The following is a 71,395-nucleotide window of genomic DNA, read 5'->3' as shown; positions in this document are numbered from 1 at the left end:
ACTTCCAAATCCAGACAGACCAGTGCACCCAACTGGAGATGGAGTGTGCTTGAAGCTTTGAAAAGAAGTCGAGGAATTAGAGGAAGCTCTCTACCAGACAGAGAGCCAATCCCAACAAGAACTGACCCTGCTACAGACCTCCCTGGATAAAGCAAAGGAAAAGCTTCACGCCCAAGATCTGCAGAGAGAAAAGGAGCAGTCCTGTAGAACGCCAAGATGATTTCTACTATGATGGACGACCTCGCTCAGACAAAGAATGTCTTAGTGGACACACAAGAAAATGCTGACCAGCAGCGAGCTGAGGCTATGAAGATCATCCTAGACAAAGATTTTGATTTGAAAAAGAAGGATCTTTCTCATTGATGAACATCAACGGACTATTACAGAACTAAGCAACGCTCTCAAGAAGGTGGAGGAGGACTTCAAAATCCAGACAGACCAGTGCACCCAACTGGTGATGGAGAAGGCTGAAGCGTTGAAAGAAGTCCAGGCATTAGAGGAAGCTCACTGCCAGAAAGAGAGCCAATCCCAACAACAACTGACCCTGCTACAGACCTCCCTGGATAAAGCAAAGGAAAAGCTTCATGCCCAAGATCTGCAGATAGAAAAGGAGCGGTCTGAGAACGCCAAGACGATTTCTACCATGATGGACGACCTCGCTCAGAGCAGAATAGTCTTAGTGGATGCAGAAGCAAATGCTGACCAGCAGAAGGACAGCCTCTCTACTAAGGACACACACACTCAGGACAAGGAGAAGGATAAGAAGGAAAAATATTCCAAAGTTCGAAAGCACCTGTGGAAAAAATTCAAGAGCTGGTTTAAGGTTAAGAAACCCAAGAACAAACTAAACAATCCAGCATCTTTGTAACCTGAAGTAAATGGTATATGATTTACTGGGATAGTGGGGGTCAGCAGTCTCCTTCACCATTATTTTAGAGGTCGTGGGCTGAAAAGTTTGGGAACCCTGCTCTGTACTGTAGAAAATGCAATAATAAATACATGAAATGAAGGATTAATCAAATTGTATTGTGTTTTATTGATCTTTATAAATACAGACAGTTCTAACTTTGTACTTGTGTTAAATTGGAAATGAGGAACATGTTATGAAAATGTTTACATTTATCAGTGATGTGTTTGCTGCACAGAAAATGAACCAAATGGTGTCTTTGTGGAAAAAAGAACAAACAACAATAATAGTAACACAAAACGTTGACGATGAAAAAGTATTTGTATACATTAAGTAGTGAAATGTATATGAGTGGTTCAGTCATAAAATTGTGGGTTAATGACAGCTACAATTTTCTGTCCATGTCAACCAATCAGGACAATCAACTCAAATCTATCGCATTTACTCTATTGTTACGTTTAACAATATTTAGACTTGCAGTGTTGCAGTAATAAAAAATAGGGTCCATATCCACAGAAGGATTGTGCTGAGTTTGCAACACTAAACCAGCGCAAATGAGAGAGAAAAAATCCATTGTTATTGGATGAATTAAAATTAAAATTATAATTTTCCACTGCAAAGTCAATTCCAATTACGTACTCAATTACTTAATTTCAAATTCAATTAATGGTAGAACTCCATCAATTGTAATTTTCCTTTTGTGTTAGCTTCCTGTTAGCATCTCTTATGATAAATATGTATTAAATCATCTGTAAAATACACTAAACATTATTATCTATCATCCAGTTTGTTTCTCATTTCTTAGTTACCTTGTTAGGCTTCCTAATCAATTAAAATATTTGTAATATAGTCTTTGGTGTGGGTGACTGAGACTTTTTTCTGTCAGTATATACCCCTCAATTTCAATTTTTTTAAAAAAACAAAAAACAGACAAAATGATAGTTCTTTTTTTTAATTGTATGTTAAGTTGAGGTTTTTTTTATTCAGACCAGGTTTTTCAGGAATGTTAGAGTTGAGTTAGAGAGTTACTGACTTCCTGTAAACAGCTGCTAATTCACTGTTTTATTAACCCTTCTGTTATGTTCATTTGTCAGGAACAGTAATGGTGGTCCCGGGTCAATTTGACCCGGTGCTTGTTTTCAGAGGTGGGGTCAAGTCCTTGTTTTGCAAGTCAGAGTCAAGTCCTAAGTCTTTGTGCTCGAGTCCCAGTCACTGTGTCGGTCAAAGAAAGGCCATGACTCATGTCCAGGAAAACTAATCGACTAATCGATACATATATAGTTGATTGGTTGATATGTGATTTAAACAACTCAAATGAACCGGTTCCATTTATTGCACGTGTGAATGAAACTCAACAATATTTGCAGAGCTCACAGTTTTCCTGGTGCTTTTATCACATGATTTCAGTCATTTTTAATGTTTAACTGTTGAAAAAAAACTCACAATTCTTAGAAAATACTTTAACTTTCCTCAAATGATTGCATAACATTTTACCTAATTAGATAAAAACTGGTCACAAATATAAGACATTAAAGTTGAACAGCCTGATGGGACTATGTCACTTATTGCTTGGATATGGTCGGTTTATTACATATTTGTATTTTTTGTACACGTAGAAGTGTAAACTATAGGTCACAATAATAGGGGGTAGACAGAGGGACCAAAAAAAAGATCTACATTAACGCCAAGTCAGTACTGCTCCATTCGATTGCACTCGGAACTCAGTTATATCCAACAGAACGAATCGGAAAAGTGCAATAAAACAGCCCTTGAGCTCGGAACCCCGACTCGGGAAACCCAGGAAGGATCGAAGCACCCCGAGTTGGTCGGAATGACATTTCAGCAAAATGGCGGCGCCCAGCTTTAGACAACAGAAACAGAGCCCTATAGAGAGAGAGTTGCGACAACAAAAGTCCAAAATGCTTGACCGTCACGAGATTCATGTAAGAATGAATTTTGTCCTAAAAGTTGTGAAGGGCCATTTGAATCTATTGACATAACTGGGATTTTGTTATTTGAGGTCAATAACTGCATTGATTGACAATATTTATACAGTACACTGTTACATGTATGTGTATATACAATATGTTTATGCAGTTCCATAAATAGTTTTTTTCCCTCACGTAAATTTGTATTAATGATTAGCATAAACTGCTAACTTACCTGGTTTTTTGACGTAATTAAGGCCAACATTAATTTGGTTAAAAACTGTGTTAATATGTATTATATACAGTATGTATTGCTTTGAAATTTATTTTTATTGTGAGTCATTTTGTCTGTTTATGTGGTATTTCATTATTTTTTTTAAATTATTTTCAGAACAGTACATAGCGTTGTGTGTTCTATACAGAGAGGGTAGATACTTGCTATACTGTACATACAGAAATATTGAGCAAATAGGTAATGGGTCAAAATAAAGCATGATTAAGATAAGTCTGCCCCTCTGTCTCAGTCACAAGTTTGCATCAATGACAAGTAAAGTAAAATACACCCCATCCGGCCCATACCCACCCACCCCACCCCGAGGACCCCAGGAATGGACCTAAAAGGGCAAAAAAAAATAAGGCTTTAAGAGAAGAACTCTTAGACCAAAATGATATATTATTAAGTTTAGCAGCGACATCAATAAAATCCAACAGCCATTTATGCACAGATAATATGAAGGGGTTTCCATCTACATGCTATAAGTCTCTTGGCGGTGGTGAGACCAGCCAAAACGACACACTTCTGCTTAATTGAAAGCTCTAAACTAGAGCAGTCATTAAGCAGAAGAACTTGTGGTGAAACTGGAACTTGTTTGTTTAAAATACGTGAAATAGTAATGCAAACTCCCCTCCAAAATTCTGCAAGCCCTGGGCACTCCCAAATCACATGTAAATACAGTAGGTGCCAACAGATTTGTCAGGGCATAAGCTGCCATTTGGAGATGGTGGCTTTCATCTTATAGAGAGTATGAGGTGTATAATATGTGCAATGGATAAAATTCAAATGAATAACTTGGTGATTAGGGTTCCTGGATGATAGAATGGTATTTTGCCGGATTGATTCCAGTTACAAACAGTAGATGGTAAGTCCTTCATCTTGGTAAAGGGACAGGGGACTAGCCTCAAGTAAAGTGCCATAAAATGCAGAAATGCTGTTGGGTTTGGTAAGTAATGCATGCAATGGATGGCTGGACAGTTAGCTGTTCCAGGGAACACCATAGGTGCGCATTGCTGTGCGCAGCTGCAGGTAGAAAAAAGAAAAACCTTCCTGGTAAGTTAAAGAGATTTTGAGTTTCTTGAAATGACCATAAGCCCCCAACCCAATAATATCCCCAAAGTGTGCCACACCCTTTTTGCTTCATGTAGGGAATGAGATTGGGTGTCCTCCTACCTGTAGAGAATAGTTATGAAATGTGGGCGAATAAAGGAACCATTTGCTCTTTGGAGCGTTGAGAGTTTCAATCTCGTCTTCTTTTTCCCCTATATACATTTTGAGAAAGCAGAGTGCAACTCGTCTAGTAACCACTAGATGGGGGTAGAAGAAGCATTGAGCAGTAAAAATATATCTGTGGAAGATATTCATTAATATAACTGATATGCGGGAGTGGAAAGAAAAGGGGCACTTTTCCCATCTCTGTAAGTCATTCCTAACCTCTGAAAGTACATTTTTGTAATTAAAAGATACTGTATAAAAGTATTTTCTATGTTTTTGTTGTTATTCCGACACCCCGAACTGAAATGCACCTTTCTTTTGCAACTGTTCTCAATTTTGTGTTTTTTGTTTACATCTATATTCCTCACTATAGAAGCCAGCTATCTGCTTTTTTGACGTAGTTAAGGCCAACATTGATAAACATTGGTAAAAAAAAAAAAATGTGTTAATATGTATTGTATACAGTATGTATTGCTTTTGGATTTTCTTTAATTTTCTTAAAATAGGGGGTAATTAAAAAACACCACACGTTAATGGGTTTAGATACGCTGATAATAACAATAATAATAATATCCAATATGATTATTTAAACATCTTAAAGTTCCATGAGCCACCATTGCTGTAAAAAAAAAATGACTTGGACGTAAACAGTAATTTCTCCTCAACTTTTACCTTTATGTGCCGTCAATTTGGCACGTGTGTTACTAAAAGTGCAGAATAACTCTGTAGTGATATTTCCATCCCTACTCTGTTAATTTGAACACCGCTCTGCGTACGTAATGATGCCCGTATATATAGTTTAATGCACTCAACAGTCTATGGTTCAGAGAAGCAAGCAGGATTACCCCCGCTGGTGAGAAGATTCATTCTCTCTCTTACCCAAGGAGCTAATATATTTCTCCAGCAGCCATTTTTGCTCCTCTGACAATATAAAAACAAACATCAGCTTGCTGTGGCCAACCATGTTTTCCGAGCTTACTGAATAAAACACGTTTACCTCAGAGGTCGAAATTGGAGTGAGTGCAATCGAGTGCAGCATTAAGTCCAGTGCGGAGGTCAACCGGTCAGGACTAAGCGGGACAATTAAGCTAGCAGGCAGCCAGGTCGTTTTTTGAGTCAGCTAACATTCAATATGCTTTCAGGTGAGGGTGTGCGCAACAGCCAATCAGGCCATTAATGCGGAAACTGTTCTTTATCGCCAAAAAACTCCACATAAAAGAAGAAGAAACATTGAAACATGGATGAGAAGCTCATGTAGCAGTTTGTGACCAAACAGAGCTGTACGATATAGCCAGTTACTGGTACCGGGACCACTGTGTCACCACATCGGCTTTTTCCACTATACTATTTATATTGGTCAAAATCTAGTATCATGATTTAAAATGTAGAGTAAACCCATCACCATCCCAAGCCCCCCCCCCCGAGGCCCCCGATAGGTGCAATAAAAAAGAAAGGGGATGAACGAGGAGCTACCTTCATGGATATAGATTTATGTGGTGCCTTACACCCCACCTTTATGATTGCAGTGTGAATAGAGTTGTTCTCAAACTTTTTCTGTTGCCCCCTCTTTACCCTTTCTTGGCAGCCAATCAACATGCAGAACCAAATTTAGAAGGCAGTGATGTCATAGTGACCCGGAAATGATAGACAAAGATGAAAGGCAATGATGGCTTATTGAAACAGAGACGATAAACAAGATCAAAGGCAGTCATAGCTGACACTTTAAAAAGGAGCTCAAGTAGTGTTTTTGTTCAGTTCCAGACTAACTCGTCACACATTAGCATTCTTCGAGTGAACATTAAAATGTCAAATAACATGACAAAAGATCCTTTAACCGATGCCTTCCTTCGAAGAGGAAGTCATTTCTGGGAAGAAGAAAACAACACCATCCTTCAGAGCAAAGACAAGGAAATATCCGATCTCAAAGAATTACTGGATCTGAAGAATATTGACTTCAACGACAAAAGCAAGCAGTTGCAGGAGTACCTGCTGGAGAGGGAGCGTATGGAAGCACAAATCAACTCCATCTTTAAAAGTAAAGACAGTGAAATTTACAAACTCAAAAAAATAGTGCGCACGACAAAAGCACAATTGCTGGAGAAAACCCAGCAGTTGGAGAAGAGCCCGCAGGAAGCACAAAGGCTTCAAAGCCATAAAAAAGATGTGAACGAGACCAAATTTTCACTGGAGGAGTTACATCGGAATTTCAATGCTCAGAAGAATCAGTTGGTGGCAGAGAAGGATGCTTTGCAGTGTGAAATTCATCAGCTGAACAACCGGCTTGAGCATCAGGACAGATCTTTTAGTCAGCAGCAAGCTGAGGCTAAGAAGATCATCCGTGACAAAGATTTTGATTTGAAAAAGAAGGATCTTCTCATGGATGAACATCAACAAACTATAACAGAACTAAGCAACACTCTCAAGAAGGTGGAGGAGGACTTCAAAATCCAGACAGACCAGTGCACCCAACTGGAGATGGAGTGTGCTGAAGCTTTGAAAGAAGTCGAGGAATTAGAGGAAGCTCTCTACCAGACAGAGAGCCAATCCCAACAAGAACTGACCCTGCTACAGACCTCCCTGGATAAAGCAAACGAAAAGCTTCATGCCCAAGATCTGCAGAGAGAAAAGGAGCAGTCTGAGAACGCCAAGATGATTTCTACTATGATGGACGACCTCGCTCAGACACAGAATGTCTTAGTGGACACACAAGAAAATGCTGACCAGCAGCGAGCTGAGGCTATGAAGATCATCCTAGACAAAGATTTTGATTTGAAAAAGAAGGATTTTCTCATTGATGAACATCAACGGACTATTACAGAACTAAGCAACGCTCTCAAGAAGGTGGAGGAGGACTTCAAAATCCAGACAGACCAGTGCACCCAACTGGTGATGGAGAAGGCTGAAGTGTTGAAAGAAGTCCAGGCATTAGAGGAAGCTCACTGCCAGAAAGAGAGCCAATCCCAACAACAACTGACCCTGCTACAGACCTCCCTGGATAAAGCAAAGGAAAAGCTTCATGCCCAAGATCTGCAGATAGAAAAGGAGCGGTCTGAGAACGCCAAGACGATTTCTACCATGATGGACGACCTCGCTCAGATGCAGAATATCTTAGTGGACGCACAAGCAAATGCTGACCAGCAGAAGGACAGCCTCTCTACAAGGACACACACACTCAAGGACAAGGAGAAGGATAAGAAGGAAAAATATTCAAAGTTGAAAGCACTGTGGAAAAAATTCAAGAGCTGGTTAAAGGTTAAGAAACCCAAGAACAAACAAAACAATCCAGCATCTTTGTAACCTGAAGTAAATGGTATATGATTTACTGGGATAGTGGGGGTGAGCAGTCTCCTTCACCATTATTTTAGAGGTCGTGGGCTGAAAAGTTTGGGAACCCCTGCTCTGTACTGTAGAAAATGCAATAATAAATACATGAAATGAGGATTAATCAAATTGTATTGTGTTTTATTGATCTTTATAAATACAGACAATTCTAACTTTGTACTTGTGTTAAATTGGAAATGAGGAACATGTTTTGAAAATGTGTACATTTATCAGTGTTGTGTTTGCTGCACAGAAAATGAACCCGATTGGTGTCTTTGTGAAAAAAAAAACCAAACAACAATAATGTTAACACAAAACGTTGACGATGAAAAAATATTTGTATACATTAAGTAGTGAAATGTATTGAGTGGTTCAGTCATAAAATTGTAGAAACTATGCTGTTGGGTTTGGTAGGTAATGCATGCAATGGATGGCTGGACAGTTAGCTGTTCCAGGGAACACCATAGGTGCGCATTGCTGTGCGCAGCTGCAGGTAGAAAAAGAAAAAGCTTCCTGGTAAGTTAAAGAGATTTTGAGTTTCTTGAAATGACCATAAGCCCCCAACCCCAATAATATCCCCAAAAGTGTGCACACCCTTTTTGCTTCATGTAGGGAATGAGATTGGGTGTCCTCCTACCTGTAGAGAATAGTTATGAAATGTGGGTGAATAAAGGAACCATTTGCTCTTTGGAGCGTTGAGAGTTTCAATCTCGTCTTCTTTTTCCCCTATATACATTTTGAGAAAGCAGAGTGCAACTCTTCTAGTAACCACTAGATGGGGGTAGAAGAAGCATTGAGCAGTAAAAATTAATTTGTGGAAGATATTCATTAATATAACTGATATGCGGGAGTGGAAAGAAAAGGGGCACTTTTCCCATCTCTGTAAGTCATTCCTAACCTCTGAAAGTACATTTTTGTAATTAAAAGATACTGTATAAAAGTATTTTCTATGTTTTTGTTGTTATTCCGACACCCTGAACTGAAATGCACCTTTCTTTTGCAACTGTTCTCAATTTTGTGTTTTTTTTTACATCTATATTACTCACTATAGAAGCCAGCTTATCTGCTTTTTTGACGTAGTTAAGGCCAACATTGAATTGGTAAAAAAAAAAAAAATGTGTTAATATGTATTGTATACAGTATGTATTGCTTTGGATTTTCTTTAATTTTCTTAAAAAAAAGGGGGTAATTAAAAAACACCACACGTTAATGGGTTTAGATACGCTGATAATAACAATAATAATAATATCCAATATGATTATTTAAACATCTTAAAGTTCCATGAGCCACCATTGCTATAAAAAAAAAAAAATCACTTGGACGTAAACAGTAATTTTCTCCTCAACTTTTACCTTTATGTGCCGTCAATTTGGCACGTGTGTTACTAAAAGTGCAGAATAACTCTGTAGTGATATTTCCATCCCTACTCTGTTAATTTGAACACCGCTCTGCGTACGTAATGATGCCCGTATATATAGTTTAATGCACTCAACAGTCTATGGTTCAGAGAAGCAAGCAGGATTACCCCCGCTGGTGAGAAAGATTCATTCTCTCTCTTACCCAAGGAGCTAATATATTTCTCCAGCAGGCATTTTTGCTCCTCTGACAATATAAAAAACAAACATCAGCTTGCTGTGGCTAACCATGTTTTCCGAGCTTACTGAATAAAACACGTTTACCTCAGAGGTCGAAATTGAGTGAGTGCAATCGAGTGCAGCATTAAGTCCAGTGCGGAGGTCAACCGGTCAGGACTAAGCAGGACAATTAAGCTAGCAGGCAGCCAGGTCGTTTTTTGAGTCAGCTAACATTCAATATGCTTTCAGGTGAGGGTGTGCGCAACAACCAATCAGGCCATTAATGCGGTAACTGTTCTTTACCGCCAAAAAACTCCACATAAAAGAAGAAGAAACATGGATGAGAAGCTCATTGTAGCAGTTTGTGACCAAACAGAGCTGTACTGATATAGCCAGTTACTGGTACCGGGACCACTGTGTCACCACATCGGCTTTTTCCACTATACTATTTTATATTGGTCAAAATCTAGTATCATGATTTAAAATGTAGAGTAAACCCATCACCATCCCAGCCCCCCACCCCGAGGCCCCCGTTAGGTGCAATAAAAAAGAAAGGGGATGAACGAGGAGCAACCTTCATGGATATAGATTTATGTGGTGCCTTACACCCCACCTTTATGATTACAGTGTGAATACAGTTGTTCTCAAACTTTTTCTGTTGCCCCCTCTTTACCCTTTCTTGGCAGCCAATCAACATGCAGAACCAAATTTAGAAGGCAGTGATGTCATAGTGACCCGGAAATGATAGACAAAGATGAAAGGCAATGATGGCTTATTGAAACAGAGACGATAAACAAAGATCAAAGTCAGTCATAGCTGACACTTTAAAAAGGAGCTCAAGTAGTGTTTTGTTCAGTTCCAGACTAACTCGTCACACATTAGCATTCTTCGAGTGAACATTAAAAATGTCAAATAACATGACAAAAGATCCTTTAACCGATGCCTTCCTTCGAAGAGGAAGTCATTTCTGGGAAGAAGAAAACAACACCATCCTTCAGAGCAAAGACAAGGAAATATCCGATCTCAAAGAATTACTGGATCTGAAGAATATTGACTTCAACGACAAAAGCAAGCAGTTGCAGGAGTACCTGCTGGAGAGGGAGCGTATGGAAGCACAAATCAACTCCATCTTTAAAAGTAAAGACAGTGAAATTTACAAACTCAAAAAAATAGTGCGCACGACAAAAGCACAATTTCTGGAGAAAACCCAGCAGTTGGAGAAGAGCCCGCAGGAAGCACAAAGGCTTCAAAGCCATAAAAAAGATGTGAACGAGACCAAATTTTCACTGGAGGAGTTACATCGGAATTTCAATGCTCAGAAGAATCAGTTGGTGGCAGAGAAGGATGCTTTGCAGTGTGAGATTCATCAGCTGAACAACCGGCTTGAGCATCAGGACAGATCTTTTAGTCAGCAGCAAGCTGAGGCTAAGAAGATCATCTGTGACAAAGATTTTGATTTGAAAAGAAGGATCTTCTCATGGATGAACATCAACAAACTATAACAGAACTAAGCAACACTCTCAAGAAGGTGGAGGAGGACTTCCAAATCCAGACAGACCAGTGCACCCAACTGGAGATGGAGTGTGCTGAAGCTTTGAAAGAAGTCGAGGATTAGAGGAAGCTCTCTACCAGACAGAGAGCCAATCCCAACAAGAACTGACCCTGCTACAGACCTCCCTGGATAAAGCAAAGGAAAAGCTTCACGCCCAAGATCTGCAGAAAGAAAAGGAGCAGTCTAAGAACGCCAAGATGATTTCTACTATGATGGACGACCTCGCTCAGACAAAGAATGTCTTAGTGGACACACAAGAAAATGCTGACCAGCAGCGAGCTGAGGCTATGAAGATCATCCTAGACAAAGATTTTGATTTGAAAAAGAAGGATTTTCTCATTGATGAACATCAACGGACTATTACAGAACTAAGCAACGCTCTCAAGAAGGTGGAGGAGGACTTCAAAATCCAGACAGACCAGTGCACCCAACTGGTGATGGAGAAGGCTGAAGCGTTGAAAGAAGTCCAGGCATTAGAGGAAGCTCACTGCCAGAAAGAGAGCCAATCCCAACAACAACTGACCCTGCTACAGACCTCCCTGGATAAAGCAAAGGAAAAGCTTCATGCCCAAGATCTGCAGACAGAAAAGGAGCAGTCTGAGAACGCCAAGACGATTTCTACCATGATGGACGACCTCGCTCAGATGCAGAATATCTTATTGGACGCACAAGCAAATGCTGACCAGCAGAAGGACAGCCTCTCTACAAGGACACACACACTCAAGGACAAGGAGAAGGATAAGAAGGAAAAATATTCAAAGTTGAAAGCACCGTGGAAAAAATTCAAGCGCTGGTTTAAGGTTAAGAAACCCAAGAACAAACTAAACAATCCAGCATTTTTGTAACCTGAAGTAAATGGTACTATGATTTGCTGGGATAGTGGGGGTCAGCAGTCTCCTTCACCATTATTTTAGAGGTCGTGGGCTGAAAAGTTTGGGAACCCCTGCTCTGTACTGTAGAAAATGCAATAATAAATACATGAAATGAGGATTAATCAAATTGTATTGTGTTTTATTGATCTTTATAAATACAGACAATTCTAACTTTGTACTTGTGTTAAATTGGAAATGAGGAACATGTTTTGAAAATGTTTACATTTATCAGTGTTGTGTTTGCTGCACAGAAAATGAACCCGATTGGTGTCTTTGTGAAAAAAAACCCAAACAACAATAATGGTAACACAAAACGTTGACGATGAAAAAATATTTGTATACATTAAGTAGTGAAATGTATTGAGTGGTTCAGTCATAAAATTGTAGAAACTATGCTGTTGGGTTTGGTAAGTAATGCATGCAATGGATGGCTGGACAGTTAGCTGTTCCAGGGAACACCATAGGTGCGCATTGCTGTGCGCAGCTGCAGGTAGAAAAAGAAAAAGCTTCCTGGTAAGTTAAAGAGATTTTGAGTTTCTTGAAATGACCATAAGCCCCCAACCCCAATAATATCCCCAAAAGTGTGCACACCCTTTTTGCTTCATGTAGGGAATGAGATTGGGTGTCCTCCTACCTGTAGAGAATAGTTATGAAATGTGGGTGAATAAAGGAACCATTTGCTCTTTGGAGCCTTGAGAGTTTCAATCTCGTCTTCTTTTTCCCCTATATACATTTTGAGAAAGCAGAGTGCAACTCTTCTAGTAACCACTAGATGGGGGTAGAAGAAGCATTGAGCAGTAAAAATTAATTTGTGGAAGATATTCATTAATATAACTGATATGCGGGAGTGGAAAGAAAAGGGGCACTTTTCCCATCTCTGTAAGTCATTCCTAACCTCTGAAAGTACATTTTTGTAATTAAAAGATACTGTATAAAAGTATTTTCTATGTTTTTGTTGTTATTCCGACACCCTGAACTGAAATGCACCTTTCTTTTGCAACTGTTCTCAATTTTGTGTTTTTTTTTTACATCTATATTCCTCACTATAGAAGCCAGCTTATCTGCTTTTTTGACGTAGTTAAGGCCAACATTGATAAACATTGGTAAAAAAAAAAAAAAATGTGTTAATATGTATTGTATACAGTATGTATTGCTTTGGATTTTCTTTAATTTTCTTAAAAAAAGGGGGTAATTAAAAACACCACACGTTAATGGGTTTAGATACGCTGATAATAACAATAATAATAATATCCAATATGATTATTTAAACATCTTAAAGTTCCATGAGCCACCATTGCTGTAAAAAAAAAAAATGACTTGGACGTAAACAGTAATTTTCTCCTCAACTTTTACCTTTATGTGCTGTCAATTTGGCACGTGTGTTACTAAAAGTGCAGAATAACTCTGTAGTGATATTTCCATCCCTACTCTGTTAATTTGAACACCGCTCTGCGTACGTAATGATGCCCGTATATATAGTTTAATGCACTCAACAGTCTATGGTTCAGAGAAGCAAGCAGGATTACCCTCGCTGGTGAGAAAGATTCATTCTCTCTCTTACCCAAGGAGCTAATATATTTCTCCAGCAGCCATTTTTGCTCCTCTGACAATATAAAAAACAAACATCAGCTTGCTGTGGCCAACCATGTTTTCCGAGCTTACTGAATAAAACACGTTTACCTCAGAGGTCGAAATTGAGTGAGTGCAATCGAGTGCAGCATTTAGTCCAGTGCGGAGGTCAACCGGTCAGGACTTAGCGGGACAATTAAGCTAGCAGGCAGCCAGGTCGTTTTTTGAGTCAGCTAACATTCAATATGCTTTCAGGTGAGGGTGTGCGCAACAGCCAATCAGGCCATTAATGCGGAAACTGTTCTTTACCGCCAAAAAACTCCACATAAAAGAAGAAGAAACATTGAAACATGGATGAGAAGCTCATTGTAGCAGTTTGTGACCAAACAGAGCTGTACGATATAGCCAGTTACTGGTACCGGGACCACTGTGTCACCACATCGGCTTTTTCCACTATACTATTTTATATTGGTCAAAATCTAGTATCATGATTTAAAATGTAGAGTAAACCCATCACCATCCCAGCCCCCCACCCCGAGGCCCCCGTTAGGTGCAATAAAAAAGAAAGGGGATGAACGAGGAGCAACCTTCATGGATATAGATTTATGTGGTGCCTTACACCCCACCTTTATGATTGCAGTGTGAATAGAGTTGTTCTCAAACTTTTTCTGTTGCCCCCTCTTTACCCTTTCTTGGCAGCCAATCAACATGCAGAACCAAATTTAGAAGGCAGTGATGTCATAGTGACCCGGAAATGATAGACAAAGATGAAAGGCAATGATGGCTTATTGAAACAGAGACGATAAACAAAGATCAAAGGCAGTCATAGCTGACACTTTAAAAAGGAGCTCAAGTAGTGTTTTGTTCAGTTCCAGACTAACTCGTCACACATTAGCATTCTTCGAGTGAACATTCAAAATGTCAAATAACATGACAAAAGATCCTTTAACCGATGCCTTCCTTCGAAGAGGAAGTCATTTCTGGGAAGAAGAAAACAACACCATCCTTCAGAGCAAAGACAAGGAAATATCTGATCTCAAAGAATTACTGGATCTGAAGAATATTGACTTCAACAACAAAAGCAAGCAGTTGCAGGAGTACCTGCTGGAGAGGGAGCGTATGGAAGCACAAATCAACTCCATCTTTAAAAGTAAAGACAGTGAAATTTACAAACTCAAAAAAATTGTGCGTACGACAAAAGCACAATTGCTGGAGAAAACCCAGCAGTTGGAGAAGAGCCCGCAGGAAGCACAAAGGCTTCAAAGCCATAAAAAAGATGTGAACGAGACCAAATTTTCACTGGAGGAGTTACATCGGAATTTCAATGCTCAGAAGAATCAGTTGGTGGCAGAGAAGGATGCTTTGCAGTGTGAGATTCATCAGCTGAACAACCGGCTTGAGCATCAGGACAGATCTTTTAGTCAGCAGCAAGCTGAGGCTAAGAAGATCATCTGTGACAAAGATTTTGATTTGAAAAAGAAGGATCTTCTCATGGATGAACATCAACAAACTATAACAGAACTAAGCAACACTCTCAAGAAGGTGGAGGAGGACTTCCAAATCCAGACAGACCAGTGCACCCAACTGGAGATGGAGTGTGCTGAAGCTTTGAAAGAAGTCGAGGAATTAGAGGAAGCTCTCTACCAGACAGAGAGCCAATCCCAACAAGAACTGACCCTGCTACAGACCTCCCTGGATAAAGCAAAGGAAAAGCTTCACGCCCAAGATCTGCAGAGAGAAAAGGAGCAGTCTGAGAACGCCAAGATGATTTCTACTATGATGGACGACCTCGCTCAGACAAAGAATGTCTTAGTGGACACACAAGCAAATGCTGACCAGCAGCGAGCTGAGGCTATGAAGATCATCCTAGACAAAGATTTTGATTTGAAAAAGAAGGATTTTCTCATTGATGAACATCAACAGACTATTACAGAACTAAGCAACGCTCTCAAGAAGGTGGAGGAGGACTTCAAAATCCAGACAGACCAGTGCACCCAACTGGTGATGGAGAAGGCTGAAGCGTTGAAAGAAGTCCAGGCATTAGAGGAAGCTCACTGCCAGAAAGAGAGCCAATCCCAACAACAACTGACCCTGCTACAGACCTCCCTGGATAAAGCAAAGGAAAAGCTTCATGCCCAAGATCTGCAGACAGAAAAGGAGCGGTCTGAGAACGCCAAGACGATTTCTACCATGATGGACGACCTCGCTCAGATGCAGAATATCTTATTGGACGCACAAGCAAATGCTGACCAGCAGAAGGACAGCCTCTCTACAAGGACACACACACTCAAGGACAAGGAGAAGGATAAGAAGGAAAAATATTCAAAGTTGAAAGCACCGTGGAAAAAATTCAAGCGCTGGTTTAAGGTTAAGAAACCCAAGAACAAACTAAACAATCCAGCATCTTTGTAACCTGAAGTAAATGGTATATGATTTACTGGGATAGTGGGGGTCAGCAGTCTCCTTCACCATTATTTTAGAGGTCGTGGGCTGAAAAGTTTGGGAACCCCTGCTCTGTACTGTAGAAAATGCAATAATAAATACATGAAATGAGGATTAATCAAATTGTATTGTGTTTTATTGATCTTTATAAATACAGACAATTCTAACTTTGTACTTGTGTTAAATTGGAAATGAGGAACATGTTTTGAAAATGTTTACATTTATCAGTGTTGTGTTTGCTGCACAGAAAATGAACCGATTGGTGTCTTTGTGAAAAAAAACCCAAACAACAATAATGGTAACACAAAACGTTGACGATGAAAAAATATTTGTATACATTAAGTAGTGAAATGTATTGAGTGGTTCAGTCATAAAATTGTGGGTTAATGACAGCTACAAGTTTCTGTCCATGTCAACAATCAGGACAATCAAATCAAATCTATCGCATTTAATCTATTGTTACGTTTAACAATATTTAAGACTTGCAGTGTTGCAGTAAATAAAAAATAGGGTCCATATCCACAGAAGGATTGTGCTGAGTTTGCAACACTAAACCAGCGCAAATGAGAGAGAAAAAAAAATCCATTGTTATTGGATGAATTCAAATTAAAATTATAATTTTTCCACTGAAAGTCAATTACAATTACGTACTCAATTACTTAATTTCAAATTCAATTAATGTAGAACTCCATCAATTGTAATTTTCCTTTTGTGTTAGCTTCCTGTTAGCATCTCTTATGATAAATATGTCTTAAATCAGCTGTAAAATACACTAAACATTATTATCTATCATCCAGTTTGTTTCTCATTTCTTAGTTACCTTGTTAGGCTTCCTAATCAATTAAAATATTTGTAATATTGTCTTTGGTGTGGGTTGACTGAGACTTTTTTCTGTCAGTATTTACCCCTCAATTTCAATTTTTTTTAAAAAAACAAAAAACAGACAAAATGATAGTTCTTTTTTTAATTGTAATGTTAAGTTGAGGTTTTGTTATTCAGACCAGGTTTTCAGGAATGTTAGAGTTGAGTTAGAGAGTTACTGACTTCCTGTAACAGCTACTAATTCACTGTTTTATTAACCCTCCTGTTATGTTCATTTGTCAGGAACAGTAATGGTGGTCCAGGGTCAATTTGACCCGGTGCTGTTTTCATAGGTGGGGTCAAGGTCCTTGTTTTCAAGTCAAGTCAAGTCAAAGTGTTTATTGTCATCTGTACAGTTAGAAACACGTTTCCCTGTACAATGAAATTCTTGCTTTGCCGACCGCCAGTGATGCCTACGTAATAAAGGAATAAATAATAAAGGAATTAAATCGAGATCAAGAACATATAATAAATAACAGTGGCATGCAACACTGTTATTCAACAAGTCAGAGTCAAGTCCTTAGTCTTTGTGCTCGAGTCCCAAGTCACTGTGTCGGTCAAAGAAAGGCCATGACTCATGGCCAGGAAAACTAATCGACCTTAAAGCCGAGGTCCAACCCACTAGCTTTGATTGACAGGCCGAAGTCATTCTGCTGAAAAACGACATTATGAAATAAAAAGATCATTGTGGAAATAGATATTAAGAATAATAAAACGTATTTCATAATATTACCTTATTTAACAATTTAAGGCCATATTGTATATTTGTCTGTTGTTTATCAAAATGGTATTCATTTATTTATTATTTATTTATTTATTTATTCAGTTATTTCCGACATGGTTACATTCACTTTTTTTTTTTTCTTTTTTGTACATGCCGAAAAAGGAGACGAGAGCAGCAGTTTGCTTATCTGGGCCCCGTCCCCTGTTTTACCCTCGCAAATTTACATGGGTTACATGTCTCTCTGGTCAAAACATTCTTGATTTCTTTCTGAATGTCCTTTTTTTGTGTATTCTCATCTGTGTCAGTGTTGTCCTCCTCCTCTATCTTTGTTCGTGTTGGCCTTGTTCCCTGCCAGACGTTGTTAGCATTCCTCCAGTTCAAGAACAGTTCCTCTTTCGAAGGTGTTTGGAAGGTTTTTCCCTTTTCATCCACAATGTCACCTTGTTTTGTCTCTACATCAAGGGTAATCCAGCTGTTGTTAGTTCTATTGGCAGTGTTGTATTTTCCACTGTCTGATGATGGGATCAGATCCAACTTGTATAAACACATCACCACATCCCAGTTCACAAGCAAAGTAGTATTTTAATGTAATATATCTTAGTTCATAAGCGTGTTTCTAACTGCTGTTGTTAGTTTTATTGGCAGTGTTGTATTTTCCACTGTTAGATTAACTTGTATAAACACAATTATTATATCTTAGTTCATAAGCAAGGTAGTAATTTCATTGTATAAAAAAAACGTGTTTCTAACTGCACATATGACAATAAACACTTTGAATTTAAATTTAATGTAATCCTTAATCACCCCACCACCTAGCAATTGAAATGAATAAATGACAGACCTTTTTTACTCTTGGTTCCACATTTAATTCGGTCTCCGTAAAATAATCACAGTCTGAGTTTTGTTTCCAGTGTTAATATAGATCTGGTCCATATCCATGATTACCATCAGTAATGTTGTTGTTTTAGGTGGATCCTTCGTATTTTCCCAAGTTGTCCATCGTTTTGATGAGAACTGGTTTTCCGTCCTCTTCTTCCTGGATGTAAATCCTGCAGTTCTTTGACCACGTCTTCACAATCTTTCCTTCTTTTTTTATTTGGCGTGCCTTCCATGCAATGCTTGCATTTTGTTTCGTCAGGTTTTCATTGATGTACACCTTCGTTCCCTTGAGTTTATTTTCCTTGCCCCAGTAGTTCTCCTTTGAATTTTATATTTGTGAAGGTTATTTTTACAGCTCTGTTATCATTTTCTTTGGCAGGAGATGGCAGGAGTTGATGTTGTCAGGGTTCAGGACAATGTCCTTCGACTTCAGGTAGTCAATGGACCTGTTGTTCAATTGATTTTGTTACTCGTCACTCCTGGGTTTTATCTTTAGGCCTGTGATGGTGACATCTTTCTCTCTTTCCTTTTGTTCCAGCTGTCAACCCTCGCGTTCAACAATTTTATCTCTTCAGCATTTCTTTCATTCTTTTCTTTCAGTACCTTTGTTTCGCTTTGTAGTCTTTCCAGTGAGTTTTCCAGCGGTCTTTTCCAACGACTTTATCTCGGCAGATAGGTTTTGTAGACCCTCGAGTATCATCTCCTTGACCTCTTCCAAACCCGAATGGGTTCTGAAGGGCCTCCCTGCGGTTTTTTCACCATTTTACCTTCAGTCTTGGGCCCAGTTTTTCAGGCTGTTCAGGGTTCAGCTGTAGCCAAGGTCGTGTTATCGGAGCAAAGGAAAACACGTCTGCTCGTTTTTATTTATTTAATTATGACTCTTTTGGGCTTCAAAACTTTGTGAATTTTACAGAAATAAAGAGGATCTAATCATTGTGCTTAGTAGTAGCACTGATATGTGTTCCACATTTACAGAGAAGTTGATAATACTTAAAGACTTAAAACAAACACAAGGACATGTGACTAGTTGTGGTCAGTGTTTATATATATATATATATATATATATAATTTATTATCACGCTAATTGGTTATCGTGGGAAAAAAATAATATTGCATTATATTGCATTACCTGGCGATACCCAGCCCTATAATTCAGTATACTTTATGTACGTCTGCTATATGTTGCCACCTCTAAAAAAAATCCTGCAGCCGGATCATTTACACAACACCCCCCGCCATGGAAGGGGCTGACGTCACAGTCGTATGCCATATAGTGGCTTTGACAGTTGAAACCGTGGGACGTTAGAAGGAGAAGCAAAATGAAGAAAGAGAAAGTAAATAATTCTGCTTTCCCTGCCTACCTGCTGACTCAGCATAGTTAAAGACAGGTAGGACTCATTTAAAGCACTTTTCAGAGAAAAGGTGGGTGGGAGCGGTTTTGTGTGTCTCTGCTTGAGCATTGGTTGAGGTTACAATGGGCGGGGTCAATTAGCATATGTGCGAAACATTAAGTTCCACATTTAGTTGAGATTTAGATTTAACATTTAGATTCAGATTTAACATTTAGATTCAGATTTAACATTTAGATTCAGATTTAACATTTAGATTTAACATTTATATATGATATATAACATTTAGATTTAAACATTTAGATTTAACATATAACATTTAGATTTAAAATTTAGATATATATTTAACATTTAGATATATCATATACCATTTATATTTAGATTTAATGCTTTTTTTTTTACCTCGATATATGTGGTTAAATGTTGTGTTAAATGTAGGAAAATGTGCTAAATATAAGAAAAGTGAGATAAATAATGAAAATGTGTTAGCTAAAACTTTTATACTAAATTTTTACACTTGGCACCCCATACCCCCCGCCCCCTGCAAACTCCATGTATGAGTGTTGCTAATGCCACACCACTTTAGTTCAACAAAGTAAAAAGACTGTGTGACTATAATAACTTGTTAGCCTCTGATGTTGTGCTTGGACCAGTTTGATAAATTGCTTACATTTTAAAAAAAATGTTTGAAAATGACCCTGACTTAAATGATCTTTTATCCTTTTTTTCCATTTAGGGGGGTGATTTGAAGTAGGTGAATTGGTTTGTTTACTGGTAAATAGTCCAAATGATGTGAATGGAAAAATCACTACAAAATCGTGATCGTGATTTTACAATGTTTTTTCAAATATCAAACACCCCTACTTTCAGGTGCAGCAAAACGTGAAAGAAAAGAAAAAAAGAAGAAGAACAGTGGGGGGCTAAACAGAAGTTTCTGTCGGGCAAACGCCTGACAGTTGTAAACCTGCTAGTGTTTTACAAAGCCAGAGGCCGAGCAAGGCCCGGAGACGGATCGATTGAGGGGGGTACAAAAAATCCAGTCTGACTAGTGTAGTTTATTCATTTAATCTGGCTCTGAGTGGTGGTGGTAGTGGATGTTTAACCTAAACCAACAAAGCTCACACACAACCTTTAGTAAGAAGTTGTTATGCAGGTGTTTTATTTTCTCACAGTTTGACTTCCAGCTGTTAGCCGTTAGCAGTTAGCTATCATCGTTCACTGTTATATTTCAGTCCAGCTTTATAAAGGTACTTGTGATAAAATTTCAGTCATTAAAAACAAAGTTGAGGTTAAAGTTCAACTTAAAAACATTCATAGCTGCATGTTAAAAATTAAAACTGAGTGACACACACTCAGCTGATGATGAAGACTCTCGGTCCTTCCTCTCTGGAGTCAGAAGGACTCTCTGTTGCCATGGTTTCCACCAGCCTGTACCTGTCCTCCTTCTTCCCCTTTTGTTCTTCTCCTTCATTGGTTGACAGCTCCTCTGAAAGCTGCTCTCCCATTGGCTGACTCAGCTGACTGCTCAGCTGAGTCACAGTGATCTGCATCAACACACCAGGAATCATTGGAGAACGTTCTGTACCTGAGCGTCACACACACTCACCTGTAGCTCCCTGAACAGGTGCAACATGGCCACACCCACCACTATGACCAGGAAGGCACAGAGCGTGGTGGCCACGTCCACCGCCGCCATGCTGTACCACTCCTGGAAGAGGATGATGGAGGTGAGCAGAACCACAGAGGTGAAAAACACGTAGTAGATGGGATAGACCAGCAGAGTGGAGAAGGAGTCCAACGACTTGTTCAGGTAGTTGACCTAGAACACACACAAACATGTTTCACATGAAGAGATCCTCAACCCAAGGTACTGGACTTTCCTCGTACAATGTAGAAGCTACAGATGCAATAAAAAACACTTTAAACTCACGCTTGTGGACGTCGACATGTTTGACAAACTGTGATGTAGTAATTACTCAAAGAAGTGCATCAGTGAATCCAGGGGTAGACTGGGACAGACATTTCAGTCCTGGCATTTTCTGTCCAGACCAACCCACTAGATTATCAGGAACTGCGTTTCCATTACAGATTTTCGCAAAATAAAAGCAATATTACTACAGGTGCTGGTCATATCATGAAAAAGTGGATTCATTTCAGTAATTCCATTCAAAAAGTGAAACTTGTATAAAATATACATTAATTTGACACAGACTGACATATCGACCGTGGTTCAGGTGGTAGAGGGTTGTCTTCTGATCGAGAGGTTGGGGGTTCGATCCCAGTACCTGACTATGTGTCGAAGTGTCCTTGGGCAAGACACTGAACCCTAATTTGCTCTCAATGATCGACTAGTCCTGTCCCACTGGTGTGTGAATGTGAGAGTGATTGGGTGAATGAGCTGATAGGTAAAGCACTTTGAGACTGCTTCAGTGTGGGAATAAAGCTCTATATAAATCAAGTCCATTTACCATTTATTTCTTAATGTTGATGATTACAACTGACAACTAATGAAAACCCCAAAGTGAGTATCTCAGAAATTTTGAATTTTGTGGAGAGGTTCATTATTGAACCTGGTGCTCCAGTCTAATCAGCTAATTAACTCAAACACCTGCCTGTAGGCCTGTAAATGATCTCCAGTCTAGAATCATTGGGAAGACTGCTGACCTGACAATTGTCTAATAGACGACCATTGAAACCTTTCGCAAGGAGGACAATACACAAAAGGCCATGGCTAAAGAGGCTGGCTGTTCACAGAGCTCAGTGTCCAAACACATTAATAGAGAGGTGAAGGGAAGGTAAAGATGAGGTAGAAAAAAGTGTACAAGCAATAGTGATAACCACGCCCTGGAGAGGATTGTGAAACAAACCCCATTATAAAATGTGGGGGAGATTCACAAAGAGTGACTGTAGCTGGAGTCAGTGCTTCAAGAACCACCACGTACAGACGTGTGTAAGACATGGTTTCAGCTGTCACATTCCTTGTGTCCAGCCACTCTTGAACAAGAGACAGCGGCTGTGTCCGAAATGGCGCACGCCGCACTATTCCCATACATATTTAGTGCGTAGTGGTCCCATATTCGGATGTACACTATGGCTGTGTCCGAAGTTGCACACCAACCGCACTATTCGCACTCAGTATGGTGTCTAAAGTGCGTCTGATTTGACCTGTTTGCACAGAGTATGGACTTCAGGAATACCCGGATGTACACTACTTCCGGACATTTTTGAAGTGTACATGGGGAGCACACGACATGTGCACTCAACTGCCCCATGATGCATTGCGACTCGAGAGCGTCAATTCAAAGCGGAGATGGAGGAAGCCGGTCCAAGCCAGCAGCTGGACGGACAGCGATATATATGTAAGTTTCTGTTGTTTTTGTATGTTATATGGTTAAAGGGTAATCCTGACACCCCACGAATATGTTGAGGCAACCTTGAATGCGTTAAGTGGATTTGTCAGACGCTTCATAACATGTTGCTGCTTGCTAGTAGTTAGCTGTTTGCTAGCAGCAGACTAGCTGGGGACGAAGCTCGTCTGCTCTGCCTATTACAACTTGGGTATTAAATGATATTATGGTTAGTCATCAAGCATATTATCCGGCCAGGATCTGTAATGAACTTATATTAATCATCGTTATGTGTGTTTCTTTAGCACTAGTGTGGCCTGCTGTGGTAATGATATAGAAACATCCCTATAGCCGCATTACAACACTGTTAGTGAGTTTTGTTTTCCAAAGGGACTGATGAGGACACCAGCAACCTCATTACATGGTGGTCCGACAACGACGACCTTTTCATGGGACGTCGAAAGGCGGTGCTGAAAGGTTTACAATAAGTAAGAAAGTCACATCATACAATGTGATTATTGTTTTTAACTGTTGACGTAACGCTCAGTGTAACATCAGTTTACTCTCCAGAGATTTGCTTTGATTGTTGCACTGATTTGAAATATATCAGTCTGTGTGTGATGAATGAATATAATATACAAGTTTCACTTTTTGAATGGAATTACTGACATAAATCTACTTTTTTATGATATTCTAATTACAGTATATGACCAGCACCTGTAAATGTCAAGAAAGTATTTGCGCTTTGAACGTGTTTCCATTGAAGGCTGTTTTGGGCAGGAACCTCGTAACTCTTGTGAAAATTCATCCCGCGAAGCTCCAAACCTCCTTATTAAATTCTGGATTCCTTTGTTGTTTTACGTCTGATGCGGCAGTAATAATTTTAAAGTATAATGCTAAGAAATTTCTCTTCTTCTGTTTACACGTACCGCGTCATGGTTACGATGTAAGATGTGTAAGTACTGAGTCAAACCGAGACAGGCTTCAAGTTAATTTTGTATCCATGCATTTGTTTCTCGAAGATCTTGTTTTGGTCTTTGTTAGTTTTTGTGTCTTTCTGTGGGTTCAGATATTCCTGTTTGTGTCTTCACTCCCAGTCATGTCAGTGTGTCTGCTGTATGTGATTAGCTCCCTCCTGTTTTGCACTCAGATGTGCTTCATTTCCTGATCAGCCTCCCTCATGTAGCTAAGTGTTTGGATACAAAATTGTTTGTTAGGTAATTTTCATTGTCTAACCCATGAAAATTTGTTTGTAGAGCCTCACCTGCGTTGCTATGGAAACTATCAGCGTGAGCAGCAGTATCCAGGTGAGCGGCTCAGTAAGCACCGTCTTGTCATAGATCACTGGGAAGAGAGTACACACCCACTCATCACCCACAATGCACCAGGTGGACTCAACACCACCTGAGTTGGTCTCACCTTTATGGAGGACGATGGCGAGGCCTTTGACTGAGGACACGCTGAATGCTCCGAGCAGCGAACACACGCTAACGTATGCCAGGACGTTGGTCCGACCAAACCGAGGACAGACGAAGATCACCAGCACCGCGCACGCGGCCAACACCAGCGCCACGAAGGTCAGGAACCCTGAAACAAAAGGGGGCGGTGTCACAGAACACAAACAAGTCAGGAACATTACAGGGGACATATCATGGTTTTAAATCTTTCCTTTTTACATATAAATCATACAGTTGTGGTCTATATAAAGCGGAACTGCAATGCTTGGGTCTGAATTCCTCATTATTATAGCATAAATGCATTTAAGGGATAAAAAAGTGGATTTAGCATGATATGTCCCCTTTAAAATGAGAGGGGGTGGAGTCACAGCATATTAACACAAATCAGAAACCCTGAAACAAGAGGAAGAGGAGTCACAGGATACTAACACATGGAATCTTGAAACAAAAGGGGGCGGAGTCACAGAACACAAACAAGACATAATATGTAAATCAAAAGGGGGTGGGGTCACAGAACACTAACACAAGTTAGTAACACTGGACAAGAGGGGGCGGAGTCACAGGACATTAACACAAGTTAGAAACACTGGAAAAGAGGGGGCGGAGTTACAGGACACTAACACAAGTCATGAATTGTAAAACAAAAGGGAGCGGAGTCACAGAATACTAACACATGGAACACTGAAACAAGAGGGGGCGGAGTCAAAGGACAGCGCATTATCATCTTCATCATCAGCTCCATCATTTTCACAATCCTCTACGTAAAGAATATTCTCTGAGTCTGTTTGAACCAGTTCAGATCCAGTTCCAAAGTGGTTTAGTCAGTGGTTTAATAATCTGGACTCACCTGGCTGGAGCAGCATTTTGGTCATTTCCTCTAGTGATGTCACTTCCTGTTCCTGTGGTGCGTGAATGACCAATAGAATGCTTCCCAAGATGCATATCAGACAGCCAAGTTTCCCCACCACATTCAGCAGCTCCCCCAGCAGGTAGGAGGACAGCACTGCACTAAGAGCAGCACACAGTCACTTCAAAGGCTCACCTGACTGCTGCCTGGTAACCCCCGGCAACCTCACCCTTACCTCACCTGATGAGCACGCTCAGAGCACCCAGAGGAGTCACCAGGGTAGCAGGAGCAAACATGTAGGCAACAAAGTTACACACTTCCCCAGATCCCACTGAGTTTACACACACACACACACACACACACACACACACAGAGGTGTTAATAACAACATTAAATTAATATTATTGCCACATAGATTAAATCTTACTGGTCAGCAGACCGCTCCACCACAGCCAGTCCTTTAAGTAACCATGACCACCATCACCTGTAGGGAAACACACAAACTCTGCCCATCAGGTTACCATGACAACCATCAAGAGAAAGACTGAGACCAACAAACTGACATGAGCTGCGTTTCCATTGCCCCTGAAAATGCGCAAAATCGAATGTTGCTAAAAAGTTGTTTTTTTTTTTTTAATTCATGGGAAGGTTTTGCAGATGTTTTGATATTGAAATGCAATGCAAAAGCACAATGGAAACACTTTTTTTGCAATTACATGTCACATGAAGTAATGTACCTGGTCACATGACCACTTCTCTCTGTGAAAACAGCGTGGACAGAAGAGGAGACCCAGACGTTTCTTAGCATTATTTTTAAAATTATTACTGCCACATTAGACGTGAAACAACAAAGGATACAAAGTGTTATAAGGAAGGAGGTTTGGAGCGTCCGTCTTCCTACAGACAAGTCTCACTACGAGGCTCCAAAACAACCTTCAATGGAAACACGTTCAAAGCGCATGAATACTTTGTTGAAACTTCAGAAATATTGCTTTTACTTTGCAAAAAACTGCAATGGAAGCATAGCTACTAATACAAAGGTACACTGATGGACAAACACAGTCCAAGACAGACAGCAACAGATAACAGACACAAATACAGATACCTTAACACAGACAAACACACTAACTGACACAGCAACACATAGAAACAGAGACATGAACATACACAGACTAAGGAAACCAGTCATCATAGACAGAAACCACAAAGGTAGACACAAACCCAGTATGCCTGTCATTGTCAGTTACTGTTGAAGTGGAAAGAGACCAATAGACACATACAAACACAGACAGGTGTGTTACAGACAGGTCAGACTTACCTGCTCTGGTGCTTCCCTTTTTAAGTAACCGTAGCAGAGCTTTCTTCTTCAGGATGACACTGCTTCCAATCAGAACAGCCGACAGGAGGGCGAGAGTCAGGCCGATCCACGGATTGTACGTCCTTTCAGAGCGCACGTCTGTGCAAGCACACATACACACACGCACAAACAGACAGACACGCACAGAAACAAACTGATACAGGTTCATGTTTATCCTGGAACTCTCTCCAGATCAAGGCAATCACACATGCTTTATTTACACAGTGCTCTTTTTAATGCCAAGTTTATGGTTTCTCACTCCTCGGTTCTGAAAGACGTCTTCCTCAGCTTCCAGACACTGTAGGCACAGTGCATGAGCTGATGAAGTGCATCAGAGTCTTGCTGGGACGTTCCATGTTGCTTCAGTACTGTCCTTCAGGACTGCAGCCGATACCAACTGGTTGTACTCTGCAGTGTGAACTTTGTATCTGAAACTCTGTGGTTCTCCATTGTTCGTATTCAGGCCTTTGCCTTTGAGGAGTTAAATTAACTTGTTTTCTTATAATTAGGACTGTCATAGGTTAATTATGGTCTGTGATGAATTAATCTAACCTAAAAAACTGCTGAGAAATAACCTCAACTTGAAGTATTTTTATTTAAATTACATTATTATGGCAGATCGAAAGATTTATGTATAACAAAGTGGCTTCATAAAGTAATGTATTGTTTGTTTTTAACAGACTTGAACCATTTCCATTCCACTGTATGTGAGGCTAGAGCCAAGGGGTGCTGACTCCTTTAGTTTAGACCCTCAGGGGAAATATTGATGTGCACTTTAGTTAATCTACAAATAATAGAAATGAAATAAAAAAGAAAATCAGGTCTATATGTAGTGCTATAAATTAGCACATCATAGACTTGTTGCTTTTTCTCTCCTTCAGATCCTATATAATAAATATATCAGACCCATCAATCACAGTTCTGTAATCACTTAGTAGTAGTAGTAGCCCCGCCCACATCCTCTACAACTGATAGTGGTCGACTGTCCAATACAATCATTATTTCACTCACTTTGTGCATTAGTCACTCATGGACTTATTCATTTTGTCTCTGAACCCTGTCATCTAGTCCAGTGTGGATTGTTTGGGCCACTCTGTCTAGTGTAGCGTCCGAATAGATGAATAGAAGGGCCGCTGTCCGTGCTAGCTGCTACATAGTTAACGTTGAGGTGGAAAAGTTTCGCCGGAGGAGGAAGAGCTCCTCTGAGCCACAAACTCTTTCTTACATAATTTGCACACAACTGGGCTTTAGTTTTCTATTCAGTGTTTGTTTTTAACTAAAATTAACTCCCACAAAGACTTCTCCTCAGGTTCTACCGTTGTAGCCAGTGTGTCAGTATTATGGGTATACCAGGAACGCGAGAATGAGAAATGTTCCGCGCTGTTTGGGGTGCAAACAAAATAAAAATTTGGCGTGTTAATTTTTCCTGTAATTAATTATTCACAATTGACGTGTTAAAGTGACAGCCCTAATTATAATCAAATGTGTGTTGTGTGTAAACTAGGATGGTTAGATGTTTAGATGTCACAGGTCTGAGATATTGTTGGTTGATTGCTTCACAGGGTTAACACTGATATGAGAAGATTAGCTGTCCTTGATCTGTTGGCAAATGTCTTCACGGGGGTTTTTCTTGCTTTAGAAAACATGCCTGACTAAAACCCACACAATGGTCACCGTTTTTACTAACACTAAGGCCGAAAGACAAAGCTTTAACAAGTTAACACTGTGTGCGTGCGTGTGTTTACCTGATGTGGGCGTGCTATCGTTCAGGTGTGTGTCCCATGTCTGATCAGCAGTAAACACACATACTGCTGACTGGGAGCCGCACCACAACCTCATCATAGAGCCTGAACACACAGAGGCACAGGAAATGACATCACACACATCCTGAGTGTATTGGCATCGTGATTACCTCTGTATCTTTACCAGGTTAAAACTCTTGGAATAATCCTCCTGTGAGAGTTTTATGTCTGATGCAACATTGTGAATAAAATGCAGAGTAGTGTGCGTGTGCGTGTGCGTGTGCGTGTGTGTGTGTGTGTGTGTCTGTGTGTGAAAAGTTATGAGTCTCTGTATGAGTACTGCCTTGTGGTCCTACAACTTAAGTAATGTCGTTGTTCATTGACGTTTTTATAACTGTGCTTGATATTCCTGCTTCAGTGCAGAAGTTAAAAGGTATGGCAGAGGGTCTTAAATGCAGCAGACAACATCAGTGAGGTCTCCATGACCTCTGTAAACGAAGAGCCGAGAACATCGTCGAGGACCTCAAACACTCACTCAACCAAGACACCACTGTGACCGTTTGCGGTGGGCACAGGACCATGTGACCAGAACAATTCACTGATGAGTGTCAGGTCACCTTGCACAGAAATTATGGTCATCAACAGTGCTGGAGATGGCAAGGTGAGCGATACGCCGAGGTCAACATGGTGCCCAGGGTTTGCTTTGGTGGAGGAGGTGCAACAGTCTAGGCAGGCATCACCAGTCAGCGCAAAACAGATTTGGTGATTGTTGATGGCTCGGTCACTGCACATTCTTACCTCGGAGACATCATAGAACCCATCATCACCCTTAATTCTGCCAGCACACCCCCAACTTTCTGTTCGTGGATGATAATGCTCAACCACATCGTACCAGAATTGTCACAGCTCGACTTCAGGAAATCGGAGTGCCTCATATGGTATGGCCAGCAATGTCCCTTGACCTGAACCTCATAGACCACATCTGGGACCAGCTGAAGCAGCGACTACATGCTCGTAGCCCACCCCCACGTGACCTGGCAGAACTGCATGTAGCACTTGTGACGGAGTGAAACGCATTGCCTCATGAGGCTAGTTAGGATCATGAGACGTCGCTGTCAAGCTGTCATTGCGGAAAATGGTGATAACACCCGCTACTGACTTTGTCAATTTTGGTTATTTGGGGCTATCTTTGTTATTGTCTAAATTATTGGGGTAATAAATATTGCACTAATAAAACTGTGCTTCTCCTCATTCATTTATAGGAATATTAAAGGGAACTAGTACTTATTTCAATAAAATTCAGACCAAAGAGGAAAAGCACTCATGTAAATAACAATATCCCTAACTTATTGTGAGTAGTGTGTGTTCTCTCTCAAAAACACAAAGAGATTTTAAGTTCTTGATGAAGAGCAGCTTCTCTGCTTCGAAGCTGGGTATCTATATCCAGGATATCTCTCCGTTAGCGGGCTTCACTTAACCAAACATTCGCAGTCACAGAGCAGCTGTACTATGAAGCAGGTTATCAAAATGTTCACTCAAAGATGACCTAAACCCCCAAACAATATGTTTCTGCTGAATACATTTGTATTTGGGTATGAAGTAGTGTTGTTGATTGATTGACATCCAGCTCTTCACATTTTAGTCAGAGTGTTTCAATTTGGCGTACTTTGTTGTAAAATGTCAGAGTGGCTGCCCTCTAATGCATAAACCACATTGGTTTAGAATCACAATGTTAATTAATCAGAGAATAAACAGACACCCTGTTCAGTTTCAGTTTATTATGACACAGACGTGTTTCTATTCATGTATCTGCTTTATTTTGGCTTTAATGCATGCTTAAGTATACAGCTCAGTATGGGCAGGTGGGCGGGGAAACTACAGATAATTTGGTTCTAAGCGTCACCAACAGCGACCATAGAAGCACTTATGAATGAATGAATTGTGTTATGGCCCATCCCACGTGGGATTATAAGACACCATGAGCATATTCACAAGAAAAGTCTAACTTTAAAGGGTACCTGTAGTGGAAATGTGCAGTATATGAATGAAAAAATGTGTTTTTATGTATTACCAATAATATAAATATAATAATAATATGATCACCTTTTTTATAAAAAAAAAAAACACATTATAAGGACTTTTTAGAACAATTTTATACCTTGGGGCATAAACTATGGAGAGCCACGATTTTAATCAGGATATGATGCACGTTTGATAATCGGCATGGCATTGCTTTAAAAAAATGGTGCATTGTGGGAGGTAGAGGCGTAATCAGGTCTGTTTACATTGTGGGAAGTGTAGTTTTTCTGTTAGCTGTCGGCTCAAAAGCAGCTGTGTGTCACCTCTCCCTTAGTGATAAAATGCAGCATCCAGGTTGTATGTTAGGAGAGGATGAAATATCACCTTTCTCACCAACTACCTGTTTCTTGTACGTCTACAGCATGCACAATTAGCCTCATGGACAGAGTTGTTGTTAGCAGCAGAAACGAGCCATGGCTGAGTAGTTAGGTGTTGGAAGTGCAAAAAAATGGAAGCTGCTTTAAAGGATATCTGTTTATTGATGGGATGATGCTTCCCTACCTCTGAGGATCAGCACCTGACGGCGCCCTAAAGTACAGGTAACAGCTCATCTTTTAGCCACATGGAAATAAGAGGGAACAATCTGGTCGGGGTGTGGTAACCGTTAGTGCCATGACAACCGCCATAGTGTTCCCTGTAAGCAGAAACGTAGTCGTTCGCTTAACAAGCTGCATTGAAGGACTTTCTGTGAAGAAATTCCGTCGGGACTGCAACTGGTTTCAGACGTAACTTTGGCTTGCAGATCCCTCTCATAGCAGCTCAGCTTGAAGCGGTACTCACATATCAACAAATTTCGTCCGAACGGAAACACATTAAGTGTGTACCCCGTACCAATATTTTTGTGCCAACGTCTGGATAACTCTGACTTAGTGTCATTATTGGGCTCAGAGACAAAATATTTTATTTATTTTTGTTATATACATTTCCACTGCAGGTACCTCTTAACTTTAGGTCTAACTTTTCCAGTTGGGACTCGGAGGCAGGGCGTTTATACTGTCACTCATTGGTGTGCATTTATTTAGTTTTTCATCCAGAAAACAGAAAACCTGTAAATCAGGCTCATATTTTGTGCCCAATTTCTCACCACCTGCAGAGGAAGTACCACTGCCCAACACATGAACCAAACTAAACTAAGCACAACTTTACTTTCTGTTTCTATTTACACTAAAGTCATACCACATTGGATCTGCTGTGCATTATTTATTATGAGTCTGAAGCACAGTTGTGTATCTGATGTAGATGCTGGAGTCTGATAGAGTTGTGTGCCTCTTCAGCGGAGATGTGTATCAGATTTAGTAGAGTTGTGCCAAAGTAAAGCTGTGAGTCTACGGCAGAGGTGTGTGTCCCTGATGCAGATTTTGTGAGTCCAAGGCCACGTTGTGGGTCCAAAGCAGAGTTGCGAGTCAAAGGCAGAGTTGTGTGTCTGTGGTTTGTAACAAGAGTAAAAGCAGTAGAACCTGCACAGGTGTGTGTACACAGTAAACACGGATTCCGACACTTGACACTCAGCCTTCATCAGGTGCACAGAGCGTGCACAGTGTACACAACATGACGTGTTGTGTATTACACACTGTGTATAACAGACTAGTAGAGTCACCATCAACTTCTCTAAGACATCAAGAGCCGTAAAAACAAAAACAGATGTATGACTATGTCGCTCTTACCTCTGATTTAATGGATCTCTTTTCATCATCATCATTAACATCATCATCATTATCAGCTGAAGATGAGTAAAGAGTCTGACGTCCCATCCATACACAGCGAGCAACAAGAGATGCAGTGTGTGTGTTTGTGTGTGTCTCACCATTGTTGCACGTCTCGTTGAGTAGCTGAACGTGTCTCATTGTTGATGATGATGAAGATGAGTCTCTGCAGGTGAGGCTCTGTCTCTTTGTGTGAGCAGGTGAACAACAGGCCCCTCCCCCTCTCATGCACACAAAGGCAACGGAGAGGAATGAAATGCAACCCCGTGGGGGGCGTGCACTGTGAACACGATGATGCACCGTCATGTGTTTAGACAGGTACAGAGCCGTGTAGAGAGTTGCAACAACGGAAGTTCAAAATGCTTGATTCATGGAGACTCATCGTTACGGAAGTTATTGGCGGCAATTCGAATCCATTGATTCCGAGTGAGATAACTGGGCTTTTCGGTAATGTGTTGTTAATAACTGCATTGATGTACAATATTTATACAGTACACCATCATATGCATGTGTATATACAATATGTTTATGTAGTTCCATCAATAGTTTTTTTACTAACGTAAATTTGTTTTAAAGATTAGCGTAAACAGCTAGCTTACCTGCTTTTTTACTGCGTTCAAGCCAGAAGCTTTAGGGTAATGGCTTCTCGGAACTGGTTACAAAATAAAAGCATTTGTCGGGCACAGAGCAAAAGACAGTCAACGATAGCAAAAACTGTCAAAAGAAATGTACAGAATTTGTGATGTGTACTTTCAAAATAAAAGCTCAAGTAATTGACAATTGTTAACTTAAGCCAATAGCTTTTTATTGCTATTTCTAACAAAACCCTGTTTCCACACACTATTGTCACTTGAGCGTAATTGGAAGTTTTAAGTCATTCCGTTGTGTTGTTTCAAAATAAAAGCCCTCCAAACATTCAAATATGAGACTAATTACATATGATTTGGGATTCAGTTTAAAAGAAAATGTCCTGTTGTCAAAGACTATTTCTACTTCAGAAAGAGAAAGAAGGCCTAGCTATAAAATGGGCGGTTGATTCTCTAAAATATTACCTCTTGGGAAGGATTTTTATTTTACAGACTGATCACAGACCATTGACGTGGATGCACTCAAAGCAACATCAGAATCTGAGAATCCTACGTTGGTGCTTAGCCCTTCAGCTATACCAGTTCACCGTACATCACTGCCCTGGTAGGAAAAACATCATTGCCGATTATCTCTCACGTTTACCTGACATTTGTGAACCAGAGGGGGGAGGGAGGGTGAAATGTTAGGAAGCAAAAGCTCCCTCACAAAAAAAAAACATGTAGAAATCAAACATGTATTTAATTTGTTTTGCAAGAGGAAAAATTATGTTTAATGTATTTTGTTAAATTCTTGTTTTATTGTAATTATTGTTTTATTGTAATTATAAAGGGTTCAGTTTTGGTTAGTGAAAAATGAAATGCAGAGATTGAGGAGGAGGAGCCTCAGGCCTATAAAACTGAGCAGGAAGTGAAGGAGGAAAAAATGGCTCCTGCAGCATGCCTGGAGTGGAGATGTTTGAGCAGGTCTGAGCTGAACACTTTGTGGGAGTATTTATTTTTTTGAAGATTCTCTCACTCTTTCCTGTTGTTTGAAGAACAATTGCTGTTTTGGACTAAAGACAGAAAATAAATCGACTGATTTTTGGAACCTGAATTGCTCCCTGTGCTTTTATCCTAAGCTTGCCATGACACAACACTTTTGCCTTGTAACAGTGTGTGTGTGTGTGTGTGTGTGTGTGTGTGTGTGTGATAGAGAGATTTGTCATAAACACAAAATGTGAAAAAAAACACAAAACACACAGAATAAGAAAAAACAAATTGAGTGGAAAAACATATAGTTATTATTACTATTAGTTCATAATTTGACATGTGACATTTAAATCAGTTAACATTATGTCTTAATTCTACTATTTCAAAATTAGTCTCTGAATGGACTAAATTATTTCTGATTTTTTTTTTTTTTTTTTGATGATGTTCTGGTTTAATTTGTCCTGCCTTTCTTTGGATATTGTATTTATTTTAGTATCAATCTGTTAAATTACCAGTGAAAACTCTGCTTCAGTCTTTATTCAAACATTTTATTTTGTAGGAAAAATACTTTGATTAGTCAGCAGTGTGTGGTCCAGATCAGACTGACTGGGCGGGGCCGTGGTGGTGGGCGGGGTCAGTTGCAGTAGTTCTGCAGGTCAAAGATGTTACAGGGTTTATGGCAGCACTGCTCTACGATCCCTCGCTTCACCATCATCTCCATCTGGTCTTTGAAGGCAACCTCGTTCTCCACGTTAGCCTGAGCAGCGGGAAGGAAACCTGGAAAACATCCCATAATATACAGCAGGTTGAATGCACGCACACACACACACACACACACACACACACACACACACACACACACACACACACACACACACACACACACGCACACACACACACATCCGTGGTTCCACACTGAAGCTATCTGAGCTTCTTTCTACAGAGCTTATGCTGTGTTCCAGGTAACTCAGAACTTGATATTTTTCGACTTCCTACTTGAAACTGTGACTTGGAACACCACTTAATGTCGGAGCTCCCACTCGACTTCTCTGGTATTCTTTTGTCTGAACTCACCACAGGTGAAAGTAATGGATTACAATTACTCACGTTACTGTAATTGAGTTGCTATTATGGATACTTGCACTTTTTTAAGTATATTTCTAAATCAGTCATTTTACTTGTATTTAAGTATGTTTTAAAAGAAGTGAAGTAATTCATTACATTTCTACACGCACAATTACTAATTACACCAAATGTGGTGCGAAGGCTCTATTGTTTCTGTATGGGTTTTTCTTTTTATTATTTTTATTTTATTGCCACTTTACTTGTATTTTTGAGGCCCTTCCCAGGGTTGAAATGTCATGAAATTTTGCAGGACGTTATAATTGGTGAAAAATTTAACATGTAGTTTGTTGATGCAGTTTCGGGACTCGTTAGCGCCAAATGCACTTTGGACCTACATCCTAAATTCAACAAGAAGTCTGTAATTCTTAATTTAGCAAGCCGAATTTGGCACTTTTTCTCATTTTTTGGCCAAACCACCATCTTTAAAAGCAAACTCCTCATAGAGCGTTCATAATTTCCATTTGAAATTTTGGATTAATGTTCCTGACAAGTTGTAGATAAATCAATTAGCTTTTTTTTTAATCCATATGTTCCTATTCTATCAGGAACAAACATTCTGCCCTAGCATTTTGTGTCCAGACCAGCCCACTACATTATCAGAGATACCATGTAGAAACTGTTATTAAGTCAGTGATTTTCAACATGTGGCTCTTTATGTCTTAATTTTTAATATTATCCCAACAGGAAACCTATTTTTTTTTTTGTCTCATTGTTTCCCCTTTCCAAAAAGTTCTGACTCTTTTTATATCTTTTTTCCTATTTTTTTTTTTTTAAATCCATTTTTTTTATCAAATATTTGTCCTTTCTTTAATTGTTATTTTTTTGGCCACTTTTCATCTTTTTGTTCCACATTTTTTGCCTTTTTTCACTATTGTTTGCCACATTTTGACCATTATATACCCCCGGTTCCTCTTAATTTGCCCTTTTTTTGGCCAGTTTGTACTGTTTTTGACCCATTTTCACTTTACACTCTTATCTTGTCACATTTTTGTCACTTTTGAGGCGCTTTTGGCCATGTTTGCCTTCACTCGCTAGTCAAAAAAAAAACAAAAAATGTATACACTAAATAGCCCGTTCACACTGCCACCTATTATGTTGTTACCCACATGGCACATTTGACAGAGTTCATGAATGTAGCTATACTTATTATTATTATTATTATTATTATTATTATTATTATTATTTAATTATAATAATTGTACATGTTGAAAAACATTTTATTTCATACAGATGCTTTTGTGGAAAATAAATTAAGTTACTTTAGCTGTTTACTGTGACAAGTTTTATTACCAAAAATAAACATGGGGGGTTAGAGTAACTAGTAACTTCACTAGTACTATTTAATTGAGCTACTTTTTACTTGAGTACAATGTAAATCAAGTAACAGTTCTACTTCAGTAGGATATATCAGTACTCTTACCCAGCAGGGGGTCCACGTCCCTCTTGGGGTTGTAGAAGAATCCTCGTTCACCACAGACCAGGTAGAGGGCGTCGACCAGGTGTGACCCACACAGGTGTTGGGGCGGAGCCACAGCCTGAGCTGCAGCGGAGGAGACCAGGAGGAGGAGCAGGGAGGAGAACCACAGCGCTGCCATGATGGAGGAGAACCTGAAAGCACCAGGACAAGATAACATAGTAACACTGATGAAGAAGTTTAATGTTGTCTGTTTGAATCATTAATAATAATAAAAACACTGACATTGGCATTGACATTCTATATTTCAGTTTAAGGAAGTAACTATTTGGAATTTTTAATTTTGGCGTAAATTGTCTTTGTTAATGTAAAAAAGTAGAGGTTTGAATTATTTTGTTTACTAATCAGCTGTGTTTTTATATCTAGAACTCTTCTGTGGAATCAACGACACATTAAAATCAGCGATTAACAGGGAGAACATGCAAACTACACAGATTGGCCTGCTGCCTGGGAATCAAACCCAGGCTAACGTGCTAACTGCTACACCTAAGAATGAAAAGAGAGAAATACCAAAACGCCACTATATGTGGAACCGTTCTGTGCTGTAGTTTAAATGGTCGTAGTTTGGTCCCAAAGACAGTTTGAAATGGTCGTCAGGTGAATTACTGACACGTTTGACTGGACCATTAAACTGTTCAATGGGTTCCCACTTTGTCTCTGTAGAAACCCATTTAAACCTAAACGTTCAGATCTGTTTGAAACACACTGGACTCTAATCCAGAACCACAGCAGACTCTGAGTCCTGTAGGAATTATAGGGGAATGTTGACAGATCTGGTTTCCTGTTCCTGGTGTGTGGTTCCTGTTCTGTAGTTCCTGGTGTGTGGTTCCTGTTCTGTAGTTCCTGGTGTGTGGTTCCTGTTGTGTAGTTCCTGGTGTGTGGTTCCTGGTCTGTTGACCCTGTGTGTGATTCCTGTTCTATGGTTCCTGGTGTGTTGTTACTGGTCTGTTTACTCAGCATGTAATTCCTGTTCCATGGTTCCTGCTCTGTTGACCCTGTGTGTGGATCCTGTTTTATGGTTCCTGGTTTGTTGACCCTGTGTATGGTTCCTGTTCCATGGTTCCTGGTCTGTTGACCCTGTGTATGGTTTCTGGTGTGTGGTTCCTGGTCTGTTGACCCTGTGTATGGTTCCTGTTCTATGGTTCCTGGTCTGTTGACCCTGCGTATGGTTCCTGTTCTATGGTTCCTGGTCTGTTGACCCTGCGTATGGTTCCTGTTCTATGGTTCCTGGTCTGTTGACCCTGTGTGTAGTTCCTGTCATATGGTTCCTGGTTCTCGGTTGTTCACTCACCTGTTGATGTCTCCGGCTGAACAGAAGAAGGAAGGTGTGAGGTTGAGGTAAGAACTTCAGCTCTTTAAAAAGCGGACTTTCTCGTGGCCACGCCCCCTGAGTGCATATGTGCGTGGGATTGGTTCTCAGCAGAACAAACACGGCTAATGACCCGTTATGATCCGGTTTGCTCCAATCACCAATCCACCACCTGCCGCTGAGCTCAGCACTTTGTTTGGGTCTATCGGAAACAGACGTGTGACGATGTGCGCTCGCCACGTGCACGTTTCAGGTAAATGGGGCAGCAAACACTTCAACGTCCCTGAACACAACCTGCTGATATTTTTCCATGATGTTCTTCAGATCTGCTGCTGTCTGCACTATTCTGCTACTTTGGCTAGTTTGGTCCAACAGAATAGATCAAATTATTCTTGGGTTGGGGTCAATTATAATTACAATTATGGTGTAATTATAACTGTAATTTAAAAATCTGTTGCCGTTGTAATGATAGTTTATTTATTTGTTCATTGGATCCCCCTTAGCTTCCACCGTGGCGGTTGCTAATCTTCCGTGTGTCCATGAAAATAAGATTCTAGTTTACATACTATACTGTAAGAACAGAAACATTAAAGATAGTTAAAAATATACAGAAACGTTACATAAAAAGGCACATCAAGACACATTTTCATTGCACCAACAAATACATTAAAAAATACATGATATATAAAAATATGGCTTTAAAGATCTTTTAAATATGCGTAAAGTTGATGTGTCGTTCAGGTCCATAGGACATTTGTTCCATAAGTTAAAATCTCTAAAAAAAACCCAAAATATTGGTAGAAATATTAATATAGTTGGTATTAGGAAGTTGAGTTTATTGTATAAGTGGATTTGATGGGAGTATTTGATCTTTTCTTGAAATAATCTAAATAATTGGCCAGTTAAAATAATCTTCTTTATACATATTAGTAAATTATAATGTATTTTAGTTTCAATGAGGGGCCATGATAAAGTGAAATTGTAATTGAGGTCAGATAATTTACTTTGTATTTGTAATTCCAATGAAAATTCTATAAACATTGTCAATATTAATTGAATGCAAAACGAGGGAACCATGTTACAGTTCTGTGTACAGTTCTGACATTTATTTATATATATATATATATATATATATATATATATATATATATATATATATATATATATATATATATATACTGACATTAAAAAAAAAGTCTCAGACGCCCACAACATAAATATTATTTCAAACCTAAATAATAGGAAACCTAACAAGGTAACTAATAGATAAGAAATAAATGATAGATACTAGTTTTTAGTGTATTTTACAGCTGATTTAGGACCTGTTAGCATTAGAGATGCTAACATAAAGCTAACACAAGAGGAAGGTTAACTTTTATTAGGTTATTTATTTCAGGCTCAGTAATTGAGAACATAATTGTACAGGATAAAGAATAATTGTAATTGGAAAAAATGCTGGTCACTGTAATTGTAAGTGAGTTATAGTTGAAAAAGTAATTGTAACTGTAATAAGTACCTGACCCCAACCCTGTTAAATGTACTCTTATATAATGGTAATTAATCTAGAAATGATCCTCTGTTTGACTTTTATGCTGATTCTGGTTTTTTTGCTCGTGTTAATTGAATGTGAATCAATGAAGTTCTAACTTATCAATGGTGACCAATGGTCCACTTTTCTACACTTTTCTTCTTTGGCTACACACACTTTACATGATTGTTTTCTAGTGAAGCACATTTTCACAAACAGTGTAACATTAAGATTTTGCGCTCTACAGCCAGCATGGTGTTGTTATGGTTATTTAAATAAAGCCTCTTAAACAGCCACTTTGTTTGGTGACCGCATTGAAACCAAGAAAACACACAGCAGAGTAAAAAAAAAGACGGTAAATAACAGCAGGACAGGTCGACCCTCCCAGATAATAGAACCTCTAAAGTTAAAGTAAGACAAGGACATAAATCTAGTTTTTGTTCTGCTTTATTCTAGTTATTTTTTTTACTTTGAAATGATCTCATTTACTTGTAAGTCAACATATGATCATTCAAAAATGTCTATATCTATTATTCAGATATGAATTTAACATTTTTTTGTTTATAATGATTTGTTTTTATCAAAGGGACGATGATGAAAAGGATGTACGTTCTTTTTTTTCTATTTTGAAACAAGGTTTTCTTACACTTTAGGCCTGATTTACTATTGTATAAAATAAAAGAGTGGTAAACTAGGTACACATGCTGTGGAACATGCTTAGTCATAACATATTAAAAGTATGGAGTAGTCTTTTAGTCAGATTCAGACAGCAAACAAGTTTTTACAAAACCCTGTAGAACAAGTGAAATATTAAGGCTGCGTCCGAATAGTCCTTCCTATCTCCTTTCCTATCCACTTTTCCTGAACCCCCGGACATATTTAAGTGTTGGCCATAATAAGGACTGTTCCATTTCTCTAAAAGCTAAGGAAAAGAGGCTCAATGCTTCCTTTATAACCTCCTTTAGCCTAGGAAACACTGACGCATCCTTTACCAAAGGAGACCACATAATGCTGACCCACAATTCCTTGCGGCGAGGACATTTAAAGGTTCACAGAAACACAAAGACTGAAAAGGGACACAGATCGTGTAAGTTACCAATGCAACAACTTTTAATAATCTAAAACCCATATTTTATGATATGTAAGACAAATTATCAGATTATAACTGACATAAAACACTCTGTCGATTAAGAAAAAGGGATCAGAGACATTTTTAGCCACATTTTGTTTTATTCAACATATTTCATTGACCTAGGACGCTATTACGTCACCTAGTGGAAGTGCGTCTGATTGCTAAAACAACGTGATGGCCTTTCCCTAACTCCTTTAGGAAGTCTCCTAACACCTGGATGAGGTCACAGGATTAAGGAAAAGTGGACAGGAAAGGAGATAGGAGGGAATATTCAAACGCAGGCAAAGACTATTGGATCCCAGGGAATCGGCTCCAACTGGCAAATACCAGCAAGGACCTGGAACTTTCTAAACAAACAAGATGGCATCCCTATTGATTCAAACAATAAGACTGCTGACACTTAGAAGAAACTTAGTGTGGTTTGCAAATAGAAAATGTCATTCAGATCAGATCAAATGTCATGTTTTTTACTTATACTATGGGCGACTGTGGCTCAGGAGGAAGATGCGTCACTTCTAATTGAGAGGTTGTGAGTTAGTTTCTAAGGCTATACATGTCAAAGTCTGCTTGAACAAGACCCTGAACTCTAAGTAGGTCCCAGTGGTCGACTAATGCCTCGTATTCTCAATCTGTCCCATCCCAAATACATCATTTTTATAATTAAAAACATGTTTCTACGTACGTTTAAAACATGCTGTATTTTTTTTTTTTTTTTTTTTTTTTGATGGGTATGTTTCTTATTTGCAAGATAAAATTAGTTTGTTGGGCAGGAGGACAACATTTTGGGTGTGTTTTTTGAATTTCTGGCATGATTTGAACTCCATCTCCACCTTCCATTTGTTCAAATCCTGTGTAGAAGGAATGAGACGCCCAGTATTCTTCAAATGAACCTCATTTTCTGAATGACTTCTTTATTAATTCATCTTCCTTCTAAACAATAATTCACTCAATACTCACCTTTACACTCATTTTACCTCAGGGGCCACATACCGTCCAATTTAATCCTTATTGGGCCAAACAAGTAAAATAATGATTGATAAATTAACAGTTCTCTAAATGTACAGTATGTCTTTGTTTTAGTGAATAGAAGTATTGATACATTATTAAGATGTTAACATTTACTGAAGTATTATTTTATAACACATATTATTAAAAACAACAACAATATTTTCATAAAATAACTACAATTTCATCAAACCACCATCAACCAACAAACCAGAGTATTTTTTTTTTAATTTTATTTAATTTGTTAACCAGGATTAACAACAGAATCATTGTGTTGAACCTCTACTTTCACTGTAGTAGTGGGGTTCCTGTGGTCAAATATGAAACATGTTGTAAAATAACATATTGTACATCTGTCTGCTATATTCTGCTCCCTGGTGGTCAAATAAACACATTGCAGTTAATTTTATTACTTTCTCATATTTGGTGAATTGTCCTGGTGTGCCAGTTTTGGCCCCCGATCCACATGTTTGACACCCCTGTATCAGATGCTCATGAGGCTAAAGTGTTTCTGACATACTACAGGTTTGGTCAGGTAGTGATAAACTAGTGATAAACTAAAGACTATGATTCAGACCAGGAACCTCCAGAATACAGATTCCAGAGATCAGGGACCCCCACTGTAGCTGAAGGTGGTTGAACACAGACATGAACATTGAACAACAGTCATGTGGAGACAGGACCATCTATAAGGAGGAATAAAGGGGAGAGATTTTTGGGGTCCATCCATAAAGTCAGTAAAATGATGGTCCATTGTTCTATGAATCTGTGATAACCACATTTATTTATTCATCTGAATAATATCCACTGTTAATGTGAACAAAAAATGTTGGAAAAGGTGGTGAAATGGGATTTTAACAGAGTCAAATATTGGCTTTAAAGTGGAAGAAATGGAATGCACCATATAAGCATGAAATATGGTAAAAAAAAAAAAAAAAAAAAGGTTAAAAGTGACAATAATGATTAGGTGGAAAAGAGGTGGAAAGGGTTTAAAGTGTTGAAAATGTCTTGACAGTGGGAAAATGTGTATGAAAGGCATTGAAATGTAATGGAGAAGTGTCAGAAATGGGAGTAATGTAGCAAAAATGTATTAAAAGGAGCAAAATGTGGCAAGAAAAAGTGATGAAAATGGGTTAAAATATGAAAAGTTTGGTGTAGTTACAAAAAAAAATGGTAAAAGTAAGAAACAATGGGCTCAAATTGTTTTAAAAAAAAGCATCTGATGACCCCCTCTCGCAACCCCAAATGTCATCCTGACCTGAAGGTTGAGAATCACTGATTCAGCCTATTCCTCCATTTTGTTTGGTCAGTTTTTGTTTCAATACCATGAATGATGAGTTTGGACATAAATGGCAGCATCCGTCTGTCGTGAACGAGCAGGTTTTATTCTATTCCTGTCTGCTCTACAAGGACTTTTATAGAAAATAATTTCAGTAAACCTCTCGTATTGTACGTAATCTTTAATATTTAAGTACCCTTTAACAATAAGCCTAAAATCTGTTAAAATGATAGATCTAGAGCAGTTCATTAAGTCTCCTCAGCCAATCATCTCCAACAACAGTTTCCAGTAGATCCATTAACCAGTGTAAGTGTGTGTGAACAGCGTAGTCAGCAAATGTCTAATGGTGGTGATGGTCCTCTGTGCATATTGACTCAGCATGAGGTGTGTGTGTGTGTGTGTGTGTGTGTGTGTGTGTGTGTGTGTGTGTGTGTGTGTGTGTGTGTGTGTGTGTGATGATAATCTGGTACTTTATTAAAGCCAGATTCCTCTCTCCTGCAGTCTGCTCCCATTGGTTGGATGTACAGTCGTCACTGTGTCTCACTCATGTACTTATTAATGTATTAATGTATCTTTAAATATACTTTCATTAAAGGGATCCTCCACTGTTTTTACAAATGTGGCATAAAAACTTTTTTATTGTGCTTATTAGAAGATCTAAGCCTAACAAAACATTATTATGCACCATATTCATTTTATTAGCTTTTAAAAATGAGACTAACAGTTTTAGAGCCTGTGTCTTGAAATCATGTGACTGATGATGTCACACGGCCCCACTGCCTGTAAACATCTCATGGTTTTTTATTAGAGTGAAGTATTCAGGCTGATTTTTACATCATTTAGCAGCTTTTTCAGTCAAAATGACAACTTGTGCGACTTTCCCACCCAGAAAATGTGGTTAAAAGGACATTTTGCCACAAAGTCAATATTTAATCGAAAAGTGAAAGGTGAAAAGCTGTCTTTTTCTGGGCAAAGTACTATTCACTCAATATGAATTTAGTTAGTTGATTATTTATTTAAAAGTGTTATATCTTACCTTCCCAAAATGTAATAGTTTATTGTGGGAATCTTTGAAGTAAACTTGTACATGAATCAGATTTGTATTTTTTGGTTTATGTTTGTGGGCTGTTTTGTTTAAAGTTGTTCCCATACCTTTTCTTATTTTATTTTATTTATTTTTGGCTAATTTGGTCCAAATTACAATTACAAAATAACTGAAAAAATGTGGACCTAGTTGGACAATTTCTATAAGTTGGACAATCCAATGCGGAATTTCAACGACAATAATGGGGCTAAATTTGGACTAATTTTGACCGACCAAAAAACACCTTAATTTCAACAACTATATTTGGGCTGAATCGAGGCTAAGACGAACCGACCAGATTTAGCCCAAAAACAGAACATCTAAATGATGTTGGGTGTTTGGTGGGTTGGGTTGCTCTAAATAACCAGGAAAAGTTAAAGATGTTGATGTAAACCTCTTTTGTTTACCGAAAGAGGATAAAAACAGTTGTGTGAAAATCTGTGACTGCAGGGGGCGACAGTAGACAATGAAGCAGAGAAGAAGAGCTCCATGATTACGCTCTATTGTCAGCCATCATTCGTGCGCTGTTTAAGGGAAAAGAAAGGTGAAAAGATTTTGAAAATAATGTAATTTTAGTTAGTGTCACAGAAAAACGGTTCCACTCCGTTACCCTAATGCACATGTGTCAAACTCAAGGCCTGGGGGCCAAATCTGGCCCTTTGGAGCATTCAATTCGGCCTGCAGGAGAAAGTAAAAATGAATCATTGTGTAAATGAACAACATCTGCAGGTGCTCACAGTTTTCCCGGTGCTTGTATCACACGATTGCAGTCATTTTTAAAGGTAAACTGTTGAAAAAACTCAATATTCCTACAAAATTCCTAAATCTTCGTCAAATTATTACATCATATTTCCCTCAATTAAATGTAATAGGAAATGAAAAGTGAAACTCTATGACCCACGTGGAATTAAACTCCTCCGTCTTTGACCCCTGAACTAAAAAGATTTTGAAGCCCCTGAGAAAAATGAGTCTGCACCCATTGGTTGGATGTCAATCATCATTTTAAACATACGTTGTTTAATGATGAGTCTTTTGCAGTAAAACAAAACAAATCAAGGAGTTTGGACTCATTCAAGTTGTTTATTCCTGACATCATTGCTGGTTTTTGTGCCAAAGTTTTCAATAAAACAATCAACTTGTTTTGGCTTAAACACAGCGCAACGTAAGCCAATCAGAAGGCCGCAGGAGGGTTGCGTTCAGGGCTCGTTGTTTACAATACATTCAGGGGTTTCTTCAACATGCTAACTAATATAACTACCTAGCATCAGTCTGCACTGGTCACCGTGGCAACAGTCGCTACAACTGAACCTAAACAGGAAGCTTTTTACCGTTCTATTCTACCTCAGATGATCAACTGGTTTCATCGGTTGCTGTTACGTATCATTACTGGTGGAGGTCAGAGTTCATTCGGCCCTTTGGTTTTGTGTTGCTGGTGACGTCTGATTGGACGACCAGGAGCTGGGCTCTGCTGGCCCCGCCCCCTCACTACGAGCCGGTGCCTTGTTTGTTTCGAAAGGTTTCGAAGAAAGCCAGCATGCCTTTCCTCACGCCACCGCCCGCCTTCGTGGCTCGGCCAATCGTGGAGCTTCTGTCGTGGTGGTAAAGAGACATCAGCGGAGCGAAGGCCGCGCCGTCCATGGAGTTTGACCTTTTCACATTCAATGGCGTCTCGTGGAGCGATTTGGATCTCGGAGGTGGCGTTTGAGCCACCAGACACTTCTGGTATTGCACCTGAGAGTCGAACAACAGGAAGTGACGGGACAACAAAATCATATTAGATCACATGAAAAAAATAATAACATGAAATAATGTGACAAGACAAAAACAAAAAACTGTTTATAGGCAAAATTTTCATTAGGGACACAAATGCAGAAATCATTTTCCTGGCCCGATACTTTTTAACTATAAGGATCTGACTTTAATGCGTTAATTGTGATGAATAAATTACAGAAAAATAACTCACTAAAAGAAAATAACACAGTTTTTTCATTCATCAGCTTCATCAGTTGCTCTGTTTATTTCATGCCACAGATATTCTAACTATTTTACACTGTTCAGTTTACACTTCTCTAGAATGTTCTGAACTAAGTTCTGTTTTTTTTTTTTTTTTTTTTTATTTTAATACAAAAACACATTTGTTTTAGAAAAGCGTGAATATAGGTTACTTACATTTAAGTTTGTGCTTTGAGAACAATGCAATCACAATATTCTTTATTCATATTTACACATTATGTTAGCACTCAGTGATGGAAATAATAAACACTATATTTTGTTGTTTAAGCTCATTTATTGTTTTCATTGATTCAGTCAGACACTAAAATACATTTAAATTAAAAAATGTTAAGTCCCAACACTATTTTTAACAAATCATTTTGAGGATTTTTTTTTTTTTTGCTTTAATAAAGCAGAAAAATCCTAGCTTTCTATTTCTGCTAGTTTTTTTATATGTCACAACTTTGGGTCCGACCATTGCAAGAGGAATTTTGCAAATGTATTTTCATGCTACCAAAGCATACATGCCTTTTTATTGTCCAGTATCACCATAAGTTGGATGCACCAAAACTTTAAAGTTATTCCACAATAAAGATTTTTGAAAAAAGAGTCATTTTATTTAGTTTCACAGAAAACCGGTTCCACTCCGTTACCCTAATGAGTCAGTGTCTCCCTCTTTGAAATAAAAGATAAACTGAGAAGTTGGGCTCTGGTAAAAAAACTCTGTTATCATCAACCGTATCCGTGGAAACCTGAGAACAACTTTTTGGCAATGAAGGACATACTGTAGGTATCAGAACAGGAAGCACTGAGTTTTACCAGTGTGTGATGGCTGTGACCAGCTTTCATGTTGTCCACTCCACTGCATTACCTTTTTCATCATGTTAAACAAACATTAGGAAGACTTCAGCACTGCTGCTATGCTATGCTAGCATGTCATTGCACAAATGGCCCACACAGTTCGCTATCAGAAAATTCTGAAATTTTTACCATGTGTTAACGTGATTATTCACTAGACACACTGTCAATTTTTAGTTTTATCAGATAAATACTTTTTGAGATATGGATAATTTAGTGAGGGGGGGTAGGTGTCGATTTTCGTGCGTCCTTATTTTTGTTCCATTTTCAGCTTCTAATATCTCAGGAACTACATCACATATTAAACTGAAATGTGATATAATAATACAGCTACACCTACTCTCTTGGAATATACTAAATGTTTTGCTATACATCCAATCTGGTGGACATGCCAGCTCCTCAAAATTGGAAAAAAGTGATTGTGTTTGGGTCTGGAACATGTTTGGTTCTTCAGTAAACAACTTAACATATGCCTCAGCTCCCTGTAATGTGATCAGCTTAGAGCTATAAACATAGACTGTTCACATCACTAATGATTAGTCACATTTATGCATTGGTTCTTTGGTGACAATCTGCTAAAATGTCAGGTTTGGTTTTGTTGTGTAGACCTTGGGGTCCTCTTTAAGTTATTCTGTGTCTTTGTTTATTCTGTTTGAGTCTGGCCTCCTGTGTTTGTCTCTTGTCTGTGTTTCAGGTGTTCCTGCTTGTGGCTCCACCCCCCAGTGATGTCTGTGTGCTTGGTTGGTGACTGATGAGCTCGCTCATGTTTCCACCCAGGTGTGGCCCATTCCCAATCAGGCCTCCTCCACTATTTAGCTGAGTGCTTGGACACAGTGTGTTTGCTGGATCATTGGTAATGTCTTGCGTCATTGTCGACCCTCTTCATGCCCTGCTGTGTTTTGATCCCTGGTTTCTTCGTGCTGTTTTTTTGGATTTTAGTTTTGTTGGAATAAACATGATTGGTTCTGGGAACGCTATGCCTGCATTCTGCCTCCATCTCTTGAGGCATTTGGGTCCACACCCACACTGTGACATAAAATCAATTTTTACTATTTTCATTGACCCATAACTGCATGTGGGAATGTAAGAAAAAATCTGATCTGTTTTAATTTATAATATAAAGGCTACAGTTTCTTGGGATATAAAACAAATTTTTTAAAGCAATTTTTTCATGAGGGGCTGGCATGTCTACCAGATAGGAGATATATATATATATATATATTTTGAGAGAGTAGGTGGAGCTGTATTACTCAGAATTCTTTAAGACCAAAATGACATGGAATGATCCATGATCTACTGCAACCTTTCATTTCCATGATTTTCAACGTCCCAAATGTAGTTTTAATGAAAATGTTGCCCTGATGCAGAAAATAAATATGTTGATTGGTGGCCCCTCACCATGCACGCTGCCTGCACAGCCTCAGACACAACCCCGGCGTCCGGCTCACACCAGAACACGTGACACTCGAAACGCTGCGAGCCGCCGTCAGCAATCACAGCGAAGGTGTGGCTGTCCTGGCCGACGCCCAGGAAGGTGAGGAATCGAACCTGACACTCCCACATAGGTTCCTCGGCGTCCTACGGAGACGTAGCAGGAAGATGAAACTCTCACACTCAGCTCCAGGCCACGCCCCCTCACGGGTCACCCACCTCCCTCCACAGCGACAGCGTGCTGTCACTGACGTGCATGAAGGCCGGGTCCCAGTCCTCGGTGTCTGTGGCGGTCATGATGCTCTCAATGGCTCGGTTCAAGACCTCCATACCTGCAGAGAGCCAATCAGAGCGCAGACACTCACACTGGGGGAGGGGCTAAGCTCAGCTCATTGGCTGAACAGAACAATGTGTTGAGGTGTGTCTCACCCATGGCTCTGGACACCGGCAGGTTCCCAACATACCGAACTACAAACTTCTGAACCTTTTGCTGCACCGCCTCCAGAAAGAGCACTGAGCCAATCAGAGAGGAGCAAGAGTTCAGTCAGGAAACAGTGAGAGCCAATCAGAGAGCACGGAGTAGCCAGTGAAGTCTGACCTTGTCTGGGTAGATGTTCAGGTGAAAAGTTCTCCATGGTTATTGAACGGGACAGTTTCTTCTCTGACATCATCTGGAAATAAACAACTTCCTGATTAACACACATTCACACACACACACACACACACACTACTGCTGACTTTAAACACATCAGGGGGTATTTCAGAAAGCGGGTTATGTCTCCGGTTGTATAAAGCGAGGTAAGTATTTCAGTATGTCACCATGGTAACATTTGTGAACCCTAACCCTGGGTTTTTACCTGGCTCCGCCCACCTGAACACCAGTCATTTCATTCCAAATACGATCGATGTTGAGGTTAGAGAGATGCTAGAGATGCTCTACGCCACGAGACATGTTTCCATCCAAGACTGGATATTCTGTCTTTTCCTGAGGAATACTCTACCGCTTCTTAAGGAACACTTTAATTTACCTTAACACTTTTCTCTGACCTCACCTTAGTAACATCACACACCACAGACGTGTGCTCACATTGTTACAAATGTTGGGTGCAGTTCTACATTTCTTTGCAAACGGTGTTTTTTCTTTTCAACATTATGGATGCAGAGCATTTAGGGAATAGTCCCTCCTACCTCCTACCTCCTTTCCTATCCACTTTTCCTTAACCCAGTGAATGACATCACAGGTTAAGGAAAGGTGTTAGGAGACTCCATAAAGGAGTTAGGGAAACGCTTTGTTTTGACAATCAGAGGCACTTTCACTAGGTGACGTAATATGTGACTTAGTTAGTGACGTCTGCTGTGGTGAAAAAACTACTAATTTCCAAAAATGGACTAAAATCACATTTCTAACACTTTCCCCTGTGCCCATAACAACTGATATAATCTCAAATATCACAAGGTTTGAATGTATATCAAAGGAAAAGAGGTTACCAGGCTACGAGGAAGAAAAGTGAACCTAAAAAAACGTCACATTGAGAATGGTTGTTCACACTTACCTTCCACTCACTAATCAACATTAATCCAAAATAAGTAAGATTTTATGAAATTGTTACATTTATGCAAGATATAGGCCTACATAAAGTTGTCGACATACGCATGTACAACTGCTCAAAGCATTCCTAGGTGAATGAAATATGGTAAATAAAACATAATGTGGCTAAAAATGTCTCTGATCCCTTTTTCTTTAACTACAGTGTCTGTTTTATGTCAGTTATAATCTGATAATATGACTTACATATCATAAGATATGGATTTTAGGTTATTTAAAGTTGTTCATATTATTGCATTGGTAACTTACATGATCTGCGTCCTTTTTCAGTCTTTGTGAGTTTCCGTGAACACTCTACTGAGCGGGTCCCTTTAAATGTTGTCCCCGCAATGAATTGTGGGTCAGTATTATGTGGTCTCCTTTGGTAAAGGATACATCAGTGTTTCCTAGGCTAAAGGAGGTAAAAAAGGAAGCTTTGAGCCTCCTTTCCTTAGCTTTTAGAGAATTAGAACACTCTTCATCATGGCCAACACTTAAATACTTCTGGGGGTTTAGGAAAAGTGGATAGGAAAGGAGATAGGAAGGACTATTCAGAAGCATGGGTTTGTTAACTCAGAGTTCATTGATAAACTCAGAGTTTGTTGAACCTCCTTTCTGAAACACCCTCCAGGACTCAAGGTCTCACCTTGGCACAGGTGTCGTGCAGAGCCGCAGCAATGGTTTTAGCAGGAGCGTCACAACCAAACACGTGACACTTAAAAACGGAGGCGTCAGCGGCGATAAACGCAAAGAACCTGAAACACACAAACACACACATAGATACACAACAAAAAATACACACACAGACAAGCAGAGGTTAGCAGGGGGTCCAGGTGAGAGCATATGAAAGTGGGAGTGGTTTGTTTACCTGTCTCTAAGCATGCAAAGCATAGGGGGAGGCGGAGCACAGAAATAGTGACATCGTCAGTGGGAGGAGCACAGACACAGTGACATCATCGCTCATCGTCTGAATGCTGATTGGCTCACCTGCCATTGTTACAGCCCACGCCCCACACACGGATGTTGATGATTGGCTGACGGTAAAGGAGGGTGTGGTCTAAAGGGTCCAATAGGGACAGAGTGTCTTTCTTTAACATCAGCATCATCTCCTGACCCTGAAGAAAGGAATATAGAAACCAGTTTAAACCTGGTTTAGATGATCCTGATTTATTTTAACCTGGTTTATATGAACCTGATTTATTTAAACCCGGTTTACATGAACCTGATTTATTTGAACCTGGTTTAGATCATCCTGATTTATTTTAACTTGGTTTATACAAACCTGATTTATTTGAGCTTGGTTTATATTAATGTAATTTATTTGAAACTGGTTTACATGAACCTGATTTATTTGAACCTGGTTTGTATGAAACTGATTGAACTTAGTTTAAATGAACCCGATTAATTTGAACTTGGTTTATTTAAATATGGTTTATCTGAACCTCGTTTACATGAACCTGATTTACTTGAAACTGGTTTACATGAAACTGATTTATTTGAACTTGATTTATTTGAAACTGGTTTATATGAACCTGATGTCAACTTGATTTTAAAGCACCTCTGTGGAAGAGAAGAAGGGTTTCTTTGAAGCCAGAGCTGTGGTTTCTTTGAACCCAGACATGTGTCTCACCTGAGCCCAGGTTCTGTCTGTCTGCTCAGGGCTTTTGCAGTGAGATAACTGCTGAATGACTTGGTTGACAGCGAGACTGCTGCGACCAGGAGAAAGATCCTCCTCATCCACCTGCAGCCAGCCCAGAGAGTGCACGGTGAACATCTGTGAAAAAGAACATCAAACAAGGTTACAGACACTTTTCTATTATTGCTCTGTGTGTATTTGTGTGTGTGTCACTAAACCCTTCTCCATTTTTCAGAAGTCGTGTTATGTGTTTTTTGTGATGATGAGCTCAGATTTTGTTGTCTTGTTTTTGAATGAGCAGAAATTTTCTCTGCTTTTCTCATAAATCACTGTGTGTCGATAGATGTGTGTTGAATAGATAGATAACTGCTGACCATCACACGCTGAAATGAAATATTGCAGAAATAAATGCTAAATTATTTAAAGTTCATTAGAACTTAGATTAGACAAAATTACTAACTTTCTTAAAGTATATTGATCTGGATCCCCTCCAAACATAATGGAATCTTCCATGGTGGAAGGACTATCTTTGGTTAAAATTTTAGCAAAACCTCATCAATCCTTAAGGTCAAACGAATAAACAGATAAATAAATAAACGCTGGTGAAAATATGACCTCTTTGGCAGAGGTAATAACGCTGTAACACACATACAGTAACGGTTACCCTTTAGTTCACAAAGTAATGCATTTAGAGCACATGTGTCAAACTCAAGGCCCGGGTGCCAAATCAGGCCGTTTAGAGCATCCAATTTGTCCCACAGGAGAAAGTAAAAATAACAGAGAAAACATTAATTATTGTGTAAATTACCAAATAATTCAGTTGTAGATATCTCAAATTCACCAGCTCCACAATACTCTTAATACTCTTTGTTTATATCACATGAATACATTTTTAACTGCAAATTGAAGAAATAACTCGAAATTTTTCTACAAATCTTGCAATTTCTCACAAAGGTTTCTCACACAAAATGTGAGTGAATTAAACTGATGTTGAAAATTAGGGTAAAATAATGTTAAAGTTGTTCTTTTTTCCCTACTTGAGATCAAACTGGTCTGTATTTGGCCCCTGAACTAAAATGAGTTTGACACCCCTGCATTACAGCATTAATTACCAACCACAGTCTAAACACTGCTGGTATCCAGTGATGTGGTGGGAGTCAGAGGAAAGCTCATTGTAACTTATTTAGTAAATAATTTATTTTAATTTAGTGTTGTCATTTCTTCCGTTGTGTTTTATGTTGTTTGTATTGTGAGTGTACCTTGGTGTCCGGCTCGTGCGTGTTCACTTCCTCATGGGTCCAGTGTGATCTGATGAAACAGGATGCTGATCAGATCAGAACGTGTGTGTGCGTGTGTGTGTGTGTGTGTGTGTGTGTGTGTGTGTGTGTGACCTGTTCTCAGGTGACGCCTGTGCTGGACCGCTCGCTGAACTGGACTCGTTCTGCTGACACACATAGAGGAGGACCTGGATAAACGTGGACTCACAGGACAAGTAGACCAGTAGACCAGAGGACCAATGGACCAGTAGACCAGTAGACTAGTGGACCAGTAGACCAGTGGACCAGAGGACCAGTAGACCGGTGTACCAGTAGATCAGTACACCAGAGGACCAGTGGACTAGTGGACCAGTAGACCGGTGGACTAGTGGACCAGTAGACCAGTGGACTAGTGGACCCGCAGACTAATGGACCAGTGGACCAGTGGATCAGTAGACCAGGGTACCAGTGGACCAGTGGACCAGTAGACCAGTGGACGTGTCTCCTACCTGGCTGTGCTGAGGCTGTATGCTCCGTGAGAGGCGTGGGTGGTGCCACTGGGTGGAGCCACTGGGAACGTGCCAATAATAAGTCCCTGAGGAGTCCTGGATGATTCTCCAGCCCGAGGGCAGGTCTGGGTCCAGCTGCAGGTTCTGGTCGGTCCAGATGTTGTCTGACACACAGAAACAGTGGAAGCACAATGTCATCATGTGGGACTTCAGCTGTCCAATCAGCTGCCAGGGATCTTTTTAATGGTTGGGGTTACTTTCACATGGGGAGCAGTTAGGGGTTTTATTTATTTATCTGAATAATATTCACTGTTATCCAGGAACGTTTAGTATTATTTATGCCAGTGTTTCACAAATGGGGGTACGTGTAATGGAAAATTAACAAACAAAAACATTAAAAATATGAGGTTTTGAGGAGTGTATTTTTAGTTTAAAATGTTAATTTCAAGAGATTCAAACAATAATTGCAGATTTTATACAGATGAACGGTTTAACTCTAAATTTGCTACAAGTGGGTGTTTATCAATTATACACATAAATAGTAGTTTAAACACAAACCACCAAAATATCAAAGAATATAATACTCAGTTTTAATAATCCATTTAATGTGATTGCCATGTTAGAAACTTGGATAGACTCTGAGAAAGGAATGAATTTTGAGTTAAAAAGGTATGAAATGAACCAAAACAACAGGAGGAATAAACAAGTAACACATTAATAAACAGTAAAACATTAATAGATCATATATTTACCAACAATATGAAAAACAACTTAGTGAGTGGACTGTTATTGAGTGATATAAGTGATCACAATGTACAGTATGACCCAGACTGTAGACAGAAAAATAAAGAAAAGATAACTAGATTCAAGAGGGTGAGAACCAAACACACCATCAATGCATTCAGAGAATAACTTTTATCAAAAGATTGGAAGGAAGTGTATGAATATGATAACATCGACCAAGTGTATGAGACATTGATAAATATATTTACAGCTCTTTATGACAAACACTGTCCCATGCAACAATACAAAACTAAAGCAGTATATAATGAAAGGCCTTGGATCACAAAAGGATTATTAAATGCATGCAGGAAAAACAACAACTGATATAGAAATTTTATAAAAATGAAAACAACAGAATCAGAAAGAAAAAAAAAAAATATATATATATATATATATAGCTCCCAGGCCTCTGGTAGAGGAGAAGGAAGAAGGTGGAGGAAAAACAAAAGGCGACCGCCCGCGGAGGGTGAGGAAGAGTTTTATATATATATATATATAAATCATTAAGAACAAATTAACTAATATTATGAGAAAATGTAAAAAGGATTATTATGATAAACTAGAATCTAGAAAACAACACAAATAATATGAGGGAAACATGGAGAATATTATCTAGTATAACAAGAAATAAATCAGAAAAAACTCATTATCCAGATGTTTTTCATGATGCTAACAAAAAAATTGAGGATATACAACTGGTGCAGATGATATCAATGATTTCTTCATAAATACTGAGCCTAAATTAGCAGGACAAATAAAAACTCCTCAGTCAAGAGGAAGGAAGACAACACAGGAAACGCAATGTTCTTAAAACAAGTAGACAAAAAAGAAATAATAGATATTGTTACAAATTGTAAGAATAAGACATCAAAGGACTGGACCAATCTTGATATGACCCTGGTAAAAAAAACATTGAGGAAGGCATCATTGATCCGCTCACGTATGTTCTTAATTCGTCTTTTAAAACTGGTACATTTCCAAATAAAATGAATGTTACAAAAGTTCTTCCTCTGTACAAGGCTGGAGACAAGCACCAGTTTACCAGTTACAGGCCAGTTTCATTACTTTGTCAATTTACAATTTTTTAGAAAAGCTCTTTGTTTCAAGGCTGGACAGTTTTCAAGAGAAACAGAAATTACTTATGGATGGTCAGTATTAGGGGTGTGTATTGTTTGGCATCTGGCGATACGATTCATATCCCGATACATAGTGTAGGTCACGATACAATATATCCCAATATTAAAGTATAAAGAGAATATTGTGAATTTTTATATATATATATATATGACTTACGAAACAACTGATCTGTAAATTTGTACACCTTCATGAGAACATTATGTATAAAATATATTTTATTGGCATATTTTACACTCAAAATATTGGCTTCAAATGTCATGTGCCAAAAACTTAAAATAAAAAAATAACTTACAATCTGCCTGTGGCTTTTAAAGCAACTTAGACTTTAGTGCAACATAACTCAGGTATATGTCTAGAACAAGAAATAAATGCAGAAAGTGAGAGATTTGATTGATAAAACACAAGCTGGTCAACATGCCCATGTTTCAGCACTTCTTTGTGTAGTTACAATGTCTCCTGCAGTGGAAAAGACTTTCCTGGTTAAATAAAGGTGAAAAAAAGGATATGGATGCATTTAGAATCGATCCGAGAATTGCGCAACGTAATATCGCGATATATCGGCGAATCAATTTTTTTTTTCAACACCCCTCGTCAGTATGGTTTTAGGGGAGGTAGATCAACAGCACAAGCTTTAATGGATTTAACAGAAGAGATCATAAGCACTATTGATAATAAGAAGTATGCAATCTGTGTATTCATTGACTTAAAAAAAGCATTGTATACAATAGATCATAAAAAAAATGGAACAGTATGTGGTGAGAGGGGTTGTTTTAAAATAGATAAAAAGCAACAGTTTGTACAGTTGGGTGACATCAAATCAACTCTACTCTAACATTACCTATGGAGTCCCACAGGGTTCAGTGTTGGGTCCAAAACTATTTATCCTATATGTAAATGACATGCAGAGTATCAGAGAAATTAAAACTTGTGGTTTTGCAGATGACACAAATATTTGATCTACCGGTGAAGATTTGCAGCAACTGTTGGATGTGGTCATGGAAGAAGTGAGTAAATTAAACTCATGGTTTGACGAAAACAAACTCTTTCTGAATTTCGACAAAACAAAATTAATGTTATTTGGTAACCGTAATACAAACATAGATGTGAAAATGATAATTAATAATGTAGATATTGAGAGGGTACATGAATACAAATGTCTTGGAGGTATATTGGACCACAGACTTTGCTGGAACGCCCACGTAGGACACATTGGCTCTAAATTAGTAAGAACTGTTGGAGTGTTGGGTCGAGCCAAATGCTTCCTGAATGAAAAAGCATTCATTGTTTTTATATTGCTCACTTGTACTGCCATACCTGCTATTGTGTGGAGGTGTGAGGGAACACCTACAAAACTACCATACAGACATTATATGTGAATTACAAAAAAAAGCAAAAAGGATTGTACATAAAGTGGGTCACAGAGACCACAAAGCCAGAAATAAATGATTACCTGATAACTTAAATAAATTGTTCATGGTCAGAGAAGGAGGGTATAAACAGAGGATGATAAAAGCACAATGTGGTAATTATTAAAAATCAGTATTAAGAGTAGAACATGAAAAGCCTTTGCTTCTTCCTACTCCTTTTTAGACAAAATATATTGTATGGGGTGTATGGGAGTTCAGGGATTATTTTTGCATAATTATATATTTTAGTTATGATGGTATTAAATTGTTGTTTGTCCGAAATAAATAAATAAAATAATCATAATAATGACGATGAAAATGTAAATGATCTTGATTAAAAACTGAAAATTGAAGGGTCAGTCTTGGTCCCACACCAGGCGGGCGATGACTAGAAATGATAAAAACTATAGAAATATATTCCATCAGGAGGAACTAAATACTGTTTCATTTAACTTTCAAATCTGTCATTATGCTCTACAGTTGCTTTTTTCATAGAATTCTGAACAAAATGTTTAAATTGGACAAAGGAGGTACCTGGACCAAAAAAGTTTAAGAACCACTGATTTAAGCCATACTGTACAGTCATCTTAAAGATGTAAATCCTTGTTTTAACCTGAAATAAAATGGGGTGCGAGGGGTTTGGGTAATGTCATTTTAAAAGTAGGAACAATTAGTTTAAACTAGCAAATAATGGGCATGACAAATTGTGAATGTGGAAAAAAAAAAAAAAAAAAAAAAGCTTGAAATATGGTGAAAAGAGGTTAAAAGTGACAATGATGGGTTAACATGTGTACCATTAGGTGGGAAAGGATGCCAAAGATGTCTTGAAAGTGGCAGAAATGTAGCAAAAATGGGCTCAAATTGTTAAAATAAATAAATAAAAATGGTTTCTTGAAGACATATGGTGACCCACTCCCAGTGTCTCACGGCCCCAAATGGGGTCCTGACCCCAAGGTTGAGAACCCCTGTCATAGAGGACATCTCCTTTAGTCCTGTTGATGGACTGCACTGCAGACCTAAACCACTGCAGAGGTCATCGGTTTAAATCCTGATCCACTCTGAGGAACATGATGTCCACCCTATGACGTCACCAGTGGACATCATGTGATGCCTGATCAGTGAAATTTTACACCCTCTGAATAATTGATCAATCATTGATTATTATGTAAAGTGACCGGAAGCTGCATGCATCGATATGACCCTGTGAGCAAGTGGGCGGGGCTAATGTTAGCCAATGTAAACAGCATGAAAATATAAACAGCCTTTTTCACAGCGCGTGTCTGACCGTCATAGTTAACGATGATGATAGCCAACATGTAGTCCTTTCCCATCATGGCTCCGCCCTCTCACGGACGATGACGTCACAGCCTGTGGGTCCCTCAGTGTGCGGTTAAAGACGTTACAGCGTGTGACACCATCGGGATGATGATGCTCTCTCCTCTTCTTCACTGTCTGATGGAGGATACTCTGTGGCTCCACCCCCCCGGATGATGTCATCACCGGCTTCCGTCACACTGTCCAATCACGAAGCTGGAGGAGGTCACATTTTCCTGGGTTTTGATTATAATTTTATTAAATTGTATCATTTTGAAGGATATTAAACATTGTATACATAAATGTAGATTTTTGAAAATATCCCCACATTTTAAAGCTATTAAAATTGATCTTAAAAATGTATTAAAGTCAATGAAAATATTACAAAAGCACTATAAGACTGTCTAAAGTTCTAATAAATAACCCCTGCAATGTTATTAATTTATTATTTTTTTTGCTGCTTGGATATGTAGATTGGATTTTCATCATTAATGCATGATTGTTTTTCTTTCTTTCTTTCTTTCTTTCTTTCTTCTTTTATTTATTTATTTATTTATTTATTGAAAGATTTACACTTTGCGATCTTATATGAATGATAAAATACTTGTTTCTCAATAAAGCATTAAAAAAATACAAATTAACAATTATATTAACTTTAAAAAAAATAGAAATACTGATGAATACCAATACATAACAATCAAGAACAGAACAGAAAACACAACAAATCATAAGTCACTCAAACGACAAATATCCAATAATTTTGGAAATCTTAACTGCAGGTTTTGATTGCACAAACTATACAGTTATGAATTAACTATTTGCCAAAGATAATAACTGAGTTGTACAAAAAAGAAGAGAAAATATAATATTTGCAGCTGACACTTTATTTTTTGTCAGCAGCTTCTGTTAAGATTTCATCATCACAAACCAACTTTTTCCATTTTATTTTTTATTTTTTAGAAACCAAAACAGAAACAGAAGACATTCATGACACAAATACAAAACATGACACATATAGAAACTGACAATTACTAAGCATAACAAGACAGCACCAAAACAGAGAATCAGCCATAAAACATCACAAAATGTATTGTTATCAAATGGAGTATGTACCCACTCTAAATCTGCAGTATCATTATAATGTAACACTTTTTCATAATTTTTCTAAAAGAAAAAACAATGACAATAGGATTCACCAAATGAGCACCAAAATAAATGAAATAAAAATAAAAAATGGGAGAAATGAACATTCATTTCTGTTCTTTCACTTGATTCGTTCCTTGTTAAATTAGTATCTTTAGGGACTGAGATTCCAACCAAAAATTAATCTGCCTCTCTTCAGTAAATCTGTATTTAAAACTGTATGTGAACTAAAACAGGTTGTCAAATTTTGGAAAAAAAAATGTGTGTCTTTCCCCTTCAGTTCAGCAGAGGCTTTCTATTGGTTTAACTTTGTACACCTCTCTGTACCACTGTGCTACTGCTGGGGGTTTATCTTTGTTCCACTGAAAAAATATATTTAACATCTTGCTAGTAGCAGCAGTTTCATTAGAGGGATTATACCTATTAATGTATTGTCTCCATGTATTGTTAAACTATTTACAGGAATATACATTACAATATTATTCTCACTTAACATTAATAATTGCATTATTAGCAATCATAATAATAATAACGAAAACGGTAATAATAAGTAAACGATTAAAAAATGTAACGGATCAAAAGGATTGAATTTATCCCATGTTTATTATTATTATTATTATTATTATTATTATTATTATTATTATTATTATTATTATTATTATTATTATTATTATAAATTAATGTATACTCGCGTAGCGCTTTAGCAACACTCCCTCCCAGAAAGTGGCAGTAATGCACGCTTTGTGTTGCTGAAAACCTCTGCCAATGAATACCACAGAAGAAGAGAAGTTAGCCATTAGCTTCTGTTAGCCCTGACCGGAAGAAATGCAGAAATCGTTATAATAACATGGAGGACATGTACATTAAACCCGGTGAGTGAGCAGAGACTTTAGAGACTCTTTGAGGAGATCATTAATGTCAGTGACAATTAGCTTTAATGTATAAATAAAGAAGTTAATCATGCTAACAGTTAGCTCTGCTGATAGGAAGTGCCGTGTTTTTACAGAAGTGCCACGTTTGAGCTACTAGCTTTCACTTTATCTACATTTTTTTTCTTTTTTTAAAACACATTACAAACTACATGATCGAAAATGACAACAAAGTAAAGCAGCATGCGGTTTATACACTAAAGACCTCAACTACGTTTTCTTCCTAATAATCTTTATATTTTGCTTGAATATATTTCAGAAATGACAAAAAAAGAATATATCCTAATGTCATCATTAGGCTATACCACACAAAGATGGTTAAGTAAACAAAGAAAACAAAAGCATTGTAAACACTATGTTATAGTATATTCTATGTTTAAATGGGTAATGTTATGATTTATGTTATTTTGAACCATCCTATGTGTACTTTTTTACATTACTGTAATGGCTTAATGTGGATTTGGTTGATTTGAATATTTATTTGCCAGTTTTGAAGTTAACTAAAGGTAAAGGTGCTTTCTTTCTCTGCCTAGAAGTTAATATTATTAATAAACGCTGGTAAAAACAGACATAAAGAAGAAAGGTCACCTCAAGTAATCACTAAATCCTAGCCGATGAAACGGTTGGGATTCATTTTCTATTTATTTATTTTATATATTTTTTTTTTTCATAGCAGATCATTATACATATTAAAGCTGAGCAATGTATCGAGATTCAAGATGTATGAAGTTTTTTGGCAATCTAGAAAATCACAATATCGCCTATATCGATATATATTAGGGATGTAATGTTTAATCGTAAGGCAGTTAAAAATTGATTCATAGGTATCACGGTTCATATTGATGCTCTGAAAATTTAATCGCAGTACTTTTTTGTCCAGAAACATAGGCCGCAAAATATTTTTTGGGGGGAAAAAACTAGAAAATACTGTACTATTTTCCTTTAATTTTCATTGTCAAAAGAATCCCTTGATAAACTTTTCAAAACAATGCAATTTCACTAAAAATAAATCTTGAATGAACTAAATAAAGGAATAACACAAATGAAGAAGCAGCCTATTAATTTAAATTCTGGTTCTATTGTAAACAATGCAAAACTGCATAATAGTTCTTTTCTTTTTAAAAGTGCAACTGAAAATGTATTTTGTGCCTTAACAATTGGACTTTAAAAAAAAACCCAGTCTGCACTGTATTTACGTCAGATATTTGTTTGGACCAGCAGAGGGTGCTGGTAACCCAGTGTTAGGTTGGGATGCACCTATTCTGTGCAGTGAAGAAGAGATGCTATGCTAGCAGACAGAGCTAATAGAAAAACGTGACTTTTACAGATATTCACAAAATATTACAGATATTCTTTCGGTGCTAAAGGGGTAAGGAATCATTTATGAACATGTTTAAGAGTAGAAGGTGGCCTCAAAGAAAGTAGTAGCAGATTCCGCCCGCCGCCTTAGCATTTGGACAAGAGAAGGATAAATATATAGCACCCTCTGCTGTTTTAAAAAAGTACTGCGATTCAATTTTCAGAAAATCGATATGAACCGTGATACCTCTGAATCGATTTTTAACTGCCTTAGGATTACTCGTTCCATCCCTAGTATCGGGAGTTGAGTGAATCGTTACATCCCTAATATATGTATATATATTATTTTTTTCTAGCTTATATTGTTTTAAAATACTTGTTTTTGGAGTTGTTGCTTTCACTACTTCTCAGAACATTATTAAAAGTACAGCTTGATGATCACTGAGTGCGACCTTCCCCTTTACATACACACTACAGAACTCACTCACACGTGCTGTCCCTTTTTATTTTTGTCTTCTCTTTTGTTGTATTTTATATTTAAAAATCAGTTTGAGACTAAAAACAAGCACACAAAGTGTTATGTCTAGGTTGTTCTACAGCTCATTGGTCAGGGGTCTGTTAGCATGGTAGCAATAAAACATTAGCCTTGTTCCTGCGATTATCAGTTCACCTGAGCTGTGTGTGTTGCCAAGGTAACCAGGAGCGAGGCTGGAACGATCCGCCTCAATTCTCCTACAACCTCCAAAATGCTCGAGGACAACAGAAGGGTCACCTGACCAGGAGAGCAGCTCCGCCCACCAGCTCAGGTAACACATCCACCACGACTGTGAATTTGAAGAGTGGTGTCAAACATGCAGTCCGCAGGCAAAATATGGCCTGTCAGCGGTACAAGTCTGGTCCCACTTTGAGAGTAAAACACACTGCATGTAATCATTTAGTTCTGTTAGCTGTTCATTAAACATGAAAATGAAAAAAAACACTCATTATTTGATATTTGTTTCCAAAATGAAAAACGGAAAACGCCTTGTTTTTCAAATTCAAGCTCTTTTTCTTCGGTACAGAAAACGGAAAACAAACATCTTTATTTGTTTTCTCCATTACTGATTTGCCAAAGTACGTGACCCGATTTTCCAAAGTGCGTGAAGCATTACACATCCCGCGATATCTTTAGCTCTGCAACACTTAGGAGTCTCTAAATCCTCTGATATGTCCATCAGGAGGTTCTGTGCCCAGCACCAGCTAAAGCGAAAAAGGACACGTTTTTGATGCACAGTTGGAAGCAGCGATCTTGTCATGCAGAACTGCCGTTAGCATAGCCATTAGCGTCGGATGACAGTACACTTCCGGGTCACGTACTTTGGCAAATCGGTAATGGAGAAAATGAATAACGGTGTTCGTTTTCCATTTTCTGTACCAAAGCAAAAGAGCTTGAAGTTTTCCATTTTTTCATTTTGGTTTTGGAAACAAATGATGAGTGTTTTTTTTTTGAGTTTTTCATGTTTTTGTTACATAATGAAAAACGAATGAACGAATGATGCACAGATTATTTTGACATCTAATAATTTTTTTTTTTTTTTTTTTTTTAATGAATATTGATGTTTTATTATTATTATTATTATTATTATTATTATTATTATTATTATTATTATTATTATATTATTATTATTACTAGGTCAATGTGCCTAGATTTGAGTTGTACAGCCCACATTAGATCAAATTGAAACACTAAATAAAACTTATAAGGACTAAAAAAATAACTAGAAACCACCAGTGTTAACTAAAAGTTTTCGGTCGATTATATATTTTTAATGTGACAATAACTAGACTATAATTGGGGAAAAAAATTACATGTGAACATTGACTAAAACGTGGATGCATTTTAGTTAAAAGACTAGGACTAAAACTAAACAGAAAGGCTGTCAGAATGAACACAGGTAATCACTCAGCACAAAGACTCCCATATTGTGTTGTTACCTGAATGTTAGCTTCAGGATATTGATCTTAATCATCCCCAGAATCTAATCACTTGTTCCTTATCACATTTCGGATATTTCCGAAATCCGTCCATTAGTTTTTGAGTTTGACTGTTCACAGAGAAATAAATATACACCTGCAAAAACAAAGAAATTATGAATAAAGTTATTGAAAGTAATGACTTCATCAATAAAGTTAATAATGGCTCACTTATGTTCTCTGTAATTGGTCTTTAGGTGTTGCAGCCCCACCAACAATTCCCCTCGGCTCCAACCCTCTGGCCCCGCCCCCTTGTTCTTTAGCTCCACCCCCTCGTCTCCAAGGTAAGAAGCAAAACTGCTTCATGATGAAGTGTTGTCATGGCAACAACAGGTCTGATGGTTTCCTCACAGCTGGACCTCCAACAACCACAACACCTCCCGTGCAACCAGGAAGTCAGGAGGAGGAGGGGGGCGGTGACCAAACGCAGTGTGAGCCTGACGTGGAGGTTGTGCTGTCATCGCTGAACCGAGCACTTGCCACCTGCAGACAGTCAGTCAAGGTGAGCAGTAGAGGGCGCCAAAATCAGTATCACATGTTAGACCACCTGACCTTAGTCAGTATCACATGGTAGACCACCTGACCTTAGTCAGTATCACATGTTAGACCACCTGACCTTAGTCAGTATCACATGGTAGACCACCTGACCTTAGTCAGTATCACATGTTAGACCACCTGACCTTAGTCAGTATCACATGGTAGACCACCTGACCTTAGTCAGTATCACATGTTAGACCACCTGACCTTAGTCAGTATCACATGGTAGACCACCTAACCTTAGTCAGTATCACATGGTAGACCACCTGACCTTAGTCAGTATCACATGGTAGACCACCTAACCTTAGTCAGTATCACATGGTAGACCACCTGACCTTAGTCAGTATCACATGGTAGACCACCTAACCTTAGTCAGTATCACATGGTAGACCACCTAACCTTAGTCAGTATCACATGGTAGACCACCTGACCTTAGTCAGTATCACATGGTAGACCACCTGACCTTAGTCAGTATCACATGGTAGACCACCTGACCTTAGTCAGTATCACATGTTAGACCACCTGACCTTAGTCAGTATCACATGGTAGACCACCTAACCTTAGTCAGTATCACATGGTAGACCACCTGACCTTAGTCAGTATCACATGGTAGACCACCTAACCTTAGTCAGTATCACATGGTAGACCACCTAACCTTAGTCAGTATCACATGGTAGACCACCTGACCTTAGTCAGTATCACATGGTAGACCACCTAACCTTAGTCAGTATCACATGGTAGACCACCTAACCTTAGTCAGTATCACATGGTAGACCACCTGACCTTAGTCAGTATCACATGGTAGACCACCTGACCTTAGTCAGTATCACATGGTAGACCACCTAACCTTAGTCAGTATCACATGGTAGACCACCTAACCTTAGTCAGTATCACATGGTAGACCACCTGACCTTAGTCAGTATCACATGGTAGACCACCTAACCTTAGTCAGTATCACATGGTAGACCACCTGACCTTAGTCAGTATCACATGTTCTCGTGCAGGATCAGGTGTGCAATGACGTGGAGAAGAGGCTCCTCCTCCTGGACGACAGCTGGAGGGCAGGAAAACTCAGTTTACCTGTGCGAAGACGAATGGAGGCCCTGAGTCTGGGTAACCACTACCCGCTTTGTCTGTCAGCCACCTGTCTGTCACCCACCTGTCTGTCTGTCACCCACCTGTCTGTATATTTAAAAAAAAATACAATGAAGAAAAATATTTTGAAAATGCAAAGCACCAAACACAGCTGCTCACTTCATCAAAGACTCACAATAAAAAGCACATGTAGCGGTGCCAGTCAGTCTCACACAGAGCGTATCAGTGTTCATAGCTCACTTTGTTCTTCACGTAGGTTGTCTGATGCTAATGTACCTGATTGGTTGGTGTGAGCGTTTTTAGGGCTCTGATGATTATTAGAGGTTATAAATGAATAGAACCTGAGAATATTTTTATTTTAATTAAAATTCATTGGTGTTATTTTATTTCAAAAGTAATTGTACATTTTGACAAACCTTTTATTTTATACAGATGCCTTTGTGGAAAAGAAATGAAGTTCAAATTGTAGTAGATTTAATTTCTTCCGTTTTTAAGTTTCTACATGAGATGTTTACTGTATGTAAGGGAACCGTACCAACAATAAACATGGGGGATGAAAGTAACTACCGTAGTAACTTTTACTTTAAGTACGATTTATTTGAGATACTTTTTACTTGTACTTGAGTATTTTATGTATGACTTACTTGTACTTGAGTGTAATTTCAATCAAGTACCAGTTCTTCGACTTAAGTAGGATATATCAGTGCTCTACATCTCTGTCGTTATGCTACTTGTCTGTATCTCACCTGGGTCATTCCATGTCATTTCAACAGTTTGGATCACTATACCAGGTTTGAAGCTACAAAGAAGCTAACATATGCTTCCATTACGAGAAACTGTACCTCACAAAGTCAGAATTAGAAATAACACCCCAGAAAAAGAGTAAATGTAGAACATGAGACATTTGTTCATAATAAATATGTTTTCAAAAGTAAATGTATTTCTAATGCAATGGTTACTAATGAAAAACTAATAAACAATAAATGATAATGAGATACAGAGCCAAGCTACAGTGGCCTCATATAAAACTAAAGGATTTACAATTTGTGATGAAATAACCCAAAGTTAGGGTCCAAAACAAAAATGAAGTCGCATAAATAAAAATAGTTTTATATCCCAAGAAAGAGTAACATTTATACTATAAATTAAAAGAGAGATCAGATTTTTTCTGACGTACATTCCCACATGCAGTTATCTTTCATATTTCCAGAGCGTGTCACCCAAGAACCAATGCATAATGTGACTAATCATCAGTGATGTGAACAGTCTATGTTCATAGCTCTATGCTGATCACATTACAGGGATCTGAGGCATAGGCTAAGTTGTTTACTGAAGAACCAAACATGTTCCAGACCCAAATCCTCGACAAACTTTTTCTAATTTTGAGGAGTTGCATGTCCACCAGATATGATGTATAGCAGATATTTTTATATATTCTGAGAGAGTGGGTGGAGTTGTGTTGTTTTACCAAATTTGAGTTTCCTATGTGATGCAACTTTTGAGATCTTGGAAGCTGAAAATGGAAGAAAAAAATATAAGGATGTGCAAAAATCAACACAAACCTACCTCACTAAATTGTCCATATCTCTATAAGTATTCATTTGATCAAACTAAATATGTACAGTGTGTCTATTGAATAATCATGGAACAATTGGTAAAAAAGAGGTTTTTGAGACCTTAGTGCATGGGCCATTTGTTGAAATGTCATGGAATGACCATCCTGTTGTTATGCCACTTGTCTGTATCTCACCTGTCAGTGTCTGTTACCTGTCCCTCACACACCTCTATGTCTCTCAACCCTCTGGCCCTCATCTGTCTCCCTTTTTCACCTGTTTGTCTTCCAGAGTTACGAGCTGGTCACTGGGATTCTGCAAATGAGATCCATCGCTCGCTAATGGTTGATCACGTGACTGAGGTCAGCCAGTGGATGGTCGGAGTAAAACGACTAATTGCAGAGACCCGGAATCTGAATCCAGAACTCCTAGAACAGCTTCAGGACACGTCGGTAACGGACCAGGACTCTGACCTTCTCCAGGGCTAGAACTCCTGAGATCTCAGGAGGTCTTTGATTGCAGATCCTTCAGGAAAGAAGTTTGAGTTCTTTTAAAGTAATTCACTCCATCTGACAGACAGGAGGATGTGGTCTCTGAGACTTCTGTCTTTGTGAAGGTTAGACCTCATCCTTTAGCCTGAATCTGACAGCCTGACTTTCAACCACAGATATTCTGTTTTCAGAAGGTTTGAACTCCATTATCAACTGAATGACTCACTAACCTTTGACCTTGGCTCAGAGAAACGAGTAACTATTGAAGTTATCAGTCTGTTAAAGGTTATGGGTCTAAGAGTTTCTGGAATGTTACAAACCTTTAGAATTTGTTCCTGGACTCACCATGGGGAAGGTTTAGAACATCAGAGCAGCTCCTGGTTTTAGTTGAAGATCCAGAAGCGTCTCTAATGTTCAGATTTTTATTCAGGTCCTCGTCAACCTGGCTCTGGTCCTGAGAACCTGACTATATTCGATTATTTTGTTGAATCCACGATTAAAAAGGTTTCAAGAGCAAAAAACAGTGCAAGTCTTCTCATATGTTCTCATCCTACTGTCAGATCAATATCTCTGGGTCTAAGGCAGTGGAAGTCCTATGGGCCGCGATCCTCAAACACACACCTTTAAACATACACACAGACAGGTGGAGAGAGACCACAACCAGACCCTAACCTGTGTCACGACAAATTTGCGGTTGACCTCATTTGGAGACATGATTTATTGCTCATGTTGAATAATATTGTCCAGTCGAAGCATGATGATTTTATAAAAAAGGATTTATTATAAACTAAATGAAAAAGAGTACAAAAGAAGGTGTCCCATCCTGTTGGGAGTAAAGGCGGCCAGGTACTAAGCAGGATTGTTCAAAAGGTCTTGTGTCCGGCTCAGGATATACATGACTGACCAACAGTTTTCACAGTTTTAAGCTTTATACAGATATGAGAAAAAGTCCCAACCCTGAAAGAAAGGAAAGGAGGGGGTCAGATGCTCCCAACAGTGGAGGTGGAGGATAGGTTGGTGCCACTGTTATCTGTCCTTGATAGTGTGTGTGTGAGTATATCTGCATGTGAGTTTGTGTTTGGCCTTCAGCAGACACAGTGAGTTGCACTGTGGATACAATACGATCTGTACTGTTTAATCTAACATGACTCAGCTGTTCAAAAGTGCAAAGAGTAATGCAGTCATCATGTATTAAAACATGACAAACTGTACACATGAACACACATTTGACGATATGATGATGAATATAATAATTGCCATAACACCTGCCACAGTAACAATAGGTCGTTATCTTTTTGGTTGCACTTGATAAAGTCTTTAAAGTTGAATTTAATTAAGCAGGACTTTAGATTTTTCTGTAATAAATTTGATCTTCCTCTTTGGTAGATGTAATCTAACTTGGTGTTTTGTAAATATTAGATTTATATTAATGTTATTTTATAAACATATACTGCATGTAGCTCTACAGACAGCTAAGCTAACCAGTACAGTAACTGAACAAATTTCAGGTTTCTGTGATGATTCCTCTTAAAGCTAGAGGCTAAAATGTGAGTCCATTAAATCAGATTAAAAATGTCTTTTGATTAAAAATAACAGGTTATAGAATATGGCTTTAGGAGACTTTTTTGTGCGTCTTAGAGGATCCCATAAGTCTGTAAATGTTGGGATGTCTAGTGCAAATTTGCGCTGGGGCTGCTAATTTAAAAAGTTCAAGCGGGAGCTAGAGAGCCAATTTTGAAAAAAATAATTACAAAAATGTTGTGACATTTGAAGTTTTTGTACCCTTAACGTACTGTACATGGCAGATTTCGTCACTTGCAAAAATTTCTAACTACTCCAATCCATCTTTTTTGGGGAATGGCGCTCAGCCACAGGAAGTGTGTCCTCATCCTCCTGACAAATGATCATCCACTTGTCCAGAGCATTTTTCAGCACATTTGGGAAGTATGTGTTGAAAACTGTAAACACAATGTATTTTATAGAATGAAAAAAGTGCTTTTCCATCACCACCAGGGGGCAGTAAGACTTGTCGCGTGAATTGTCATGTTATTGCATGCGGAACGCGTTTTCCCTTCTCCTCATGACTTTGGGTTTTCATTAAATGAGTTATTCAAAAAATTCTAGTTTAAAATTGATGAAACTTTAGCACCCCCTGTAGGCCTGACATTGCGGTAAAAACGCACCGTTTTGCAGATGATTTGTCTCCAACTTGTCAAGAATAAAATTGAATATGGAAATTATGACGCTCTAGGAGGAGTTCGCTTTTAAAGATGATGTGGTTTGGCCAAACATTGAGAAAAAGTGGGTTAGCTAAATTTGAAACTGCAGACTTCCTGTTCAATTTAGGTTATGGGTGTAAATTACATTTTTGCTAGTCACGGTCCACTGCATATACTTACTGAATGCCATTAAGCTATTTTAAACCACTGAAAAGTTACAAACTCTAGGTGGCGCTAATGAGTCTATAAATTGCATAAAATAACAACACGTTAAATTAAACTATACTGTCCTGCCAAAGTATATGAAATTGCCCCCCAGGGAAGGGGCTCCTAAATCCAAGTAAAGTGTCAGAAGAAAAATCCTTACGGGAACATTAGGGCCTTTAGGGCGACCGTGGCTCAGGTGGTAGAGGGTCATCTTCTGATCGAGAGGTTGGGGGTTCGATCCCAGTACCTGACTATGTGTCGAAGTGTCCTTGGGCAAGACACTGAACCCTAAGTTGCTCCCAATGGTTGACTAGTGCCTTGCATGGCAGTCCTGTCCCACTGGTGTGTGAATGTGAGAGTGAATGGGTGAATGAGCTGATGTGTAAAGCACTTTGAGACTTCTTCAGTGCGGTGATAAAGCGCTATATAAAATCAAGTCCATTTTTATAAATCAAGTCCATTTACTTTGTACTTAGGTAGATTGGGGATAGCGTCGTGACATACCTTAGAAAAATACAGATCTGTTACACTTGGAGGAGCACGTCTACTCCCTCTCTTCACTCTCGTCTTCATAGTGTAGAGCATTGAGATGTTTTTCCCCTGATGTTCTCTCACAAAATTCCAACCAAATTTGGTTGGTACGACCTGGTACCCATTCATGTAAAATCAAACCGTACCATGTTTAGGTACTTAAACGCATCCTTGTGACTCATAGGGAGTGAAAAAAGTAGATTTTTTTTCATGTAAGACATGAGCACAACTTTGCAATGACATTAGTAGCTGTAGGTTCAGCAAGTTTATGACTCTGCTTTTCAAAATATGATGCAGATTATGCTCGCTGCAATATTTGCGACGCAAAGTGCAACATCAGCGGTGTGAGAACTTCTAATCTGAGGAAGATTATGGGAGTATGGGATTTCTAGGGCCCATGCCAATATTGGGCCTTAGCGATTCAATGTATCACTGATGACCGATATTTGAAATTGATATACAAACGCAAATTCTTATAATACTCAAAATGTGATTTAAGACAAAGAAGCAAAAATTGCAAAATTAAAACAAGGAAGTCAAATCAGTAACACTGTCAACATAATACTGTAAAGCCACAGATAAATAAGGAAAGGCAAACTTATGCAAATAGAATGCAATGTAAAACAATGAGATCCATCGCTCGCTAATGGTTGATCACGTGACTGAGGTCAGCCAGTGGATGGTCGGAGTAAAACGACTAATTGCAGAGACCCGGAATCTGAATCCAGAACTCCTAGAACAGCTTCAGGACACGTCGGTAACGGACCAGGACTCTGACCTTCTCCAGCACTAGAACTCCTGAGATCTCAGGAGGTCTTTGATTGCAGATCTTTCAGGAAAGAAGTTTGAGTTCTTTTAAAGTAATTCACTCCATCTGACAGACAGGAGGATGTGGTCTCTGAGACTTCTGTCTTTGTGAAGGTTAGACCTCATCCTTTAGCCTGAATCTGACAGCCTGACTTTCAACCACAGATATTCTGTTTTCAGAAGGTTTGAACTCCATTATCAACTGAATGACTCACTAACCTTTGACCTTGGCTCAGAGAAACGAGTAACTATTGAAGTTATCAGTCTGTTAAAGGTTATGGGTCTAAGAGTTTCTGGAATGTTACAAACCTTTAGAATTTGTTCCTGGACTCACCATGGGGAAGGTTTTTATGAAGGTTTAGAACATCAGAGCAGCTCCTGGTTTTAGTTGAAGATCCAGAAGCGTCTCTAATGTTCAGATTTTTATTCAGGTCCTCGTCAACCTGGCTCTGGTCCTGAGAACCTGACTATATTCGATTATTTTGTTGAATCCACGATTAAAAAGGTTTCAAGAGCAAAAAACAGTGCAAGTCTTCTCATATGTTCTCATCCTACTGTCAGATCAATATCTCTGGGTCTAAGGCAGTGGAAGTCCTATGGGCCGCGATCCTCAAACACACACCTTTAAACATACACACAGACAGGTGGAGAGAGACCACAACCAGACCCTAACCTGTGTCACGACAAATTTGCGGTTGACCTCATTTGGAGACATGATTTATTGCTCGTGTTGAATAATATTGTCCAGTCGAAGCCTGATGATTTTATAAAAAAGGATTTATTTTAAACTAAATGAAAAAGAGTACAAAAGAAGGTGTCCCATCCTGTTGGGAGTAAAGGCGGCCAGGTACTAAGCAGGATTGTTCAAAAGGTCTTGTGTCCGGCTCAGGATATACATGACTGACCAACAGTTTTCACAGTTTTAAGCTTTATACAGATATGAGAAAAAGTCCCAACCCTGAAAGAAAGGAAAGGAGGGGGTCAGATGCTCCCAACAGTGGAGGTGGAGGATAGGTTGGTGCCACTGTTATCTGTCCTTGATAGTGTGTGTGTGAGTATATCTGCATGTGAGTTTGTGTTTGGCCTTCAGCAGACACAGTGAGTTGCACTGTGGATACAATACGATCTGTACTGTTTAATCTAACATGACTCAGCTGTTCAAAAGTGCAAAGA

At 38.7% G+C, this 71,395-nt stretch overlaps 4 protein-coding genes and 1 long non-coding RNA gene across 9 annotated transcripts; 2 read left to right on the top strand and 3 right to left on the bottom strand.

Moving 5' to 3' along the window:
• Positions 1-20,704: 20,704 nt before the first annotated feature.
• LOC114475492 (magnesium transporter NIPA3-like) lies at positions 20,705-32,219 on the bottom strand. 3 transcript variants are annotated; one of them, XM_028466345.1, is made up of 9 exons: positions 32,101-32,219; positions 26,437-26,574; positions 25,546-25,602; positions 25,359-25,449; positions 25,119-25,279; positions 24,234-24,401; positions 24,079-24,158; positions 21,074-21,286; positions 20,705-21,011 (listed from the first exon to the last, which is right to left on the bottom strand). In XM_028466345.1, the coding sequence occupies exons 1-9, from the start codon at positions 32,138-32,140 to the stop codon at positions 20,820-20,822; spliced, it is 1,140 nt and encodes a 379-aa protein (XP_028322146.1). In that variant the 5' UTR covers positions 32,141-32,219; the 3' UTR covers positions 20,705-20,819. The 3 variants fall into 3 exon arrangements, with proteins under 3 accessions (XP_028322146.1, XP_028322145.1, XP_028322148.1); XM_028466344.1 differs by lacking the exon at positions 32,101-32,219 and adding an exon at positions 28,221-28,329; XM_028466347.1 differs by lacking the exons at positions 24,079-24,158; positions 32,101-32,219 and adding an exon at positions 28,221-28,329 and having other exon boundaries at positions 20,849-21,011.
• Positions 32,220-34,156: 1,937 nt separating this feature from the next.
• On the bottom strand, positions 34,157-37,463 carry LOC114475503 (insulin-like). Its single transcript, XM_028466365.1, has 3 exons — positions 37,446-37,463; positions 36,101-36,288; positions 34,157-34,332 (listed from the first exon to the last, which is right to left on the bottom strand). The coding sequence occupies exons 2-3, from the start codon at positions 36,273-36,275 to the stop codon at positions 34,190-34,192; spliced, it is 318 nt and encodes a 105-aa protein (XP_028322166.1). The 5' UTR covers positions 36,276-36,288; positions 37,446-37,463; the 3' UTR covers positions 34,157-34,189.
• A 7,088-nt stretch (positions 37,464-44,551) lies between these two features.
• LOC114475484 (amyloid-beta A4 precursor protein-binding family B member 3-like) lies at positions 44,552-57,503 on the bottom strand. 3 transcript variants are annotated; one of them, XM_028466329.1, is made up of 13 exons: positions 57,370-57,503; positions 52,759-52,922; positions 52,385-52,437; positions 52,253-52,301; positions 50,988-51,131; positions 50,345-50,472; positions 50,226-50,231; positions 50,004-50,112; positions 48,371-48,443; positions 48,202-48,285; positions 47,992-48,104; positions 47,740-47,919; positions 44,552-45,222 (listed from the first exon to the last, which is right to left on the bottom strand). In XM_028466329.1, the coding sequence occupies exons 1-13, from the start codon at positions 57,416-57,418 to the stop codon at positions 44,977-44,979; spliced, it is 1,398 nt and encodes a 465-aa protein (XP_028322130.1). In that variant the 5' UTR covers positions 57,419-57,503; the 3' UTR covers positions 44,552-44,976. The 3 variants fall into 3 exon arrangements, with proteins under 3 accessions (XP_028322130.1, XP_028322131.1, XP_028322132.1); XM_028466330.1 differs by having other exon boundaries at positions 52,385-52,434; XM_028466331.1 differs by lacking the exon at positions 50,226-50,231.
• A 1,811-nt stretch (positions 57,504-59,314) lies between these two features.
• sra1 (steroid receptor RNA activator 1) lies at positions 59,315-66,660 on the top strand. The gene is made up of 6 exons (XM_028466360.1): positions 59,315-59,413; positions 61,462-61,575; positions 62,980-63,066; positions 63,136-63,284; positions 64,324-64,432; positions 66,259-66,660. The coding sequence occupies exons 1-6, from the start codon at positions 59,389-59,391 to the stop codon at positions 66,453-66,455; spliced, it is 681 nt and encodes a 226-aa protein (XP_028322161.1). The 5' UTR covers positions 59,315-59,388; the 3' UTR covers positions 66,456-66,660.
• A 21-nt stretch (positions 66,661-66,681) lies between these two features.
• LOC114475505 (uncharacterized) lies at positions 66,682-70,746 on the top strand. The gene is made up of 2 exons (XR_003675472.1): positions 66,682-66,813; positions 70,567-70,746. It is a non-coding gene; the product is annotated as an uncharacterized LOC114475505 (long non-coding RNA).
• Positions 70,747-71,395: the final 649 nt, after the last annotated feature.

Source organism: Gouania willdenowi, chromosome 14 (genome assembly GCF_900634775.1).
Source record: "Gouania willdenowi chromosome 14, fGouWil2.1, whole genome shotgun sequence".
NCBI lineage: Eukaryota > Metazoa > Chordata > Actinopteri > Blenniiformes > Gobiesocidae > Gouania > Gouania willdenowi.
The sequence above is the reverse complement of the archived record's forward strand: the minus strand, read 5'-3'. Positions and strand labels throughout refer to the sequence as shown.

Excerpts from the sequence above, each read along its gene's own strand:
- LOC114475484 (XM_028466329.1), bottom strand. The coding sequence starts at position 57,418 with ATGATGGGAAAGGACTACATGTTGGCTATCATCATCGTTAACTATGAC. Across the intron at positions 48,105-48,201 it reads GCCGGTGTCCAGAGCCATGG|GTATGGAGGTCTTGAACCGA; the intron begins GTGAGACACACC and ends GGCTCTCTGCAG. Across the intron at positions 45,223-47,739 it reads CTGTGCAGGCAGCGTGCATG|GTGCAATACCAGAAGTGTCT; the intron begins GTGAGGGGCCAC and ends TTCGACTCTCAG.
- sra1 (XM_028466360.1), top strand. The coding sequence starts at position 59,389 with ATGGAGGACATGTACATTAAACCCG. Across the intron at positions 61,576-62,979 it reads AGCTCCGCCCACCAGCTCAG|GTGTTGCAGCCCCACCAACA; the intron begins GTAACACATCCA and ends ATTGGTCTTTAG. Across the intron at positions 64,433-66,258 it reads AATGGAGGCCCTGAGTCTGG|AGTTACGAGCTGGTCACTGG; the intron begins GTAACCACTACC and ends TTTGTCTTCCAG.
- LOC114475503 (XM_028466365.1), bottom strand. The coding sequence starts at position 36,275 with ATGGCAGCGCTGTGGTTCTCCTCCCTGCTCCTCCTCCTGGTCTCCTCC. Across the intron at positions 34,333-36,100 it reads GGACGTGGACCCCCTGCTGG|GTTTCCTTCCCGCTGCTCAG; the intron begins GTAAGAGTACTG and ends GATGTTTTCCAG.
- LOC114475492 (XM_028466344.1), bottom strand. The coding sequence starts at position 28,317 with ATGATGAGGTTGTGGTGCGGCTCCCAGTCAGCAGTATGTGTGTTTACT. Across the intron at positions 25,450-25,545 it reads GTGGAGCGGTCTGCTGACCA|TGGGATCTGGGGAAGTGTGT; the intron begins GTAAGATTTAAT and ends GTGTAAACTCAG. Across the intron at positions 21,287-24,078 it reads TAGTTTCCATAGCAACGCAG|GTCAACTACCTGAACAAGTC; the intron begins GTGAGGCTCTAC and ends TGTGTGTTCTAG.